This window comes from Bos taurus, chromosome 28 (genome assembly GCF_002263795.3).
Source record: "Bos taurus isolate L1 Dominette 01449 registration number 42190680 breed Hereford chromosome 28, ARS-UCD2.0, whole genome shotgun sequence".
Taxonomy (NCBI): Eukaryota; Metazoa; Chordata; class Mammalia; order Artiodactyla; family Bovidae; genus Bos; species Bos taurus.
This window is the reverse complement of record NC_037355.1, coordinates 35203366-35275454: the sequence shown is the minus strand read 5'-3', so window position 1 is coordinate 35275454 and position 72089 is coordinate 35203366. Positions and strand designations below refer to the sequence as shown.

Here is a 72089-nt window from a genome sequence, read left to right as displayed (position 1 = left end):
CCTGGAGAATTCTATGGACAGATTATGGGCTCACAAAGGGTCAGACACAATTGAGTGACTAACACTTTCACTTCATTTTCAAGAATAATTAAGTATTGGACCATTCTCAGTTATTTCCTGATCATTATCTTACTCAGATTTCCTACTTATTTGTATAAGTTGTAGAAAATACACTGAGAAAAATAAAAATTAAAAATACAATACTAAATCTTGTTTTCCTTGAAATGTTTCCAGTTCATGAAACGTTTATAATATGATTATATCATTACATACATAATATGGTTATACTTTTATCCTCCAAAGCTACTCTCTCATTCTTTTTAATTTTTTTATTTTTTAAAGTATGAAAGTATAAAGTACACATTTACAGGAGAGTTGGAAAATACAGAACAAAGTTACATATAGTTCTACTATACATTACAATTATTTTTAAGTAGATTAATTAAAAATTTTACATGGAGTTTCAACATCAAACTCTCAAAAATAAGCAGAATGAATAGACAGAAAAGTGGAAGGAGAGTAGACCTGAAAAACATTGCATTTCTTATCTCCACTGACAACTTCTCCCTGTTGTCAAGAAACCAGTCCAATGACCTACAAACAAAGAAATATGGAAATTCTTCACTGTATACAAAAAGTTCAACTCTAGTGAAATTACATGTGGCTATTGCCAATCATTTCAAAAAACAATCATATCAGAGTTCTCCAAATAAATGGTTATGAAGCACCTGCTAAAGCTGTGAGGCATTGTGCCAAATGGTGAGACACTATCAAACCTAGTCCTTTCTCTTGCACTTCAGACTTCTGTACCCAGCTGTTCACTTTCAATCTCCTCTGGGAGGTCTAATTGGCATACTAAACTTAATACTGTCAAGTAAAACTCCTAATGTCTGGTATAAAATGACTCCATTCCCAGGTCTCCCTATCTTAACAGCAAGTCCAATCTTCCACTTGCTTAAGCCAAAACCTCAGAGCACTTTTTGTTGATATGCAGTGAGGGGATGCACAGGTCTTTCAGCAAACTATCAGCTCCACCTTTAAAATGACAGACTTTCAGTTCTCTATACTTCTACACCCAGCACCCTAGTCTAAACCATGAGTGTTCCTATTCCAGATAATTATAATAGATTCTTAACTGATTTCTGCTTCCAGACTTACCTCATAATAGTCTATTCTCCCATAAAATTCACACACATTTCTACCAACATTGAGATGAACAAGGAAAGTAATCAGATGTCAACACTTTGTTCTACTTGATAAAATATTCAGTTCAGTTAAGTTCAGTCACTCAGTCGTGTTCGACTCTTTGTGACCCCAAGAATCACAGCATGCCAGGCCTCCCTATCCATCACCAACTCCCGGAATTCACTCAAACTCACGTCCATCGAGTCGGTGATGCCATCCAGCCATCTCATCCTCTGCCGTCCCCCTTTCCTCCTGCCCCCAATCCCTCCCAGCATCAGAGTCTTTTCCAATGAGTCAACTCTTCACATGAGGTGGCCAAAGTACTGGAGTTTCAGCTTTAGCATCATTTCTTCCAAAGAACGCCCGGGACTGATCTCCTTCAGAATGGACTGGTTGGATCTCCTTGCAGTCCAAGGGACTCTCAAGAGTCTTCTCCAACACCACAGCTCAAAAGCATCAATTCTTCGGTGCTCAGCTTTCTTCACAGTCCAACTCTCACATCCATACATGACTACTGGAAAAACTATAGCCTTGACTAGATTGACCTTTGTTGGCAAAGTAATGTCTCTGCTTTTGAATATGCTATCTAGGTTGGTCATAACTTTCCTTTCAAGGAGCAAGCGTCTTTTAATTTCATGGCTGCAGTCACCATCTTCAGTGATTTTGGAGCCCAAAAAAATAAAATCTGACACTGTTTCCACTGTTTCCCCATCTATTTCCCATGAAGTGATGGGACCAGATGCCATGATCTTCGTTTTCTGAATGTTGAGCTTTAAGCCAACTTTTTCACTCTCCGCTTTCACTTTCATCAAGAGGCTTTTTAGTTCTTCTTCACTTTCTGCCATAAGGGTGGTGTCATCTGCCTATCTGAGGTTATTGATATTTCTCCCTGAAATCTTGATTCCAGCTTGTGCTTCTTCCAGCCCAGCATTTCTCATGATGTACTCTGCATATAAGTACGTAAGCAGGGTGACAATACACAGCCTTGATGTACTCCTTTTCCTATTTGGAAGAAGTCTGTTGTTCCATGTCCAGTTCTAACTGTTGCTTCCTAACCTGCATATAGGTTTCTCAAGAGGCAGGTCAGGTGGTCTGGTATTCCCATCTCTTTCAGAATTTTCCACAGTTTATTGTGATCCACACAGTCAAAGGCTTTGGCATAGTTAATAAAAGAGAAATAGATGTTTTTTTGGAACTCTCTTGCTTTTTCAATGATCCAGCGGATGTTGGCGATTTGATCTCTGATTCCTCTGCCTTTTCTAAAATATTAAGCTTCCATAATTCTTTAAATTTTCCATACTGTCTATAAAAAAATACATCCAGATGCATCAAGAAAGAGGACCCAAATTAATAAAATTAGAAATAAAGGAGAACTTAACAATCAACACCAGAGAAGTACAAAAGATCATAAAACACTACTTGCTCTTGTTGTCTAGTCACTAAGTCATGTCTTACTCTTTTGTGACCCCCATGGACTGTGGCCATCAGGCTCCTTTGTCCATGGGATTTCCCAGACAAGAATACTGGAGTATGTTGTCATTTCCTTCTCTGGGTGATCTTCCCAACCTAGGGATGGAACCCATGTCTCCTACATTGCAGGCAGATTCTTTACTACTGATCCGCCAGGGAAGCCAAAGAGACTACTACAAATAAATATATCAACAAGATGGACAATCTAGAAGAAATAAACAAATTCTTAGAAAAGTACAAATTCACAAGACAAATTCTTAGAAAGGTACAACCTCTCAAGAATGAATCAGGAAGAAATAGAAAATATGAACAGATCAATTACTAGTATGAAATTGAATCAGTAGCTTTACAACTCCCAACAAACAAAAGTCCAGGACCAAGGGGTGGGATGGGGAGGGGGATGGGAAGGGAGATGGGAGGGAGGTTAAGAGGGAGGGGACATATGTACACCTATGGCTGATTCGTGTTGATGTTTGGCAGAAAGAAACAAAATTTGTAAGCAATTATCCTTCAATTAAAAAATACATTAAAAAAAATTTTTAAGTCCAAGACCAGATAACTTCACATGTGAATCCTACCTACCAAACATTTAGAGAAGAGTTAACATATATCCTTCTGAAACTATTCCAAAAAAATTACAGAGGAAAGAACACTTCTGAACTTATTCTATGAGGGCAACTTATCATTGCCCTGATATCAAAACCAGACAAAGATATCACAAAATAGAAAATTACAGGCCAGTATCACTGATGAAATAGATGCAAAAAGCCTCAACAAAATACTAGCAAGCCAAATCCAACAATACTTCAAAAGGATCAAACACCACGATCAAGTGGGATTTATCCTAAGGATGCAAGGATTTTTCAATATATGCAAATCAATTGCTAATATGCTGTTTCACATTGAAGAATAAAAACCATATGATCATCTCAGCAGATTCAGAGAAATCTTATGATAAAATTGAGCATCCATTTATGATAAACTCTTCAGAAACCAGGTATAGAGGGATAGAAGTAACATACCTCAGCATAATAAAGATTGTATATGATGAACAAACAACTGATTTCATATTCAATGGTGAAAAGCTGAAAGCATTTCCTCTAAGATCAGGAACAAGACAAGGAGCCCATTCTCACCACTTTGTTTGACAATTAGTAAGGTCCATTTATTTTTATAATCTGTAAAACTGAATAATGTTTTTATTATATTCAGGAAATATCTCAGAGTCCAGGGAAAATAACAGAGCTTGCAGAATTGAAACAAGTGAAATAGAAAGAGATACACTTACAAAGGCATTGCCAGAAGTGGGAAAGTTTTTTTTTTTTTTTTAATAAAATAACAATAATAAAATGGTCTAATCAATGGAAAGTTTGAAGATTATTGTCAGTAGGAAACAATGGATGAAGTTAGGGGCATATCAGTTCAAAGTAGTCAGAGGCAATTAACACAGTCTTAAATACAGCAAGTTGTAACAGTCTAATTTTCACAAACAGAGAATTTTGAAGGAGTAAACTGCTTACAAAAAATGTCAACTAATGTGAGACTTGAATAATAAAAAATGAACAGTTTACTCATCATTGAGGAAAATAAGTCAATAGGATAATATATTCTTTTCTCCTTTGTGGTTAGAGGATCTTAATGAAAAATGCATGATGAAAATAGACAAAATCAATGTCTAATACCTTTGTAAGGGCTCTATCTTGGGTATGTTTCTCAATGAGGACTAGACTTGCATCAGAAATAACCTGAGAAATCTGACCTCTGACCATCAAATCAAGCTCTTTGGAATCACAAAGGAGTCTGCATTTTCAGTAATCACCCACGGTAATTTCAAGGTTCACTGAAGTCTGAGAACATTGAATGTAAACTGTGGGTTAAAATCCAAAGATTAACAAAGATTTCACACTCCTCTTTAAAAGCAAAGGGCTTCTTTCTTTAACTGAAAATTGTTTTAATAGTAAACTTTAAATTTACCAGAGATGGGCTAATGCCACTCTCACCACTTTATTCAACATAGTTCTGGAAATCCTTCCTAGCCACAGCAATCAGGGAAGTAAAGGAAAGAAAAGAAATCCAAACGGGAAAAGGAAAACTAGAACCATCACTGTTTGCAGATGACACGATACTATGCATAGAAAATCCTAAAGCTGCTACCAGCAAACTACTAGAGCTCAAGGGATTTGGTAAATTTGCAGGATGTAAAATTAATATACAGGAATCTGTTGTATTTCTATACACTGACAACGAAATATCAGAAAGAAATTAAGGAAACAATCCCATTTACCATTGCATCAAAAAGTAATACCTAGGAGTAAACCTACCTAAGGAGGCAAAACCTGTACTCCTAAAACTATAAGATGCTGATAAAAGGAAGACCACACAAACAGATGGAAAAATATATCATGCTCTAGGATTAGAAGAATCAATATTGCTAAAATGTACCATACTACCAATGCAATCTACAGATTCAATACAATCTTTATCAAAATTTACTAAGACTTTTTTCAAAGAACTATATTAGTTTTTTATTTGTGCATGCTAAGTCGCTTCAGTCATGTCCAACTCTGTGCAACCCCAGACTCCTCTGTCCCTGAGATTTCCCAAGCAAGAATACTGGAGTGGGTTGCCATGCCCTTCTCCAGGGGATCTTCCTGACCCAGGGATTGAACCCGCATTTCTTACATCTCCTGCATTGGCATGTGGTGGCAGGTGGGTTCTTCACCACTAGCTCCACCAGGGAAGCCCAGTTTTTAATCTGTATGGAAACAAAAGACCCTGAATAGTCAAAACAATCTTGAAAAAGAATAGACCTAGAGGAATCAGAATACCTGACTTCAGACTATACGACAAAGCTATAGTAATCAGAACAGTATGATACTGGTACAAAAACAAATGGATCAATGGAACAGTATAGTTAGCCCAGAAATAAACCCATGCACTTATGGTCAATTAATCTATAACAAAGGAGGCAAAAATATACAACGGAGAAAAGGCAGTCTTCAATAAGTGGTGCAGGGAAAACTGAATAGCTGTAAAAGATGCAATTAGCACATTCTCTAACACCATTTACAAAAATAAACTCAAAATAGATGAAAGACCTACATGTAGGACCAGATACTCTTAGAGGAAAATGTGGGTACAGCACTCTAACATAAATTGCAGCAATATCTTTTGGCTCTGTCTTTTAAAGGCGATGAAAGCAAAAATAAATGAGACCTAATTAAATTTTAAAACTTTTGCACAGCAAAGGAAACAATCAACAAAACAGATTGAAAGTACAACTTACTGAATGGAAGAATATATCTGCAAATGATCTGACTGATAAGGGATTAATATCTCACTCACATCTGCAAACAGCTCAAGGCAATGGCAACCCACTCCAGTACTCTCGCCTGGAAAAATTCCATGGACGGAGGACACTGGTAGGCTGCAGTCCATGGGATCGCTAAGAGTCGGGCACGACTGAGCGACTTCACTTTCACTTCCCACTTCCATGCACTGGAGAAGGAAATGGCAACCCACTCCAGTATTCTTGCCTGGAGAATCCCAGGGACAGAGGAGCCTAGTGGGCTGCCGTCTATGGGGTTGCACAGAGTTGGACACGACTGAAGTGACTTATCAGCAACAGCAGCAGCAAGCAAATTAACATTTAAAAAACTCAGTTTAAAAAGATGGCTGGACAAACTGCATAGACATTTTTCCAAAGAAGAAACGCAGATGGCCAACCGACATATGAAAAATGCTCAACATCACTATCACGTAAATGCTAATCAAAACAATAATAAAATATCACCTCATACCTGTCAGAATGGCTAGCATCAAAAAGAACACAACAAATACCGGGTAAAGATGTGGAGAAAAGAGAACCCTCAAATACCATTGGTGGGACTGTAAACTGATGCAGCCACTGTGGAAAACAACAGAAGTTTCTCAAAATGAAAACTAGAACTACCATGTGATTCAACAATTCTACTCCTGGGTATATATCTAAAAAACCCAAAGTACTCACCTGAAATTTTGAAAACTCAGCAGTGGCCACAGGACTGGAAAAGGTCAGTTTTCATTCCAATCCCAAAGAAAGGCAATGCCAAAGAATGCTCAAACTACCGCACAATTGCACTTATCTAACGACTGAGTGACTTCACTTTCACTTTTCACTTTCATGCATTGGAGAAGGAAATGGCAACCCACTCCAGTGTTCCTGCCTGGAGAATCCCAGGGACGGGAGAGCCTGGTGGGCTGCCGTCTATGGGGTTGCACAGGGTCAGACACGACTGAAGTGACTTAGCAGCAGCAGCAGCAGCAACACTAGTAAAGTGATGTTTAAAATTCTCCAAGCCAGGCTTCAGCAATATGTGAACCATGAACTTCCAGATGTCCAAGCTGGTTTTAGAAAAGGCAGAGGAACCAGAGATCAAATGGCCAACATCTGTTGGATCATCAAAAAAGCAAGAGAATTCCAAAAAAAATCTGTTTCTGCTTTATTGACTATGCCAAAGCCTTTGACTGTGTGGATCACAATAAACTGGAAAATTCTGTTTCCACAATAAACTGTGGAAAATTCTGAAAGAGATGGGAATACCAGACCACCTGACCTGCCTCTTGAGAAACCTGTATGCAGGTCAGGGAACAACAGTTAAAACTGGACATGGAACAACAGACTGGTTCCAAATAGGAAAAGGAGTACGTCAAGGCTGTATATTGTCACCCTGTTTATTTAACTTATATGTAGAGTACATCATGAGAAATGTTGGGCTGGAAGAAGCACAAGCTGGAATCAAGATTTCAGGGAGAAATATCAAAATAACCTCAGATTATTTTGAGTGAAGTGAAGAAGAACTAAAAAGCCTCTTGATGAAAGTGAAACAGGAGAGTGAAAAGGCTGGCTTAAAGCTCAACATTCAGAAAACGAAGATCTTGGCATCTGGTCCCATCACTTCATGGCAAATAGATGGGGAAACAGTGGAAACAGTGGCTGACTTTATTTTGGGGGGCTCCAAAATCACTGCAGATGGTGATTGCAGCCATGAAATTAAAAGACGCTTACTCCTTGAAAGGAAAGTTATGACCAACCTAGACAGCATATTAAAAAAGAGACATTACTTTGCCAACAAAGGTTGGCTTAGTCAAGACTATGGTTTTTCCAGTGGTCATGTATGGATGTGAGCTGAGCACCGAAGAATTGATGCTTTTGAACTGTGGTGTTGGATAAGACTCTTGAGCGTCCCTTGGACTGCAAGGAGATCCAACCAGTCCATCCTGAAGGAGATCAGTCCTGGGTGTTTATTGGAAGGACTCATGTTGAAGCTGAATCTCCAATACTTTGGCTACCTGATGTGAAGAGCTGACTCATTGGAAAAGACCCTGATGCTGGGAAAGATTGAGGGCAGGAGGAGAAGGGGATGACAGAGGATAAGACGGTTGGATAGCATCACCGACTCAATGGACATGGGTTTGGGTGGACTCTGAGAGTTGGTGATGGACAGAGAGGCCTGGCATGCTGAGGTTCATGGGGTCGCAAAATGTTGGACACGACTAAGTGACTGAACTGAACTGAACTCACTTGAAAAGATATACCCCAATGTTCCTAGCAGCATTATGTACAATTGCCAAGATATGGAAGCAATCTAAGTGTTCATTGACAGACGAATGGATAAAGAAGATGTGGTGTGTGTATACAGAGAGGGGGGTGGGTGGCGGAGGGGAAGGAAGGAGGGAGGGAGAGGAATACTACTTAGCCATAAAAAAGAACACAATTTTGAGATCTGTAGCAACATGAATGGAATTGGAGGACATTATGCTAAGTGAAGGAAGTCAGAAAAAGACAAACACTGTATGAAATCACTTATTTGTGGAATCTAAAAAATATAGCAAACTAGTTAGTAAAACAAAGAATGAGATGCACAGATACAGAGAACAAACTTGTTGTTATTGGTTGGGGGAGAAGGAGCAATAAAGGAGTAGAGGAGTGGAAGGTATACACTACTGGGTATAAAATAGGACCAAGGATGTATTGTACAACATAAGGAATATAGTCAATATTTTGCAATATCTGTAAATGAGAGTAACCTTTAAAAATTATATAATAGACGTTTAAAAATAATTGCACAACAACAATAAACACATGAATGCATAGCTTTCACTCTTTCACTTATATCAATTACATATACTTTGCAATAGTAATAGTAGTTGTTCTGCCAGTTATTTTTGAGATGTAAAGCCAGGGTAAGAATTGTCTTCAAATATCTGATGGGGATGTATAATTAATCCTTAATAAATTTAATTTTTTTCCTTTTCTTATTTTGTTTCATTTCATTATAACCACCTTTTTTAATTGGAGATCATGAAAAATGTATTAATGGAAAGAAAAAAGCAGTAGGAAATATTGGTAATATCTAGAAAAAGATGGTTCGGTTCGGTTCAGTTGCGCAGTCGTGTCCGACTCTTCCCAGCCCTATGGACTGCAGCACTTCCAGGCTTCCCTGTCCATTACGAACTCCCGGAGCTTACTCAAACTCATGTCCATTGAGTCAGTGATGCCATCCAACCATCTCATCCTCTGTCATCCCCTTCTCCTCCTGCCTTCAATCTTTGCATAAGGTGGCCAAAGTATTGAAGTTCCAGCTTCAACATCAGTCCTTCCAATGAATATTCAGGATTCATGTCCTTTAGGATGCACTGGTTAGATCTTCTTGCTGTCCACGGGACTCTCAAGAGTCTTCTCCAACACCAAAGTTCAAAAGCATCAATTCTTTGGCACTCAGCTTTCTTTGTAATCCAACTCTCACATCTGTACATGACTACTGGAAAAACCATAGCTTTGACTAGCCGGAACTTTGTTGGCAAAGTAATGTCTCTGCTTTTTAATATGTTGTCTAGCTTTGTCATAGCATTTCTTCCAAGGAGTAAATGTCTTTTAATTTCATGGCTGCAGTCACCATCTGCAGTGATTTTTGGAGCCCCAAAAATAAAATCTGTCACTGTTTCCATTGTTTCCCCACCTATTTCCCATGTAGTGATGGGACCAGATGCTATGATCTTAGTTTTCTGAATGTTGAGTTTAAAGTGAACTTTTTCACTTTTTTTCATCAAGAAGCTCTTTAGTTCTTCACTTTCTGCCATAAGGGTGGTATCATCTGCATATCTGAGGTTACTGATATTTCTCCCAGCAATCTTGATTCCAGCTTGTGCTTTATCCAGCCCAGCATTTCACATGATGTACTCTGCATATAAGTTAAATAAGCAGGGTGACAAAATACAGTCTTGACATACTCCTTTTCCTATTTGGAACCAGTCTGTTGTTCCATGTTGCTTCTTGACCTGCATACAGATTTCTCAGGAGGCAGGTAAGGTGGTCTGGTATTCCCATCTCTTGAAGAATTTCCCACAGTTTGTTCTGATCCACACAGTCAAAGGCTTTGGCATAGTCAATAAAGCAGAAATAGATGTTCTTCTGGAACTCTCTTGCTTTTTCAATGATCCAACAGATGTTGGCAATTCGATCTCTGGTTCCTCTGCCTTTTCTAAACCCAGCTTGTACATCTGTAAGTTCACAGTTCACGTACTGTTGAAGCCTGGCTTGGAGAATTTTGAGCATTACTTTGCTAGCATATGACACCTAGTAGTAGTAGGCCAATATAACAGGGGAGGTGGAGGGAAATATCTTACTTTTGCTTTACTTTCCACCTCCCAAATTGCCATTAAGATTGAAAATCTTTTAATATTCCTTGGCCATTAAAGTTTTCTTTTGAAGAATTTCCATTTCTTATCTTTTATTCATTTGTCTCTTATATATATTGAAGAATTCCTTCTTTCAGGTCTTTCAACTTTATTTATTGTGCCTTTCATAAGAAGGAAGTTGTTTTTTTTTTTTTTTTCCTAAGAATGAAGTTTTAAATTGAAATGCAGTTATTAAATTTTTTATCTTTCTCTCTGTGGCATATAATTTTAATATCTTGCTAGGAAGTCTCTTTTCCCATCTTTATCATTATCTCTTTCTGAAAGGAAAAAGATGGTTAACCATTCATAAAAGATTTTTTAAACCAATGGGTCAAAGAAGTTACAAGGGAAATTAGAAAATACCTTGAGATAAAATGAAAAATGTTAACACAAAAATTATGAGATGCAGTGAAAACAGTGCTAAAGAAAGGTCTATAGGTATAAATGAGCACATATTTTAAAATCTTAAATCAACAATCTAACTTTGTACTTCAAAAGACTAGAAGAGTTAAACCCAAACTTAGAAGATGAAAGGATATAACAAAGATTAAGGCAGAGACATAAACAAAATAGAGAATTTTTAAAAATTGAAAAGATCAACAAATACAGTATAACTCAATATCCACAGGGTATTAGTTCCAGGACCCACACGTGTATCAAAATCCAAGGAAGCTCAAGGATTCTGTATAAAATGGCATAATACAGTTGACCCTACATATCCATGGGTTTCACATGATACAAAACTCACGAATATGCAGGGCCAACTGTATATTTACTGAAAAAAAAAAAGTGCATATAAGTGGACACACACAGTTCAAAAATATATTGTTCAAGGGTTAACTGCTGCTGGTTTTTTTTTTTAAGGAATAAAAATCAACAAATCCTTGACAAGATTAAAAAAAAGATTCAAATAAAAATCAGAAATGAAAACCTTACAACTAAGGCCATAGAAATAAAAATGATTTCAAGTAAATTAAATTAACAACTATACATTGAATTGTTGGATCCAATTTGTATCCAACAAATAGGATAACCTAGAAGAATGGACACATTTCTGGAAATATATAACCAACTAAGACTGAATTATGAAGAAAATCTGAACAGACCAATAACAAGTAAGGAAATTGAACCAGTAATCAAAAATCTCCCAATAAAAGAAAAGTCCAGTATCAGATGGCTTCACTGGAGAATTCTACCAAACATTTTGAAAATTAATGCCAATTCTTTTCAAACTCTTCCTCAAAAAAAAAAAAAAAAAAAAAAAACTAAAGAAGAAAGAACATTTGTAAACTTACTTTAGAGGCTAGATTATCCTGAAACCAAAACCCACCCTAAAAAAACCATTAAGAAAACTACACAACATCCCTTATGAATATTGATGTAACATCCTTAACAAAATACTAGCAAACCAAATTCAATGGTATATTAAACAGTTTTACATCATGACCAAGTGGGATTTATAGTTGGAAGACAAGACAGTTGTATACACCACCACCCGCCATCAATGTAATCACATTAACAGAAAGAACAAAAACCATACCATCATCTAAACTGATTAAGAAAAAGCATTTGACAGATTTCAACATCCATTCATCATAAAACCATTCAAACTATGAATAGAAGGAAACTACCTACACATAATAAAAAGCAATATATGAAAAACCCACAACAAACATAATACTCAATAAAGACTGAAAGCTTTTCTTCTAAGATTAGGAACAAGGCAAGGATGACTGACTGCTTTCACCATTTCTATTCAGCATACTTCCAGCCAGAGCAATTAAGTTAGAAAAATATATTTTAAAGGCATCCACATCAGAAAGGAAGAAGTAGAATGATCTCTGTTTATAGATGGCATGATTTTCATGTAGAAAACATTAAGTCCTCAACATACAAATACATACTCACACACAGTGTTAGAACTAATTAACTAATTCAAATTTATAAAAATGAACACACACAAAAATCAGTTGTATTTTTATACACTAACAATGAACAACCCAAAAAGGAAATCTTTTAAAATCTCATTTCCAATAGCATCAAAAGAATAACTTTTGTTGAATATTGAAATAAATTATGAATAACTAAGGAGGTATACATTGAAAATTACAAAACATTGCCGAAGGAAATCAAAGAAGGCACAAATAGAAAGATACATGTGTTTGTGGGTTGGAAGACTAAATACTGGTAGAATGTCCATACTACCCAAAGTGATCTACAGAGTCAATACAATCCCTACTAAAATCCCAATGGCATTTCTTTTTTACAGATAAAGAAAAATTCACTTGGAATCTCAAGAAACCCTAAGTAGCCAAAACAGCCTTGAAAAGGAAGAACTTGGATATATCTTACACTTTCTGATTTCAAAATTACAAAGCTACAGTATCAAACATTATGGTGTTGGCATAAAAACAGACAGACACTGGAACAGAACAGAGAAGTGCAGAAATAAACCCTCCATATATGTTCACATAATTTTTGGCAAGGGAACTAAGACCATTCAATGGGGAAAGATTAGTCTTCTCAGTAAATGGTGCTGGGAAAGCTGGATATCCCCATACAAATGACAGAAGTTAGACACTTACATCATATACAAAAACCAACTCAGAAAACAGATTCAAGAAGTAAATGTAAGAACTATAAAATTTCTAGGATAAAAATGAAAAAATCCTCATGACATCAGATTTGGCAATGATTTCTTAGACATGACACCAAAAGCACCAGCAGCAAGAGAAAAAATAAGCTGGACTACATCAAAATTAAAACTATGCATCAAAAAACATTCAGATTGAAAAGACAATCTGAGGAATGGGAGAAAATATCTGCATATCTGATAAGCAATTAATATTCAGAATATATAAAGCTCCTACAACTCAACATTAAAACAACCTGATTTTTTAAATGGGCAAAGGACTTGAATAAATATTTCACCAAAGAAGACAGACATGTTTGTTAAGCACATGAAACAATGTTTAATATTACTAAGCATTAGGGAAATGCAAATCAAAATCATCTTGAGCTATCACCTTGCACTTTTAGGATGGCTACTATCAAAAAAGAAAGAAAATAACTGTAGTGTTGGCAAGGAAATGGATAAACCAAAAACTGTGTGAACTATCATTGGAACACTAAAAAAGTTGCAGCCACTATGAAAAACAGTACGGCAGTTTCTCAAAAATTAAAAACAGAATTACCGTACAACTTTGCAATCCCACTTTGGGATTTGCACACCTATGTGCATAGCTGCATTATTCACAACAGCCGACAGATGGAAGCAAACCAAGAATCCATTAACAGATGAATGGACAAACAATGTGGTAAACACATAAAATGAAATATTATCCAGCCTTAAAAAGAAAATATTCTAACATATGCTACGACATGGGCGAACCTTGAGGACATTATGCTAAGTGAAATAAGCCAGTCACAAAAAGAAAATATGTTTTGATTCAACTTAAACAGGATATCTAGAGTGGTCAGATTTTTAGAGACAAAGTAGAATGCCGATTGCCAGGAACTGAGGGGAGAGGAGAATGCAGAATTATTGTTTACTGAATAACATAAAGTTCAGTTTTTCAAGAGAAAGGTTCTGTAGGTGGATGGTGATAATGGTAACACATCAACGTGAACATACTTAATGCCACTGAACTGCACATTTAATGGTTATGATGGTAAATTCTGTTATGTATTTTACCACGAAAAAGGAATCCAAGAAAACATTCCAGAAATAGAAGGCCTGAATCAAGACACTGAAGGGTACTGGAAAAAATTAACTCAGGATGATTAACACCAAGACATATCCTACTAAAACTATTAGACTGTAAAGATAAAAATTCCTCAGTACCTCCAGGAAAAAAGAAATAATTTATAAGAACAAAGGAATTATATAGAATATTGGATTTGTCAAAAACATACAAATGAAGACAATGTTAGTGCAGGATTCTCAAGCAACTTAAGAATATATGAACTAAAGATATTATATTGAACCAAAGGGGAACTGGCCTCCTTCCTCAGCTCAGGCTCTGAGAGGTACAGTGCAGAGCACTGCCCATCTGGCCTGAAGCTTAGATGTGAACTCCAGGTTCTGTCTCTTTCTGCTCATGTCCTTGGGCAGGGCACTTACTGTCTTCCAACTTCTGTTACACGTCCCAGGATTAAAGAGGTAAATTATAACTACCACCCTACATACGACTTACAACATTTGGAGCAAATAATTTATGGCATTCTGTCTCCCGGGGGTGAAAGGACATGCTCATGGTCACAAGAAGACAGAAAAGTTTTGTCCCAGGGAAGCAGATTTTAGAAAACTAGGGCTTCTTTCCCTAATTATCTTCTCACCCTTTCTGTTGATTGTGGGATTGGGCTCAACCCAGATGAGATTAAAAACATTTCCTGCAACATCTCTTTACAAACCCGAGGGCTAATTAACCTCGGGTTTGTGCAGAGATCACTCCACACTATCCTCATTTCCTAAATCTTCACTGAGGAAACATTTAAGGGGAATGGGAAGGAAATTACCATTATCTGTGTTCAAGAAATTCTTTGACCACTGTCTGGATTTTTTTTTTTTCACATAGTAACTAATCTTCATACTGCAGCAAGTTGAGGTGTCTGAGTATAATTAGAGACTATTAGCTATTCTCAGTCCTGAACATTCATTGGAAGGACTGATGCCGAAGCTAAAACTCCAATACTTTGGCCACCTGATGGGAAGAACTGACTCATTGGAAAAGACCCTGGGAAAGATTGAAGGCAGGAGGAGAAGAGGTCGACAGAGGATGAGCTGGTTGGATGGCATCACCAACTTGATAGACATGAGTTTGAGCAAGCTCCAGGAGTTGGTGATGGACAGGGAAGCCTGGCATGATACAGTCCATGGGGTCACAAAGTTGGCCATGACTAAGCAACTGTACTGAAGCTATTCTCACTGGACAATCCCCTCACTGCAGACTGAGACTCCAAATCTGAAAGACAGAGACTCCAAATCTCTGTTTGCTCTTCATGAAGAAGTCTGAATTCCAGGGAATTCCAGGCTGATTTTTGCCATTAAGCAATCTTTAGTCTTTGTCAATTACTCTAGGAATGTTTCAGAGCAAGTCAGGGAAGCCTGGGTCTTTTTCTACTTGACTAAGTTGATATGGAGAGATCCAGCAGGATCAAGTCTCCGCCATCTCCCAGGTTTGAAAAGCTCCAAATTATTTCTAAACTTCACAGAATATCAAATCATTTGTGAACTGAGGGGAAAAAAAAATCCAAGTCACTTCAATTCTTCCATGATAGCTCTTTCAGTTCTGTGAAGTTTTAAACAAACAAACCAAAAAAAAAAAAAACACCTTTTTATTCTGTTAATTTTTAAACTACATGAAAGAGACAAGATGAAAATAATTAACCTGATGACCCTATCACTCAAACCTGATATACCACAACACTTGGCAATTTCTCATCATCCACCCATTCCATTCCATTCATCTCAACAACTGCCCAACCCATTATTCTGAAGTGAATCTCAGACATGTTTCACTCAAAAATACTTCCATACATCTCTAAAATATAGAAATATTTTTAACCAGTTCCATATTGTTAAATATTTAGGTTTATTCTACTTTTTCTTTTTTCCTGTTTTACTGAGCTATAGTTGACAAGAAACCCCTTTCAACTCTAACCAAAAGTTCATCTTTAAATCCCCGAGCCTCTCAGAAAGTCCACCTGCCAAACTCCACTGAACAAAACCACAGTGACACCAGTGACACGAGCCGTCTCCATCTTTTTAAAAATCTGCATTTTTAAAAGACGAAAGCTCAGACTGCTGCAAAACACTAGCACACGAGGTAGGCTGCCTCCCATCAAAGGAACTCACCACTGGAACTCATATTGAATCTCCAATCCAGGATCTTTGAGGGTGAAAAAGTGAGAGCAGCACCAACGGACTCCTGAGGTGCGCTGCATTGGTGAACCTGAGACGCAGCCCCAGATGTGGCTCCACCCCAGATACACTTCTCAATCCCTTTAGGGAAAACTCCATTTCTAATCATTAAGAACCAACTGAATCTAATTTTCTTATTTAATCCCCATAATACCTTTTAAAAGTAGGCACTATTTTATCCTCATTTAGATTTGAGAACACTGGAGGCAGAGACGTTTAAGCCAAAGTGAGCCTCTGACCAAGTTAGTGTGACCTCTGACCTCACACTTGTCTCTAGCACCCTATTATGTTATAGACTACAGACCACATGAGAACAGTTTTGTCAGGCTCACAGATGATCCATATTGCTTGATATATCATTGTCTAAGCAATACTCACGGAGAAAGCAATGGCAACCCACTCCAGTACTCTTGCCTGGAAAATCCCATGGACAGGGGAGCCTGGTGGGCTGCAGTCCATGGGGTCACTAACAGTTGGACACAACTGAGCGACTTCACTTTCACTTTTCACTTTCACGCATTAGAGAAGGAAATGGCAACCCACTCCAGTGTTCTTGCCTGGAGAATCCCTGGGACGGCAGAGCCCAGTGGGCTGCCGTCTATGGGGTCGCACCCAGTCAGACACGACTGAAGCGACTTAGCAGCAGCAGCAAGAAATACTCAGATTGGAAGCCCAAAAGGCCAGAAACAAATATTGAATAAGGTTTATAGACATTTCCCTTGGGGCTCAGCTGGTAAAGAATCTGCCTGCAACGCGGGAGACCTGGGTTCGATCCCTGGGTCGGGAAGATCCCCTGGAGAAGGGAAAGGCTACCCACTCCAGTATTCTGGCCTGGAGAATTCCATATAGTCCATGGGGTAGCAAAGAGTCAGACACCACTGAGCGACCTTTACTTTCATTTCACTATAGACACTACACTTACTAATTCATCTTATTCTTAAAACAATTCTTTGAGATAACCAAACCCTTCATTTTACAGATGAGCAAACTTCAGACCTTTGGGTTTTCTTTCCAAATGTGTGGGAGAAGGTTATTTTATACCCTACTCATGTAAAACAAACATGCTCATAGCTATTTCAGATTAATTCATCTGAATTGAGAAGGGTTCACATGTTCCCCTTTCTATTTAAATAAATAGTTACAAATTTATGTGGCAAACCCAAAGAATAGATCTTTCACACATTACCTTACTTAAATTTTGTTGTGGTCCTATGTAGATATATAGCATTTCTACCCATCAACTCTGAGAAGAGGAAAATTCCTAGAGGAATGCAAGGCCAATAAAAGTAAGGTTTGTTTTTTTTTTTTTAAGTAAGCAAGTTAACACCTAAGATGCAGGTGGAAGGAGAGCCTATGTTTCTGATTTGACTCCAAAATAATTCATGTCTCACCAACCAAAATGAAAAAGCAGCACAAGGAACAGACTTGATGGGCAGATGAAATCCTGGGAGGTCAGATTAGTGACTTATGACTATAGTGGGGTCCTATGCTGTTTGCTTGGGGTCAGAGGCTTTGATAGCCCACCCAACCAGTCCGTTTGGGTGGTATCAGGGGCTTTGAGGTAGTTGACAAGAAGATTTGGGGAACTGAAAGTACTGGAGAAGTTTGGAGGCCCAAAGAGCAGAGCAAACCAAAATAAGGTTGGACCTAACTGGATTTCTCTTTTTCCCCCCAATAATTTAAAGTTCAGATCAAAAATTTTTTGTTGTTTTATTTTTCTCTCAGTATCTGGAATTCACACTCAGTGGCAATGTTTCCTGTGCCTCCTCCATAAACCTGCTTCCAAAAACCAGTTTTACCAGATGCCTTCACTTCCTTGCTTTACATTTTTTTCCCCCTCAACTCCAGTCAGTCCTGCCTCTCTTCTCACTCCAGTTTTCAGAAGTTGCCGGCAAAAACCAACACATTAGCCCCTCGAACACCCAAGCTGATGGTTAATCTCCCTGCCTGAGTGGAGAGAGGATCCTGGCAGGCTACAGTCCATGGGGTCCCAAGAGTTGTTCACGACTCAGAGACTGAACCACCACTACCATCTAAGTCATCAAACACTGCTGGCCAATTTTTTTCATTATTCTTAAACTTTCTTACTTCAAATTCTCTAATTTAACTTTGGCTTCAAGGGATACCTACTGAGATCTTTATATTTCTAAAAAAAACACCTTATAACAGTAAGAGCTCAACACATAGCAGGTTGTGTAAAAGCTGTGCCCAGCACGAGTAGTCTCTGCTCTCAGAAAACCAACATTTAGGTTGAACTTTTAAGAGTGCTTGCCTCCCAATGATCACGTTCAAGGAAAAGTCAGAACTTTCTAGAATGTCTAACAGGAGGTTTCATGACCTGGCCACGACTCCGTGGCGTCCTGCAAACTCAGCTCCAACCAGGCTGAGCCATTTCCAGGCACTGAGGTACCCACTGCCCCCCTTGCCTATACATGTGCGTCAGGTGCTATGAGGAAGAGTTCCGGGTGACTTGAGAAGAAAATCACCAAAGGCAAATTGATCAACATGCCAATTTGACTAAAATGGTCATCTGGTGAAGAAGAAAAGGAGAAAGGCAGCATTAACAACAGATGAGTTTAAGAATGGGGTGCTCTGTAGTTTTGTTTCCCTAAAGTGCTTTTCTCCAGGGTGCACACCTCACCCCCCACCACACTCCAAATTTGGGGATTTCCTCTACTTTGGGGAGCTAAAGAATTGTTTTACTCATTTTCTCCATTGTATTTGAGATGTGAAAGGTTAAAATTAAATGCCCAAAATATGGTTAGTCCCCGGTTTGCCTACTTCAAAAACTTAACATTTTTCCTTCTACATGGAGTTTTCAAACAGAACACTGCATTCATTAATTTATTCAATAAATACTACTGAGATCCTACTATTGTGTTTGTTATATCCAAATCTGGGTCTCTTTTTTTCTTTGTTTTTATTTTTACAGAGATGTTGCATTTTCCTCTAGATGATACTTTTTTTTCTCTTTCTCAGTGTATGTATTCAAAGGGAAAATTTTAGGCAGTTTCAATTTCTCTCATCCCTTATCCTATTTGAAATATTGGTTATTCATGATGAAAGTTGACCTATATCAAACTGTATACCATGTGCAGCAATATTCCACAGAAAGGAGTAAAATTTTTCACACAGACATGAGGCTGCCTGGGAGGGTTAACCACAATGTCACAAGCCTATTGGAGTCAACTAAAAACAGGCTAAAGGCCCCAAGGGAGCCTCCAAACCAGCCCTGGAAGTCTACATCTGAATTTGTGAAGGCCATATCTAATCCTAACAGACACAATGTACTATCTGAGAAACTGACTTTAAAACCCTTAAAAATTCTAAAAGTCAACAAACAAGAAGTGCGATATTAAAAGACACAGAATAGTATAAACAGAAAAGTTACTCTTTGACCAAAAGTAAACAAACTCTGACAGAGCTATCTAATATCCCTATTGAACCATTAAAGCATCATATATTTGGTGTATTTGGCAAACTGATGATTCACAAGGTTGGCTTTGAGCACACTGGGTTTTGTTGAGATGATTTCAAGCAAACTGCCCATTGAATGCGGAGAAGGTGATGGCACCCCACTCCAGTACTCTTGCCTGGAAAATCCCATGGACGGAGGAGCCCGGTAGGCTGCAGTCCATGGGGTCGCTCAGAGTCGGATAGGACTGAGCGGCTTCACTTTCACTTTTCACCTTCATGCATTGGAGAAGGAAATGGCAACCCACTCCAGTGTTCTTGCCTGGAGAATCCTAGGGACGGGGGAGCCTGGTGGGCTGCCGTCTATGGGGTCGCAAAGAGTCGGACACGACTGAAGCGACTTAGCAGCAGCAGCAGCAGCCCATTGAATGAACTGTATTTTCTCAAACTGAATTCTAGCCATTTTCTTGCTTCTTCCTCTCATATAGGAGCACTTGGTTCACTGAATAAAAGAAAAACAGTAGCTAACATTTATTGAATTTTTGCCTTATGCTACCTCTAAATTGGGTTTCCCAGGTGGCACTAGTGGTAAAGAACCTGCAGGCCAACGCAGGCACGTATCAGAGACATGTGTTCGATCCGTGGGTCAGGAAGATCCCCTGGAGGAAGGCATGCCAGTACTCTTTCGTGGAGAATCCCATGGACAGAGGAGCCTGGTGGGCTACAGTCCACAGGAGCAAGGAGTTGGACACACCTAAAGCAACTTAATTGGAGAAGGAAATGGCAACCCATTCCAGTGTTCTTGCCTGGAGAATCCCATGGATGGAGAAGCCTGGTAGGCTGCAGTCCATGGGGTCACACAGAGTCGGACACGACTGAAGCGACTTAGCAGCAGCAGCTAGCAAAGCAACTTAACATGTATGCAACTGTAAATTAACCACTTAAAAAATCAGTGTCCTATAGACCCCAAATCCCACAAAGATCTAATCATCATAATCCCCACCATCGTTACTCCAATCAAGCTTCACCATTATTTGAATTTGAAAATTTTTTTAGGAGAGGATAAACACATCCTGGTTCCCCCAGAGTTTCACCATTCCCTACTAGATACTTCTGCCTCCTTCATGCATTTAATTTGATGTCATGAGGACATTTCTTTCTTTTTTTTTTAATATAAATTTATTTATTAATTTATTAATTTTTAAAATTTATTTATTTTATTGGAGGCTAATTACTTTACAATATTGTATTGGTTTTGCCATACATCAACATGAACCTACCACGGGTATACATGTGTTCCCCATCCTGAACCCCCCTCCCACCTCCCTCCCCATACCATCCTCTGGGTCATCCCAGTGCACCAGCCCCAAGCATCCTGTATCCTGCATCGAACCTGGACTGGCGATTCATTACACATATGATATTATACATGTTTCAATGCCATTCTCCCAAATCATCCCACCCTCACCTTCTCCTACAGAGACCAAAAGACTGTTCTATACATCTGTGTCTCTTTTGCTGTCTTGCATACAGGGTTATTGTTACCATCTTTCTAAATTCCATATATATGCCTTAGTATACTGTATTGGTGTTTTTCTTTCTGGCTTACTTCACTCTGTATAATAGGCTCCAGTTTCATCCACCTCATTAGAACTGATTCAAATGTATTCTTTTTAATGGCTGAGTAATACTCCATTGTGTATATGTACCACAGCTTTCTTATCCATTCGTCTGCTGATGGACATCTAGGTTGCTTCCATGTCCTGGCTTATGTAAATAGTGCTGTGATGAACACTGGGGTACACATGTCTCTTTCAGTTCTGGTTTCCTCGGTGTGTATGCCCAGCAGTGGGATTGCTGGGTCATATGGCATTTCTCCACACTGTTCTCCATAGTGGCTGTACTAGTTTGCATTCCCACCAACAGTGTTAGAGGGTTCCCTTTTCTCCACACCCTCTCCAGCATTTATTGCTTGTAGACTTTTGGATAGCAGCCATTTTCACTGGCATGAAATGGTACCTCATTGTGGTTTTGATTTGCATTTCTCTGATAATGAGTGACGTTGAGCATCTTTTCATGTGTTTGTTAGCCATCTGTATATCTTCCTTGGAGAAATGTCTGTTTAGTTCTTGGCCCATTTTTTTATTGGGTCATTTATTTTTCTGGAATTGAACTGCAGGAGTTGCTTGTATATTGTTGAGATTAATTCTTTGTCAGTTGCTTCATTTGCTATTCTTTTCTCCCATTCTGAAGGCTGTCTTTTCACCTTGCTTATAGTTTCCTTTGTTGTGCAGAAGCTTTTAAGTTTAATTAGGTCCCATTTGTTTATTTTTGCTTTTATTTCCAATATTCTGGGAGGTGGGTCATAGAAGATCCTGCTGTGATGTATGTTGGAGAGTGTTTTGCCTATGTTCTCCTCTAGGAGTTTTATAGTTTCCGGTCTTACATTTAGATCTTTAATCCATTTTGAGTTTATTTTTGTGTATGATGTTAGAAAGTGTTCTAGTTTCATTCTTTTACAAGTGGTTGACCAGTTTTCCCAGCACCACTTGTTAAAGAGATTGTCTTTTCTCCATTGCATATTCTTGCCTCCTTTGTCAAAGATAAGGTGTCCATAGGTGTGTGGATTTATCTCTGGGCTTCCTATTTTGTTCCATTGATCTCTATTTCTGTCTTTGTGCCAGTACCATACTGTCTTGATGACTGTGGCTTTGTAGTAGAGCCTGAAGTCAGGCAGATTGATTCCTCCAGTTCATTCTTCTTTCTCAAGATTGCTTTGGCTACTCAAGGTTTTTTTGTATTTCCATACAAATTGTGAAATTATTTGTTTTAGCTCTGTGAAAAATACTGTTGGTAGCTTGATAGGGATTGCATTGAATCTATAGATTGCTTTGGGTAGTATACACATTTTCACTATATTGATTCTTCCGATCCATGAACCATGGCATATTTCTCCATCTATTAATGTCTTCTTTGATTTCCTTCACCAGTGTCTTATAGTTTTCTATATATAGGTCTTTTGTTTCTTTAGGTAGATATATTCCTAAGTATTTTATTCTTTTCATTGCAATGGTGAGTGGAATGGTTTCCTTAATTTCTCTATTTTCTCATTATTAGTGTATAGGAATGCAAGGGATTTCTGTGTGTTGATTTTATATCCTGCAACTTTACTATATTCATTGATTAGCTCTCATAATTTTCTGGTAGAGTCTTTAGTATTTTCGATGTAGAGGATCATGTCATATGCAAACAGTGAGAGTTTTACTTCTTTTCCAATCTGGACTCCTTTTATTTCTTTTTCTCCTCTGATTGCTGTGGCCGAAACTTCCAAAACTATGTTGAATAGTAGCAGTGAGAATGGGCACCCTTGTCTTGTTCCTGACTTTAGGGGAAATGCTTTCAATTTTTCACCATCGAGGATAATGTTTGCTGTGGGTTTGTCATATATAGCTTATGTCGAGGTATTTTTCCTTCTATTCCTGCTTTCTGGAGAGTTTTTATCATAAATGGATGTTGAATTTTATCAAAGACTTTCTCTGCATCTATTGAGATAATCATATGGCTTTTATTTTTTAATTTGTTAATGTGGTGTATTACATTGATTGATTTGTAGATATTGAAGAATCCTTGCATCCCTGGGATAAAACCCACTTGGTCATGACATATGATCTTTTTAATGTGTTGTTGGATTCTGATTGCTAGAATTTTGTTAAGGATTTTTGCATCTATGTTCATCAATGATATTGGCCTGTAGTTTTCTTTTTTTGTGGCATCTTGGTCAGGTTTTGGTATTAGGGTGATGGTGGCCTCATAGAATGAGTTTGGAAGTTTACCTTCCTCTGCAATTTTCTGGAAGAGTTTGAGTAGGATAGGTGTTAGCTCTTCTCTAAATTTTTGGTAGAATTCAGCTGTGAAGCCGTCTGGACCTGGGCTTTTGTTTGCTGGAAGATTTTTTATTACAGTTTCAATTTCCGTGCTTGTGATGGATCTGTTAAGATTTTCTATTTCTTCCTGGTTCAGTTTTGGAAAGTTGTACTTTTCTAAGAATTTGTCCATTTCTTCCACGTTGTCCATTTCATTAGCATATAATTGCTGATAGTAGTCTCTTATGATCCTTTGCATTTGTGTTGTCTTTGTGATCTCTTCATTTTCATGTCTAATTTTATTGATTTGATTTTTCTCCCTTTGTTTTTTGATGAGTCTGGCTAATGGTTTGTCAATTTTATTTATCCTCACAAAGAACCAGCTTTTGGCTTTGTTGATTTTTGCTATGGTCTCTTTTGTTTCTTTTGCATTTATTTCTGCCCTAATTTTTAAGATTTCTTTCCTTCTATTAACCCTGGGGTTCTTCATTTCTTCCTTTTCTAGTTGATTTATGTGTAGAGTTAAATTATTTATTTGACTTTTTTCTTGTTTCTTGAGGTATGCCTGTATTGCTATGAACTTTCCCCTTAGCACTGCTTTTACACTGTCCCATAGGTTTTGGGTTGTTGTGTTTTCATTTTCATTCATTTCTATGCATATTTTGATTTCTTTTTTGATTTCTTCTGTGATTTGTTGGTTATTCAGCACAGTGTTGTTCAGCCTCCATATGTTGGAATTTTTTAATAGTTTTTCTCCTGTAATTGAGATCTAATCTACATTGTGGTCAGAAAAGATGCTTGGAATGATTTCAATTTTTTGAATTTACCAAGGCTAGATTTATGGTCCAGGATGTGATCTATCCTGGAGAAGGTTCCGTGTGCACTTGAGAAAAAGGTGAAATTCATTGTTTTGCAGTGAAATGTCCTATAGATATCAATTAGGTCTAACTGGTCTATTGTATATTTTAAAGTCTGTGTTTCCTTGTTAATTTTCTGTTTAGTTGATCCATCCATAGGTGTGAGTGGGGTATTAAAGTCTCCCACATTTATTGTGTTATTGTTAATTTCCCCTTTCATACTTGTTAGCATTTGTCTTACATATTGCGGTGCTCCTATGTTGGGTGCATATATATTTATAATTGTTATATCTTTTTCTTGGATTGATCCTTTGATCATTATGTAGTGTCCTTCTTTGTCTCTTTTCACAGCCTTTGTTTTAAGTCTATTTTATCTGATATGAGTATTGCTACTCCTGCTTTCTTTTGGCCTCTATTTGCATGGAATATCTTTTTCCAGCCCTTCCCTTTCAGTCTGTATGTGTCCCTTGTTTTGAGGTGGGTCTCTTGTAGACAACATATATACGGGTTTTGCTTTTTCATCCATTCAGCCAGTCTTTGTCTTTTGGTTGGGGCATTCAACCCATTTACGTTTAAGGTAATTATTGATAAGTATGATCCCGTTGCCATTTACTTTATTCTTTTGGGTTCGAGTTTATACACCTTTTTTGTGTTTCCTGTCTAGAGAAGATCCTTTAGCATTTGTTGGAGAGCTGGTTTGGTGGTGCTGAATTCTCTCAGCTTTTGCTTGTCTGTAAAGCTTTTGATTTCTCCTTCATATTTGAATGAGATCCTTGCTGGGTACAGTAATGTGGGCTGTAGGTTATTTTCTTTCATCACTTTAAGTATGTCCTGCCATTCCTTCCTGGCCTGAAGAGTTTCTATTGAAAGATCAGCTGTTATCCTTATGGGAATCCCCTTGTGTGTTATTTGTTGTTTTTCCCTTGCTGCTTTTAATATTTGTTCTTTGTGTTTGATCTTTGTTAATTTGATTAATATGTGTCTTGGGGTGTTTTGCCTTGGGTTTATCCTGTTTGGGATTCTCTGGGTTTCTTGGACTTGGGTGATTATTTCCTTCCCCATTTTAGGGAAGTTTTCAACTATTATCTCCTCAAGTATTTTCTCATGGTCTTTCTTTTTGTCTTCTTCTTCTGGGACCCCTATGATTCGAATGTTGTAGTGTTTAATATTGTCCTGGAGGTCTCTGAGATTGTCCTCATTTCTTTTAATTCGTTTTTCTTTTTTCCTCTCTGATTCATTTATTTCCACCATTCTATCTTCTAATTCACCAATCCTATCTTCTGCCTCTGTTATTCTACGATTCCTTGCCTCCAGAGTATTTTTGATCTCAATTTATTGCATTATTCATTATATATTGACTCTTCTATTTCTTCTAGGTCCTTGTTAAACATTTCTTGCATCTTCTCAATCCTTGTCTCCAGGCTATTTATCTGTGATTCCATTTTGTTTTCAAGATTTTGGATCATTTTCACTATCATTATTTGGAATTCTTTATCAGGTAGATTCCCTATCTCTTCCTCTTTTGTTTGATTTGGTGGGCATTTATCCTGTTCCTTTACCTGTTGGGTATTCCTCTGTCTCTTCATCTTGTTTATATTGCTGTGTTTGGGGTGGCCTTTCTGTATTCTGGCAGTTTGTGGAGTTCTCTTTATTGTAGAGTTTCCTCACTGTGGGTGGGGTTGTATGGGTGGCTTGTCAAGGTTTCCTAGTTAGGAAAGCTTGTGTCAGCGTTCTGGTGGGTGTAGCTGGATTTTTTCTCTCTGGAGTGCAATGAAGTGTCCAGTAATGAGTTATGAGATGTCAATGGGTTTGGGGTGACTTTGGGCAGCCTGTACATTGAAGTTCAGGGCTATGTTCCTGTGTTGCTGGAGAATTTGCATGGTATGTCTTGCTCTGGACCTTGTTGGGCCTTGGGTGGTGCTTGGTTTCAATGTAGGTATGGAGGCATTTGATGAGTTCCTGTCACTTAATGTTCCCTGGAGTCAGTTATCTGGTGTTCTTAGGATTTGGACTTAAGCCTCCTGCTTCTGGTTTTCAGTCTTATTTTTACAGTAGCCTCAAGACTTCTCCATCTATACAGCACTGTTGATAAAACATCTAGGTTAAAGATGAAAAGTTTCTCCACAGTGATGAACACTCAGAGAGGTTCACAGAGTTACATGGAGAAGAGGGAGGAGGGAGATAGAGGTGACCAGGATGAGACGAGGGGGAAACAAAAGAGGAGAGAGCAAGCTAGCCAGTAATCCCTTCCCTATGTGTGCTCCACAGTCTGGACCACTCAGAGATGTTCACGGGGTTATACAGAGAAGAGAAGAGGGAGGAAGGAGACAGAGGTGGCCAGGAAGATAAAAGGGGGAATCAGAAGGAGAAAGACAGATCCAGCCAGCAATCAGTTCCCTAAGTGCTCTCCACAGCCCAGAACACACAAAGAGATTCACAGAGTTGGGTAGAGAAGAGAAGGGGGAGGGAGGAGATAGAGGCAACCTGGTGGAGAAAAAGGAGGTTCCAAAGAGGGAGACAGCAGTCAAGCCAGTAATCTTGCTCCCAAGTAAAAATGGGTACTGAAGGTTGGATTCTTAAAGGTACAAAATTGATAACAAATACCAAAAAGCAAAAATTAAAAATCTAGAGTAGAGGTTGGATTTTCAAAAATACAATATTAAAGGAAAAAAGTCACAAAAATTATAAAATATATATATATGAAGTTTGCTTTAAAAAATAGGGTCTCTCTTTTTTTTGCAAAGTAATAGGTTATAAAAATGAAAATTAAAGGAGTAATAGAGGACTTAAAAATAAGAAAAAAAGTTTTTTAAAAATTAAAGAATGATAGTAAAAATATATCTAGGTCTTTCTCTGGTGTTGTTGTGGGCAGTGTGGGGTCAGTTCATTTTCAGATAGTTCCTTGATCCAGCTTATATTTTTCAAGATCTATAGGCCCCTTCCTATGTAGTCGGTACCAACTACAGGGTTTTAATCTATTGCACCTGTCACTTCCAAGGAGGTTCCCTCTGTTTTAGCTTCTTCTGTTTGCTGGTCTCTTTAGTGTCTAATTTCCACCATGACACAAGGAGGCGGTGGTGGACACTTTTTTAGGCTCACTTGTTCAGTCGTGGAAAATTCTGAAAGAGAAGGGAATACCAGATCATCTGACCTGCCTCTTGAGAAACCTATATGCAGGTCAGGAAGCAACAGTTAGAACTGGACATGGAACAAAAGACTGGTTCCAAATAGGAAAAGGAGTACGTCAAGGCTGTATATTGTCACCCTGCTTATTTAACTTATATGCAGAGTACATCATGAGAAACGCTGGGCTGGAAGAAGCACAAGCTGGAATCTAGATTGCCGGGAGAAATATCAATAACCTCAGATATGCAGATGACACCACCCTTATGGCAGAAAGTGAAGAGGACCTAAAAAGCCTCTTGATGAAAGTGAAAGAGGAGAGTGAAAAAGTTGGCTTAAAACGCAACATTCAGAAAACTAAGATCATGGCATCTGGTCCCATCACTCCATGGCAAATAGATGGTGAAACAATGGAAACAGTGCCAGACTTTATTTTCTTGGGCTCCCAAATCACTGCAGATGGTGACTGCAGCCAGGAAATTAAAAGATGCTTGCTCCTTGGAAGAAACGCTATGACCAACCTAGACAGCATATTAAAAAGTAGAGACATTATTTTGCCAACAAAGGTGCTCTAGTCAAAGCTATGGTTTTTCCAGTAGTCATGTATGGATGTGAGAGTAGAACTATAAAGAAAGCTGAGTGCCAAAGAATTGATGCTTTTGAACTGTAGTGTTGGAGAAGACTCTTGAGAGTCCCTTGGACAGCAAAGAAATCCAACCAGTCCATCCTAAAGGAAATGAGTCCTGAATATTCATTGGAAGGACTGATGCTGAAGCTGAAACTCCAATACTTTGGCGACCTGATGCAAAGAGCTGACTCATTTGAAAAGACTCTGATGCTGGGAATATAGAAGGCAGGAAGATGGAAGGAGGAGAAGGGGACAACAAAGGATGAGATGGTTGGATGACATCACCAATTCAATGGACATTAGTTTAGGGAAACTCCGGGAGTTGGTGATGGACAGGGAAGTCTGATGTGCTCCAGTCCACGGGGTCACAAAGAGTCGGACAAGACAGTGATTGAAGTGAACTGAACTTACTTTGCCGACAAAGGTCTGTCTAGTCAAAGCTATGGTTTTTCCAGTAGTCATGTATGGATGTGAGTGTTGGACTATAAAGAAAGCTGAGTGCCGAAGAATTGATGTTTTTGAACTGTAGTGTTGGAGAAGACTCTTGAGAGTCCCTTGGACAGCAAAGAGATCCAACCAGTCCATCCTATGGGAAATGAGTCCTGAATATTCATTGGAAGGACTGATGCTGAGGCTGAAACTCCAATACTTTGGCCACTTGATGCAAAGAACTGATTCATTGGAAAAGACCCTGATGCTGGGAAAGATTGAAGCTGGGAGGAGAAGGGTTCTACAGAGGGTGAGATGGTTGAATGGCATCACCAACTCAATGGACATGAGTTTGAGTAAGCTTCGGGTGTTTGTAATGGACAGGGAAGTCTGGCGTGCTGCAGTCCATGGGGTCGCAAAGAGTCGGACATGACTGAGCGACTGAATTGAATTGAGAACTACACTGTGGGGACTTCCCTAGTAGTCCAGTGATTAAGACTTCGCTTTCCAAACAAGGGCATGCAGGTTTGATCCCTGGTGGGGGAGCTAAGATCCCACATGCTCCAAGGCCAAAAAAAAACAAAACATAAAACAGAAGCAATATGGTAATAAATTCAATAAAGACTTCAAAAATAAATAAGAAATATATTAGAATTATTAAAAAACAAAAGAACTCCACTGTGCCCAACCTGAAGCCTGGACCGCATTTGTCTTATTCACACGTGTATCTCCAGGGCCTAGCAAATATCTATTGAATATTTGAGTGAGTGATGCAACCTTTTCTCCATTTACTTTATATTGCTCCATGAATCTTTCATTTTCCCTGCTTTCCCTACTTCCAACTTTACTTCGAATGCACACCAGACATTTTCACTCCAGTAACAAAAAAAAAAAAGTCCCTCTCTGACTCACCATGGCTAAGGGATCAAGTAAAAACTCCTCAGTTTGACACTTAATGCCATTCATGATCAGACCCTACCTGCCCTTCCAGCCTCACCTTCCTTTATTCAGTTTTACACTGTTGTTTCTTGCAACAATAAATTGCTAATTCTCTGGACACACACTGCTGTATTCATATTTCCATACATTTGCTTTTATTGCTCTCCTCTGTTCTCCACAACCCTGGAAAGTGTGAGGGGTTTGCCGTATCAGCATATGCTCATCAGTATATCCTACCGAGTCATCAGAACTTGCCTAAGGGCTCTTGTGATACTGCATTATTTGTAAATTTGTATTTGGAGTGGGGGGAGAGTTTAAAATAGTTTTGCCCAAAGAGATAGCCAATCAATAGTTCCCTTGTTCCTCTTTAATCTGAAATGGTGCTGAAGGGGAGCAGAATTTCTCACCTCAAAAAATCCCCACCTTGACATGAGGATTATTTTCTGCTAAAGGCAATCAGATCCTTAAAAATTCAAGAAGAGTTCCTCTCCCTCAACTGCCTAAATTTACATTGGCAGGGCTATCTGTAGCAGGAAGAGAGCTATTACCACAAATGGCTTTCCACCAAGAGACTTATTTGTTTAACAGGGCAACCTTGGTTTTCCATGAATGGCCTTCCTCACCTTTGTATCCCCAAACCCCTGCTCCCTTTCTCTGCCCAGGATATTACATGAGCTTCAGTTACGTAACTGCCCTTTCAGTTTTTTATATCTTTATGGGAATTTGTGTAATTTTGTTTATTTATTTATCCTGTTGATCTTGTCACCAATCCCCAACAGGTCAGTGACCCCTCTTTCTTTGCCAGTCACAAATGCCTATCAAACAAAACCAGTTTCTATATAGCAGAGGAGAAACTTTATTTGTTAATCAAGGAATGGAGAAGGGAGAGCTCATGCTCTGAAAATACCTCTCTCTTAAGGGAGGGCAGTGAGGGAATTCGAAGGGGTCGGAGGTAGTCATGTCATCAGGGCTGCAGAAAAGGGACGGATTTCCAGGGGTAGCTGAGGGGCAGCTGGAGTATGCAGTCTTCCATGCTTCTCTGCACACTGCATGACTTGTGCCTAGCAGAGTACAAATCTCCCCCATGGGGCAGAGTCTTAGCATGGTAATGAACCAAAGGTCATTTTCTGGACACCTCTAGGTCTTGTCTGTGCAGGTGTATTCCTGTGGTCAAGTCAGAGCCAGTTTGGGGTGCTTGACCACTATCTGTCTCTTAAAGCACAGCTGTAAAATATCTCTGTCAAATACCAGATGCTTTTAAAACACACAGATAAATTAAGGCAACGATCCTTTAGGTTTCAGGGCCTGATGTGGGTGACAATCTATTTTATATAAATTTAATTATTAGATCAGCCAAAGAACCTAAAAGAGAAGAAGAGAATATTTTTCTGCCTGCACATGATCTTTATCACAAATGTTTGGGTACATGTCAGATCTATCTCTCTAGTATTCTTTTCCATCAATGTATTTGATTCACATGTCAAATACCAAATGTTTGGGATTTATTTATTTATTTTGGCTGCATTGGGTATTGCTGAGTTCAGGCTTTCTCTAGTTGCAGCGATGGTGGGGGAGCTACTCTTCACTGTGGCACATGTGCTTCTCATTGCAGTAACTTCTCTTCTTGTGGAGCCGAGGCTCTCAAGTCTATGGCCTTCAGTAGTTGCATCACACAGGCTCAGTAGTTGTAGTGCATGGGCTTAGTTGCTCTGTTGTTGTTCAATCGTAAATTGTGTCTGACTGTTTGCAACTCCATGGACTGCAGCACACCAGGCTTTCCTGTCCTTCACTGTCTCCCAGAGTTTGTGCAAACTCATGTCCATTGAGTCAGTGATGCCATCCCATTCTCTGTCATCCCCTTCTCCTCCTGCCTTCAGTCTTTCCCAGCATCAGGGTCTTTTCCAATGAGTCAGTTCTTCACATCAGGTGGCCAAAGTATTGGCGCTTCAGCTTCAGCATCAGTCTTTCCAATGAATATTCAGGACTGATTTCCTTTAGGATTGACTGGTTTGATTTCTTTGCGGTCCAAAGGACTCTCAAAAGTCTTCTCCAGGACCACAGTCTGAAAGTTACCTGGATAGTGTTACTTTTCTACCACTCACCAGCAATTGGCTCTGTCAGATGGAAGCCAAGCTTGAAACTATCCTAAGATCTGTCTCCAAAGTGAGCAGCCTCTCCTCTTTGGTGTTGAATGAATCAGTGTGTCCGTCCTCCTGTGTGTTCCTCCCCATACCTCCTGTAGTGGTTTTCTAGGGCTGAGTTTTGGAGGCTGGAAGTCAAAGATTGAGATGCCAAAATTGCTGGGTTCTAGGGAAAGCCCTCTTCCTGGTTTGCAGACAGCAATTTTCTCATGAAATTCAGTTGCTGCCAAGAGAGAATCCCATTCCATGTAGTCAGGTAGGGACCCAGAGGGACAAAGGTACCAGCATCTTTTACACAAGGCTTGCATTGCTTCCATGGTTACCCTGGATGTTATCTTCTAGTTGCTCTGAGGCATGTGGAATCTTCCCAGACCAGGGGTCAAACCAGAGCCCCCTGCATTGGCAGGCAGATTCTTATCCACTGTACCACCAGGGAAGTCCCCAATTGTTTTTAATTATTGTTGTTGTTTTATTCACTCACTAAGTCATTTCCAACTCTTTGCAACCCCGCGGACTGCAGCACGCCAGGCTTCCCTGTCCTTTACTATCTCTCGGAGTTTGCTTAAACTCATGTCCATCGAGTCATTGATGCCATCCAACCATCTCATTCTCTGTTGTCCCCTTCTCCTCCTGCTCTCAATCTTTGCCAGCAGCAGAGTCTTTTCCAATGAGTTGGCTCTTTGAATCAGGTGGCCAAAGTATTGGAACTTCAGCTTCAGCATCAGTCCTTTCAATGAACATTGACTGACTGATTTCCTTTAGGACTGACTGGTTTGATTTCCTCACTGTCCAAGGGACTCTTGGACAAGAGTCTTCTTCAGCACTATTAGAAAGCATCAGTTTTTCAACACTCAACCTTCTTTATGATCCAACTCTCACATCCATACATGGCTACTAGAAAAACCATAACTTTGACTATATAGACCTTTGTTGACAGAGTGGAGTGACGTCTCTGCTTTTTAATATGCTGTCTAGGTTTGCCATGGCTGTTCCTCCAAGGAGCAAGTGTGTTTTAATTTCATGGCTGCAGTCACTGTCCGTGAAATGGAGCAGGACCCCTGTGATCTTTCCCCCTGCCCCACCATGTCCTCTGCCTGCCTTTTGTCTATGGAAAACTTTAATCAAAGAATAAGCTTAATCAGAGAAATAAGAATACGTGAAAACAAAGGAAAACCGTCAAAGGAGACCAAACAATAATAATGCAGTCATTAAGCATAGTCAAGGACCTTTAGTTCCTTCTCAAGGACTATAGATAATATTCGGAGCCATATCCTGTGAGCTGTCTTACAGATACTGAACCCCAGAGGGGAAAATTAACTACATGATGACCAGACTGTACCCAGGACATGAGCTACCACAATTCGGAAAACTGACCACAAAAAAATGGGAACAAATGGACCCTAGAACTGAAAATTAACTGTACCTAAAACAACCAAGATGATGCTGTTAAGACCACTGATGATCAATTTGAAGATGACTGTTAGAGATGACTGCACTGTTTCTGCTCGTAGCCCCCCAGTCCCTGAATCTGTCCATAAAAGCTCTCACTCCCTGCTTGTTGGGGTGGGGGTGGGGGGTCTGGCCTTTGGACAAATGTTCACCACCCTCCTCACCATATTGCCAGCATCTGAAGTAAAACAAACTTTCCTTTCCACCAACGTGGCTGTTTATTGGCTTCTGAGCAGTGAGCAGCTGGATCCCACCATTCACCTTTTGGTAACAGATTTTGGTTCCCAGCATGGGGCTGGCCACTGCTGGCTTCAGTGCTTTCATGGCACCTGGCTCTCCTGACTCTTCCAGGGGAGAGCTGTGGCCATGACATGTATTAGCTTGCTTCTCATGGCTAGCTAGCCCTGAGTAGGGGATTTGGGGGGACGTTCCAAGCAGCTGCCAAAACCATTTGTTTTGAGGATCTTCCCTGTTTCTCCCCTGCTCGGCACTGGCTGCCAACTTTTCCTTGGTAGAATAGAAACTTGCACTTGGGACAAGCTGATGAGCTCCAAGACCGGGTAAGTCCACTGGTGTGCACATAGGCAACCTTCCCATTTCTGAGTACTGACTGCTATTTGGGTGTTTTTGCCAATTGGTTCTCATGTCTGTCTGCCATTGAGGACCATCTATGAGCATGAAGTGCTCTTTGGGCATTCTTGCCAATTGGTTATGACATCTGCCTACCCTTGAGGACCATTTGTGAGAACTGAATGTCATTTGAACATTTTGTCAATTGGTTCTGATATCTGACTACCATTGAGGACCGTTTGTTTTGGGGGAAGTGTTTGCTTGGGACTCTGTACCAGTCACCCTAGGAGAGGGTTTGTGACAGATCTGTTTGGTGTGTGAATGGGTATTCCATTTGTATGATTGGTACTCTTGTTGCCTTATGTAAAATGGGAAATTTAGGTTCAAGTCATTAAAAAAAAATTTAGCTATGAAATCATAACTAATGAAAAAGACACTTTTTTTTTGGACAATGTATAGCAACAATATTCTTTAGACTCTGGAGAAAATTGGTTAAGATGAAACTTAATTGGTTAAGTTTGGAATTAAGTTTGAAAATTGGTTAACATGAAATTTTAAAAAACAGTTCCTTTTGCATATGCAGTTAGAGAAAGCTAGCTTGATGAAACACTTTTTCAGATCCTGAAAAAACAAAAATATGCCTAGGAAAAAGCTTAAAGTTAACTTTTATCAAGTACTTGAAATACAAACACATTCCACTTTGCCTGGAACGCCAGCCTTGGGTTAATTGTAAAACTTCAAGCTAAAATGAGTGTTTACAAATCAAATAAATCTAAATTTACCTTCTTTTGTCCTCTTGTAAGACCCCAGGAGGGAAACTAAAGATGTTTGGGTTTATTAAACATACATGTTGTACCACTAAAAAAAATATGCTATTAAAAAACGTATGTTTTTAGAGGTTGTAAAATATGTTCTTTAACTTGCCAATCAAAAAATACTACTGGCATACCATTTCAATCATTTGTGTCTTAATTTCGTTTCAAAGGTTAAAACTTGTAATATTTAAAAATGATAAGGAAAACATCTCCGTGTGTAAAATAAGTAAGATATGTGTTGTTGACAAAGAGAAGATAGGGGGGGTAAAATGGAGATATTTTTGTTAAAGAAAAAAAATAATAAATTTGCCCTGTAGTTGTTTGTTTCTGGATAGGGAAATACAGGATAAATTTGTTTGGATCCAGAAAATGATAAAAAGTTTATAAAAAAGAAACTTTAAGAAAAGAATTTTGTATGTTGTCAAGATTAAAATTAGACTAAATTTAATTAGGTATATATATATATTTGTTATTAAGAACAAGCTGATACAAGACTAAACTTTTCCCTCTGTTAAGAAAACAAAGTCCTCCTGGAATAATGGTCTGATTTTGGTAATAGAGACTTCTAGTAGTAGTAGTTGCTCAGTCATGTCCGACTCTTTGCGACCCCATGGACCCCGCCAGTCTCTTCTGTCCATGGGATTTTCCAGGCAAGAATACTGGAGTGGATTGCCATTCCCTTCTCCAGAGGATCTTCCTGATCCAGGAATCGAACCGTAGTCTCCTGCATTCCAGGAGAACTCTTAACCCTTTGAGCTACAGGGAAGACTTCTAATGGAAAGTAACTGCTTTGTTTCTAATCATATTTTTGACCCTAATGTTCTGAATGGAAAAACCGTCCAGTAAAGTTCTCGCACAGCATAACCATTCATGATGTGTAGCACTACTGGCTTTAAGTTTACTGCTTAAAGCACATGTACAATGTTTGTGTGACAATTATATATAAATGATAAAATGTATGGCCTATAAAACATTTCTCTATTAACATACCTCTGAGCCTGTTTATGATATCTGATAAAGAAAAAGGAAACCTAGCACAAGAGACATCAATGGGCTCAAGGCAGACAAAAGAGCCACTCTGGCGACGTTGAAAAATATATTGATTATCAATACTTCCTATGAAAGGAGTTACAATTAAAAGGGGGAAATGATGTCCATCTCCCTCCCCACCCTAGCTGCCAGCATCTGAAATAAACTTTCCCTTCCACCAACCTGGCCTGCCTACTGGCTTTTGAGTGGCAAGCAGCTGGACCCACACAACTCTTTCAGTAACATCTGCAGTGATTTTGAAGCCCATGAAAATAAAATCTGTCACTGTTTCCACTTTCCCTCATCTATTTGCCATGAAGTAATGGGACCAGATCCCATGATGTCAGTTTTTTGAATGTTGAGTTTTAATCCAGCTTTTTCACTGTCTTCTTTCACCCTGATCAAGAGGCTCTTTAGTCCCTCCTCACTTTCTGCCATTAGAGTGGTATCATCTGCATATCTGAGGTTGTTGATACCCTCCGGGCAATTTTGATTCCAGCTTGCAATTCATCCAGCCCAGCACTTCACATGATGTACTCTGCATGTAAGTTAAACAAGCAGGGTAACAATACACCGCCCTGACGTACTCCTTTCCCAGTCTTGAACCAGTCCTTTGTTCCATGTCCAGTTCTAACTATTGCTTCTTGACCTGCATACAGGTGTCTTAAGAGGCAGATAAGGTAGTCTGGTATTTCCATCTCTTGAATTGTCCACAGTCTGTTGTAATCCATATAGTCAAAGGCTTTCAGTTCAGTTCAGTCACTCAGTCGTGTCCACCTCTTTGTGACCCCATGAATCGCAGCACACCAGGCTTCCTTGTCCATCACCAACTCCCGGAGTTTACTAAAACTAATGTCCATCGAGTCGGTGATGCCATCCAGCCATCTCATCCTCTGTCGTCCCCTTCTCCTCCTGCCCCCAATCCCTCCCAGCATCAGGGTCAATAAGTCAACTCTTCGCATGAGGTGGCCAAAGTATTGGAGTTTCAGCCTCAGCATCAGTCGTTCCAATGAACACCTAGGACTGATCTCCTTTAGGACGGACTGGTTGGATCTCCTTGCAGTCCAAGGGACGCTCAAGAGTCTTCTCCAACACCACAGTTCAAAAGCATCAATTCTTCGGTGCTCAGCTTTCTTCACAGTCCAACTCTCACATCCATACATGACCACTGGAAAAACCATAGCCTTGACTAGACGGACTTTTCTTGGCAAAGTAATGTCTCTGCTTTTTAATATGCTCTCTAGGTTGGTCATAACTTTCCTTCAAAGGAGCAAGCGTCTTTTAATTTCATGGCTGAAATCACCATCTTCAGTGATTTTGGAGCCCCAAAAAATAAAGTCAGCCACTGTTTCCCCATCTATTTCCCATGAAGTGATGGGACCAGATGCCATGATCTTAGTTTTCTGAATGTTGAGCTTTAAGCCAACTTTTTCACTCTCCTCTTTCACTTTCATCAAGAGGCTCTTTAGTTCCTCTTCACTTTCTGCCATGAGGGTGGTGTCATCTGCATATCTGAGGTTATTGACATTTCTCCCTGAAATCTTGATTCCAGCTTGTGCTTCTTCCAGCCCAGCGTTTCTCATGATGTACTCTGCATATAAGTTAAATAAGCAGGGTGACAATATACAGCCTTGACGTACTCCTTTTCCTATTTGGAACCAGTCTGTTGTTCCATGTCCAGTTCTGTTGCTTCCTGACCTGCATACAGATTTCTCAAGAGGCAGGTCAGGTGGTCTGGTATTCCCATCTCTTTCAGAATTTTCCACAGTTTATTGTGATCCACAAAGTCAAAGGCTTTTTCCCAGAAATATATCTAATTATCTAATGGCCTGTTTTGCCTGTTTCCTCAAAGCACTAAGTGGGTCATCCTGTTCTTCATCCTCAATTCCTTTTAGGTCAGCAACTGCAGTGATCCTTGTACAGCTGGATGATGGGCAACATATTGTTTTACAGTGCTCTTATTACAAGTCTGACATTTAATTCATCCACATCTCTGAGGTAGGAATCAATATGTCCCTACTTTACAGATAAAAAAAACTAAGGCACAAATGGGTTAGATAATAGTCTCAGCTTGGAAAAGACCCTAATGCTGGGAATGACTGAGAGCAGGAGGAGAAGGGGGCAACAGAGAATGAAATTGTTGGATGGCATCGCCACCTCAGTGGACATGAGTCTGAGCAAATTCCAGGAGATAGTGAAGGATAGGGAAGCCTGGAGTGCTGCTGTTGTAGCCACGTATTTCAGGAAACAAACTCACTCAGAAGGACAATGCAGATAGTGGAGTGCAATTTATTACACCAGCAGGCCCAAGGCAGAGTCTCCTCTTAGCCAAGGACCTCGACCAGTTTTTGTGAAAACCTTATATAACCTAAGTGTACGTGCCCAAACCCACCTCCCCACATTCCCTGAAACTAGCCTGAACAAAGGAAAAGAAAGATACAATCAAAGTTAACCCATGATTCATATGCCTTAAGCCTAGGTAGTTAACAGTGGACAATTATCAATAGGCCTGTGGTCATACCCTAATAATAATAATAGAATTTATGATTCTATTCAGTTACACAGATAATTAGGGTATTCCTTTAGGCGACGGAGAGTCTAGGTACAAGCTCTGGGGCTGTTCCATCGGCCGGGGGGCGGGGGGCGGGGGTCTGGTTTTCCAGTTGGTATGCCATTTCCATAGATCTGGGCATATAGCTCAAAGTCCATAGTCCAGCCCAAGATGGAGTCCTGCTTTCAAGATGGAGCCTGTTCTGTCTGTTTCCTCCTTCACTGCAGTCTATGGGGTCACAAAGAGTTGTACACGACTTAGTGACTGAACAACAAGCTTACACAAAATGTTAATGGCAGAGCCAGGACTTAAACTCAGTTTCCCTGGTAGCTCAGCTAGTAAAGAATTCGCCTGCAATGCAGGAGACCCCAGTTCGATTCAGGGGTCAGGAAGATCTGCTGGAAAAGGGATAGGCTACCCACTCCAATATTCTTGGGCTTCCCTGGTGACTCAGCTGGTGAAGTATCCGCCTCCAATGCAGGAGACCTGGGTTCAGTCCCTGGCTTGGGAAGATTCCCCTGGAGAAGGAAATAGCTATCCACTCCAGGATTCTAGGGAACAGCTACCCATTCCAGGATTCTGGCCTAGAGAATTCCATGGGGTTGCGAAGAGTTGGACACAACTAAGCTACCTTTTCCGGAGAAGGCAATGGCACCCCACCCTAGTACTCTTGCCTGGAAAATCCCATGGATGGAGGAGCCTTGTGGGCTGCAGTCCATGGGGTCGCTAAGAGTCGGACACAACTGAGCGACTTCACTTTCACGTTTTCACTTTCATGCATTGGAGAAGGAAATGGCAACCCACTCCAGTGTTCTTGCCTGAAGAATCCCAGGGATGGTGGAGCCTGGTAGGCTGCCATCTATGGGGTCACACAGAGTCGGACACGACTGAAGTGACTTAGCAGCAGCAGCAGCAGCAAGCTACCTTCTCACTTTCACTTTCTATCTGTCCACCAACATTGCTCATAAGTGCTGTGCCATATGGATCCATACATCTTTAGTAATGAAGAGGAAGGGCATTATTTCTGTCGATCCAAAACAAATTAGACTGCCATGTATTTCTCCAGGAAAGAGATTTATTCCAGGATCAGCAGAGAATTACAATTTGGGGTCTGCAATCATGTGAACAACAACACAAGCTCCCGCCACCCGACCAAAGGGAAGAACACTTTGAAGAAGAAAAGGACGTTGGGAAGGCTGTAGAAAACAGAATCCATGGGTTTTCTTTGGCTGAGTCCTTGCCAGGAAAGAAGACTGGTCTTCCTATCAGCCTCTGCCAGCCTCACAAGGTGTGAGAGTGCCCCCTGTCAGCATCCCAAGTCTATTTAATTGTCGTTTCCATTTATTATTAACTTTTTACATTTCCCACAGAGTACAGTAGAGCTTAAGTTCAAAAATTAGCCCCATAATGAATAGGATACAGAGCCCACAAATAAACCCATGCACCTATGGTAACAAAAGAGGCAAGACCACGCAACGTTGGAAAGACAGTCTCTTCAACAAATGGTGCTGAGAAACCTGGACAGTTACATGTAAAAAAAAAAAAAAAAAAAAAAAATCAGATCATTCTTGAACACCATACACAAAAATAAGCTCAAAATGGATTAAAGACCTAAATGTGAGACCAGACACTATAAAACTTCTACAGGAAAACAAAGGCAGAACACTCTGACACAAATTGCAGCAATATCTTTCTCAATCCATCTCCTAGAGTAACGGAAATAAAAACAAACAAATGCGACCTACTGAAAAACTTCTGCATAACAAAGGAAACAATAAACAAAATGAAAAGACAACCTACAGATTGGGAGAAAATATTTGCAAATGATGTGACCAACAGGGGATTAGTAGCCAAAATTTACAGACAGCAGACAGAAGACCTAAATAGACATTTCTCCAAATAAGAGACACAGTTGGCCAAGAGGCACATGAAAAAATGTTCAACATGGCTAATTAATTATTAGAGAAATGAAAATCAAAACTACAATGAGATATCACCTCACACTAGCCAGAATGGCAATCATCAAAAATCCACAAACAATAAATGCTGGTGAGGGTGGAGAGAAAAGGGAATCCTCCCACAATGTTGGAGGGGATGTAAATTGGTACAGCCACTATGACGAACAGTATGGAGGTTCCTTGAAAAAACCTACAACTAGAGCTACCATATGATTCAGTCCCACTCCAGCATGTATCTGGAGAAAAACATGATCCAAAAGGATACACACACCCCAGTGTTCACTGCAGCACCATTTGCAACACCCAAGACGTGGAAGCAATCTAAATGTCTATCGACAGAGGAAGGATGAAGATGTACATACATACAGTGGAATGTCACTGAGTCATTAAAAAGAATGAAATAATGCCATGTGCAGCAACATGGATGGCCTTACAGATTGCCATACTGAGTGAAGTAAGTCAAAGAGGGAGAAATATCACTGGACATCACTTATATGTGGAATCTAAAAAGAAATGATACAAATGAACTTACAAAACAGAATGAAATTCACAGACTTAGAGAACACTTGAAAGTATCACAACATTGTTACTCAGCTATATACACCCCAATACAAAATAAAAAGTTTAAAAAAAAAAAAAACAGACCTAACAGACCTATAGTTATCAGAAACATAACGCACCATTCTATTTCAACACCATTATCTTAAGCTCCGGAAACCCAGAGAAGGTGGGGGGGTCTCCCCTGCAAGATGATGACCAGCCCACCAGGCCAGAGTGGATGGGGACTCTTTCCAAGTTTCAAGGCCACAGACTCTTCTCTTTTAGGGAAGAGAAGGGAGGAGCTTTTGCCGTGGTCCCGCCCCAGCCTTGCCTTTGAACTGCCGGTGGCCTGCCAGGCATCCCATGATGTGCGCTGCAGCGATGGGGAAGGCAAGAGGAGATGAGGCTTACTTCCAGAGGAGTAGTCTATTCTGGGTTACTATCATCATTCTCTCTTTTGGCTATTACACGGTAAGGACAGCGGGCCCCGAGGAAGGCGAGGTGAGGGGCTGGAGTGCTGCCTGGAGGTGCAAGATTCCACCTGGAGCCGTGGAGTGGTCGCAGGCGCGATCGCGGCTCTCGGGCGCTCTGAGCCAGGGGACTAGACCCGGGAAGAAAACGCAGGCGCACTCGTCTGTCTACGCCTTTCGCCTGTGTTGAGATCTTGAGAAACCAGCTGCCCACGCTTTCCCTCCCTACCCCATGACTAAGTGACTAGATCTTTCAAAATGGTGGCGAAGTCGGAGGCTGGCGGGGCTGCTGCCTCCTACTTCCGTGTAGCCAGACCCCTGCCCTCGCTGGTCACGGTCCTGGTGCTAGGATATTTCGGGGTAAGGTGTGTAGTACGGCGCGGCGCTTCTGTTTTGGCCCGCCGGGCTCCCGTAGAGCCAGGGGCACTGGGGAGGGGGAAGGAGGGAGGTCTTGCGCTTGCGCGGCTGGCGGTTGCCTAGGTAATTGGCGTAAGCTGAAGTTCGGTGAGCTTGTCAGGTTTTCGGTTGGAAATGTTCCTGCCTTTGCGTCTCCAAGGTTAGTAGGACTTGTTCAGGTCTGAGTAGAACTAGAGGAGAAAGAGGCCAAGTTGACAGTTCTAAACCTGCCAAGACAAGATAGGGCTTCCAAAGCAGAATGTCTGAGGCAGTTGGAATTGCTTGGAAAATGGGGATAAACCTAAAGGTTGGGTAGAATTTAAGTGGTAAGAAAGGATAAAGAGGATGTGCATATTATGACATAGATGTAAAATCAAGAAGACAATCTCTACTGAGATAAGCAACAACTTTTTTTTGAGAGACAGAATTCATTTAAAGAATACAGTGAAAGTGAAAGTTGCTCAGTCGTGTCTGAGTCTTTGCGACCCCATGGACTATACAGTCCATGGAATTCTCCAGGCCAGAATACTGGAGTGGGTAGCCTTTCCCTTCTCCAGGGGATCTTCCCAACCCAGGGATTGAACCCAGGTCTCCCGCATTGCAGGCGGATTCTTTACCAGCTGAGCCACAAGAAGATACCCAAAACGGTGGGTTGCGGAGTACTACATTGTGGAATTCAGTAAGAACAGAAGTCAGCTAATCTGGGTACTAAATCTGATAACCACATAGTTTCCTTAGCAGAAATCTTCCACTGAAATGGCTTTTAGAAAATAGAATTCAAGAATTGAAGCCCGTATGGCTTGGTTCAGAGTTGCTTTGGTCTGTTGTTTGTTCTTGCAGAATCAGGATTATTTCATAGCGTTGGTTAAAAATACATTGAAGTGATCTAAAAGCACTCTGGTTCTCTTTCAGTGGGTGATCTTCTGGCCTGAGAGTATTCCTTATCAGAGCCTGGGACCCCTGGGCCCCTTCACTCAGTACTTGCTGAAGCATCATCACACCCTCGTGCATGCTTGGTAAGTAGAGCTCCAGAAATGGGATGTGGACCCCACAGTTTCAGTCTCCCTGGAAGGCCCATGGTTGCCTTCTAAAAGTGGTGCTCGTACATATGAAAGCACTTTTCTTTTGGAGGTTTTTCTGTTAGAGCTCATCAGCAGAGGACCATCACCTTAAACGAGGCTGACTTCTGTTTCAGGTATTGGCTTGCCTGGATGATTCACGTGGGAGAGTCCTTGTATGCCATTGTATTGTGCAAGTAAGTGTTTTTAACAGATCTCTGTTGCTTTTCACTTGGTATCTCACATAAGTGAAGAGTAGCCACATTTGAATAATTCATGCGCTTGTAGGCTGAGAACACTCTCAGGATAGAGTTGAAGTCCCACACCTAATACTGAGCCTCACTCAGTACTCAGAGGGAGTACTCAGTAAATAGTTAATGAATGAATTCATTTCATTTATATTAATGAGTCAATTATTTAGTCACTTAATTTAGAAATTTTTTTTTCTTTTTTTTCCAAAAATCTCCCTGTAGCCCCAACTAGAAGGAAAGATTAGCAGGTTGCCTTCTAATTTGAAAAAGAGCTGTACTGACCTAGCCCAATGATTCTCAACCCCTAGTTTTGCAACTGAATTACCTGAAGAGCTTTCTTAAAATTCACTTGTTTGGTTTCCAGACCCAGAGATCCTAATCTGGTAGGCCTTGCTTCAGGCACAGGAATGTGTTATTTTTTTTCAAGTTCTGTAGATGATTCTGGGATGCAATGAAAGCTAAAAGTCCTATGACTAGGCCCTACTCAGCAAATGCCAGTGTAAATAATAAATGTGAGAAAACTACAAAAAGCTTCTCTTTACATTTGGACTTTATGTAAGCATACACTGAAAGTAAATGGTTATAGTAATGCCAGACTGCTTTACAATTGAGTTTTTTTTCTTTGGCTCAAGATTAATTACCACCTCTGTTTTTGTGGTACTACTTCTAAAAGTGGAAAATAAGATACTTTATTATGTTTTAATAATAAATATAATTAATATTTCTTGGGTGCACACTATGCCAGACAACTGCTAACTGACTTAAATATATTATGTTACTCCACCTTCTGTTTTATTAAATGAGCTGAACTTTCTAGGAGAGGAGCATAAAGCAGCTTTATTTTTTTACCTCTCTCCAGTCCCCTGTGGATTATTGTCTGCCTCCCACCATAGCCCTGGATCAAATCTAAAGCAGGTCCATAGGTTGTCCAGTCAAGTTACAAAGTTATTAAAACTATGAACTTTCATCAGATTCAGTACATCTGTTCTTCAGCCAAGGCTCGGCAGGCTGCCATGGGGAAGAGGGTGTAATCAACGTCTTCACTCTCCCTTGGGGTGCCGGAAGTATATGTAAAGGAAGCAGGGCATGATCTGCCTTGTGATCAGGCAACTGGGTGATGTGGCAGTTACACACCCATTGTTGATTCTTTCTCTCCAAAGGGTCCCTGGTGGGTTTTTGAGAAACCGCTCATCACCAGGGATCTCCCTTCCACAGTTCCCCTGATGGTTCCTTCAACCTTAGTCAGCATGTCATTTGCAGTTTCCCCTTTGGGTTGATGATGTTTTCCTCTTATTTAGGTTTCTTCTGCCCTTTAGTTAGGCCTCTGGGGCAGGGTTGCTTTTAAGCCCATGCACACCAGTGCCCTTCCACAAGACCTGTAAGGCTCAGGATGACAGCTTCCTTATCCCTCCATTGGGATAAATCTGTAGGTGTGTGCTGTTTCCTGCACAGCCATGTATCCTATCAGGCAGCTCTACTGGTATTTAAACTTGTGAGTCAGATGTTAACCCTCCCACAAGTCACAGGGGACTCTGGTCAGGCTCTCTGAATGGTTCTTTTGAAGCTGCTTGTCAGGCTGACTTGTGATAGGAGGTGCCACAGCACCAGTACCTCTTTCTGAAAGCCTCTTCACTTCTCAATGACAGCTCAGCTTGGAGGTGTGCAGTCCAGCCCTCCAAATTACAGTGTTGGAGTACATGACACCTATTTTGCAATTGGCATATGAAGCCTCTAATGAAAACAAAAAGACTCAAATTGAACATCCAGCTCTCCAGTTCTTTGAGAGGAAGTGGGAGAACAGGCATAGAGAGGTTAGAGCACTGTTCTCATGTTCCTGAAATCATTTATTTATGGAGTAACATGTTGCAATGTATCATTGGTCACTGTAAATCAGAATGAATATTCCTTTTATGAATGAATGAATACATTTAAATGAAAGAATCACTAAATGTGTTGTTGTAAGGCAGAATAAAGCAGTTTTCCTCCAATTAAAAAAAAATCATGAAGACATGCAGAACATTTGTAGCCCTCGACCCCAAATTCCACTGTCCAACAATAGAAAGGAATTAATGAATTCCATTTAACTAGACATTAGATTGGACTGGATGTTTGACTTTATAGCTGCCATATATATATACATATAGACACAAACTCTTCTATAATTTTTCTGTTGTCATATATGCCTATTTTCCCATGTCTATGCCTGTAAATTGAACTCATTCATTTCATTAGTACATAATATTATATAGATGTGTCCTAATGTATTTAACTAATCTTCCTTCTGATGGACTTTTAAACCTCGAGCTTTTCTAAACTATTACAAATAATTCTGTGTGAATGAATTTCTTGTATGTCCTGGCCCACTGTGATATATATTTCACCTTTTTATTGTTTGGTGGTAGAATCTATGAATATAGTTGATGCTTATCTACTGACCTCATACACAGTGACCTTGGTAAATTCATTTTTTAGTTCTAATAGTTTATCTGTTCATCTAATTATTCATCATTAATGATTTAAAAGATCCCTTTACATTTTCTAGGTACCTGGTTGCCTATAGAAATAGACAGTTTTATTTCTTCCTTTCAACTCCATATACCTTTTATTTAAGTTTCCTTCACTGCACTAGCTAGTAATGAAAGGTTGTTTCTGAACAGTGAAGAGATGCCGGGATTCTTGGCTTCCGGAGGAGAGGAATTCAATCTGGGGCCAGTGATAAGCCTTGCTCGCTCAGAGGCTTTATTTTTGTGTAATAAAGTTTTGTTAAAGTATAAAAGAGAGAAAGCTTCTGATATAGACATCAGAAGGAGGCAGAAAGAGTGCCCCCCTGCTAGCCTTTAGCAGTAAGTTATATACCTATTAGCAAGCTGTTAATTAGAGAAAGGAGATGTCTCAAAATTCAGTGGCACCAGGCCCTCACCCATAACATGCATTTTGATATAACATTGGCACCAGGTGAGTCATCCCAGGCCATAAAACGATTGACATGAATCTTGAAGAAAGACAGGTTTCCAAGTAAATATATAGATAGTTTCATTAATATAGATTAGGAGAACAATATATGAGTAAAACATACAGGTTTGTTGAGCCCTTATCTGTTATGGAACAGATGCCATGATCTTAGGTTTCTGAATGTTGAGTTTTAAGCTCACTTTTTCATCTGGTCCCATCACTTCATGGCAAATAGATGGGGAACCAGTGGAAACAGTGAAAGACTTTATTTTGGGGGGCTCCAAAATCACTGCAGATGGTGATTGCAGCCATGAAATTAAAAGACCCTTGCTCCTTGGAAGAAAAGCTATGACCAACCTAGACAGCATATTAAAAAGCAGAGACATTACTTTGCCAACAAAGGTCCATCTAGTCAAAACTATGGTTTTTCCAGTAGTCATGTATAAATGTGAGACTATAAAGAAAGCTGAGTGCTGAAGAATTGATGCTTTTGAACTGTGATGTTGGAGAAGACTCTTGAGAGTCCCTTCTACAGCAAGGAGATCCAGCCAGTCCATCTAAAGGAAATCAGTCCTGAATACATTGGAAGGACTGATGTTGAACCTGAAACTCCAATACTTTGGCCACCTGATGCAAAGAACTGACTCATTTGAAAAGACCCTGATGCTGGGAAAGATTGAAGGCAGGGGGAGAAGGGACCACCAAGGATGAGATAGTTGGATGGCATCACCAACTCAATGGACGTGAGTTTGAATAAACTGTGGGAGTTGGTGATGGACAGGGAGGCCTGGCGTGCAGCAGTCCACGGAGTCGCAAAGAGTCGGTACATGACTGAGTGAACTATCAGTTCTGAGTCTTAAGCAGAACCGACTTAAAGAAAGACAGAGTCTAGGGTAAATACATAGTTCATTAACATACCTTAAGACAAACATTTCCATCAGAAAAACGCATTGGTTAGCTCAAAGTTTGAGAAAAGTTAAGTTTAGGTGGAACCAGGTGTGGTCACAGCAACACAGAATTTTAAGAGAAACCTCTTTTTAAATTTGTATGGAGAAGGGGGAAAAATATAACACTAGTAGTTTGTTTCCTGACCGTTTAATAGAGAGATAAAAAATGTCTGACACTTGTAGCCTATTTCCTCTGTTTGGAGACCCCTGGCCTTTCTGCCTGTTACCCTCTCAGTAACCCAGTTCATTGTCAACCTGAAGTGGTAATAGTAGGCATCCTGGCCTTGTAAACTTTCAACACTCTGCCTCATGTTTTTTCTAGAGTTGTATATTGTATAGATCTTCTCTATCAGATTAAAGTTCTGTTCTCTAAGTTTTCTAAGAACTTGTATTAAGAGTGGATGTTGAATTTATCAAATGCTTTTTCTGCATTTTTTATGATCATACAATTTTTTTTTCCTTTAATCTGTTAGTATAGAAAATTATATTGTTTTTACATTTAAAAAATATATATGTATGAGACTTATTTATATAAAGATGAAACTGTCACAAGTCAGTCACTTGAACTGGGCCATTTTCTTTTGACCTTGGTGTTAAGCAGTTTAGTTTGAATGGGTGTATAAACAGTATTCATTATTTCCATGTGCCAGGCCCTTTACTAACCACTTTGTGTAACTTATCTCAAGGTGAGATAAACACTATTATTCCTGTTTTTTCAGATGAGGAAACTGAGAGTGAGTGAGTGTCTTGCCCAAGGTCATGCTGGTAGTTGGCCAAGCTAGGATTTGTTTTTTGTTGTCTAGTTGCTAAATCATGTCCTACTCTTTTTGTGACTCCACAGATGGTAGCCCGCTAGGCTCCTCTGTCCAGGGGATTTTCCAGGCAAGAATACTGGAGTGGGTTTCCATTTCCTTCTTCAGGGGATCCTCTCAACCCAGGGATAGAACCTGGGTCTCCTGCACTGGCAGCACTGAGCCACCAGGGAAGCCCAAGCTAGGATTTACATCTAATCTGTCTTCAAAACACTTGCTTTGAAGCCATCCCAGTGATTTTTAACCCTATATGTTCATCAAATCATGTGAGAAATAGTTTCATAATATCATCCCCTAGGCAGTAGCCAGACTTTCTCAGGGAGGAGTGTATCCTCCTAAATGCATAAGAAAAACTAAAGTAAATGAACTAACAATTCAAGTTAAGAAGTGGGAGGAAAGTGCAAAATAAATGCAATGAAAGTAGGTAGAAGTAATACATTTTTTTTTAAATGCCTCCTGTGAAACCATAACACTAAGATTCTGGTGGATAGATTTTTCTCTTTTCTCTTTTTAGGTCTAAAGGCATCACGAATACTTGGACCCAACTGCTCTGGTTCCTACAGACGTTCCTTTTTGGGTTGGCATCTCTCTATTACTTGATTGCTTTTAGACCAAAACACCAAAAACAAACTTAAAGAAGATATCCAAAAAAAACTTGTCACTTTATTGTACACTTGAAACTAATATAATATTTTTAACCAACTATACTTCAGTTTAAAAAAAATTTTTTAATTAATTAATGAATTAAAAAGAGAGAGAAAATAGAGCATATAAAGTTCCTAGGGGGAGAAAAGAAGACATTCAAAAGCCTTCTCTATACTTTGATATTCAGCCTCATCTTTTTTGAGGGGTGCTGTGTTTACTTCATCTTCCTACTTTCTAGAAAGTTAAGGCCCTCTAGTTATTCATGATTCCATCAGCTCTAGTTAAAGTTAAGTAGATAGTAGAAAAAGATTTTAGCTTTCTAATTACACAGACTAACGTATTTGGCAAAGTGCTCCCAGCTACCTTCCTGTAGTCCTTGGTTGCACTGACATTCTCCCTGTCACCTGCTTTAAGCCACATACTAAGTTTGATATACCCTTGCTCACACCTTCTGATTAAAACACCTTATCCTTACCACCACCATCTTATCAGCTCTCCTTTCCTCCAATTTTTTTCTCCCCACTTAGTCCAAAATAGAGTGAGGCCTCCACAGCACATCAATTCCACCCACAGTTATTAGACACCTGTGAGGCAGGATCTTCTCCTCTCAGGCTTCCATTTCACATTACAGAGAAAGATAAGGAAGACAAACAAGTGCCTGGAATGGGGTGGGCTGAGCAGCGACACAGAGGACATGCTAGGAATCCAGAATAAAGGATTGGAGAATGCCTTTCCTGCCCTCCCAGCCAGAAGTGGTGTCTCCTTTCACTCGGGGCCTCCGACACGGTGTTCTGTAGTGTGCGGGTCTGACGGCCACTTTCAGGTCAGGACGGCAGCTGAGACAGCTTCGTTTTTAACCCTAACACCTGTCCCATCACCTCACACAGTGTTTACTCTGATTTCACATTGCACTAGTTCAGCAGCATTCCGGTTTTTATCTGAAAACTGCAGGGCCCGGACAGTGTACACCTGTCTCAGAGAAAAGCACAGAACTGCCCTTGACTCCCATCTTTCTATGGTTCTCCTTCAGTGTGGGAAACCTGTATCTTTTCCACACTTTCCTATTCTTAATTACTTTTCTCCAGACTGTAGATGTGTCCTTCCCGTTCTGACTCACTCAGCCGTTCCTGTTCTAGAGTGTCTAGCTCATGGTCCTCCAGCTACTGACTACCTCTCATTCACCTGGCTATCTCATGACTACTAACTGGCTGGGGCAGAAGGGTTATTGGCTGTGGCCTCTAGGAGACTGTAGCTTCCTTTCCTGAAGGCCTCCCTTGCTTGTTGGCTCACTAGGAACTAGACCTTAGTTTTTTCCCATGACACAGTACAGCATGTTATTTGTTTCAAACTAATACTTGTGAGAAACAGATCCCTCTCCCTGCTTCCCACTAAAAAGAGGCTCCTGGTAAAACCACAGCCATGAAAGATGGTAGACTATGAATTGCTTTTGGTGGAGAGTGACTTCTGCACAAAAATCCGGGTCTTTCCCACTGCTTCTTTTGTGATTGAGGTGTTATTAATGGTTTCAAAGATAATATAGCAGATTACTGAATAAAATGTGAATTGTATCTCCAATTAAATGCTTTTCTGGTATGTCAGTTTTTTATACACTCCCACACATTTGATACTTCTCTTTCTCCAACTGACTCTATTCTGGAACTATTTGTAACAGGGTTTTGTTTGTTTTTCCACTGAAAACAAAATGCAGGGGATTTCCCTGGCCATCCAGTGTCTTAAGACTCTACACTCTCAATGGGTCTCCTCTATGCAGGGGGCCCAGGTTCGATCCCTGGTCAGGGAACTAGATCCTACATGCCACAACTAAGATCCTTGCTTATGTTTCAAGAGCTGCCTATAGTCCACATAACTCCTCCACATCTACCAAGTCGTGGGTGGATATGAGCATCTCCTTTCACTGCAGGATTGGCCTCCTTTTGTTTCTATTACGTTTCATTCCGTTTGATACAGTCTATGCAGCAAGTAAACGGAATACTGTTTTTAAAGGCAGAAAGTATGAAACATGTAATTTTATTTGGGGTATTATCGTGGCTTAGAGCAAAACACATCATAGCAAACTGTGGGTCGTTGATTTTTTGGACCCATAAGCTGCATCCTATGGGGTGAAGTAACACACAGAGGCCAGACTAACTGGATCTCATGTTCCTCCCCTCCCTCTCCCACAGCCCAGGAGTTTAGAAGTCTGTGAAGCAAACAATAAACATAGAGACATCTTGGACTTGTGTTGCAGTCACAGTGGTTATATGGGAGAAACACCTATGTGCAGTTTGGATGAGAAAAGGCCAAGCATGTTGGAAGCAACCATGGAGGGCAAATAGACTAAAACCCCAGAAATACCAACAGCAAGTAGAGTTTGGAAGAACAAGAAAGGACCAATAGAAGGAACAAAAACAAAACTGATGACCTTCAACAACCAGGACTTGTCTCCCTGAAGTTATTGGCCCGTGACCTTTTTTCTTAAATGCAGAATGCTACAAGAGAGTGTTGGAGAAGGAAATGGCAACCCACTCCAGTATCGTTGCCTGGAGAATCCCAGGGACATAGGAGCCTGGTGGGCTGCTGTCTATGGGGTTGCACAGAGTCAGACACGACTGAAGCAACTTAGGAGCAGCTGGTTTACATTTGGAGAAGGGAATGGCAATCCATTCCAGTATTCTTGCCTGGAGAATTCCGTGGACAAAGAAGCCTGGGGTGGGGGTGGGGGGGGTGCGGGGGTGGGGGGGTGGGCGGCGGCTACAGTCCGTGGGGTCGCAAAGAGTCGGACACAACTGAGCCACTAACATACACACACACACACACACACACACACACACGAGAGTGTAGGGGGGAAAGCAAGCTAGGTGCAGAGTGTAATCTGTATGGAGTCAGAGTAAATAAGCTCTGTGAAGGATAAGTCCAGTTACAATCATTTGTTGCTGCTGCTGCTGCTGCTGTTGCTAAGTCACTTCAGTCGTGTCCAACTCTTTGTGACCCCATAGACAGCAGCCCACCAGGCTCACCCGTCCCTGGGACTCTCTAAGCAAGAACACTGGAGGGGGTTGCCATTTCCTTCTCCAATGCATGAAAGTGAAAAGTGAAAGGGAAGTCGCTCAGTCGTGTCCGACTCTTCGAAACCCCATGGACTGCAGCCCGCCAGGATCCTCCATCCATGGGATTTTCCAGGCAAGAGTACTGGAGTAGAGTGCCATCGCCTTCTCCTAGTAACAGCTAAAGAATAATGAAGATTGTTTAACTCTTGTAGGCTTGTTTGGCTGGTATGTGCCAAAGGCTGTTCACTCATTTCTGTTTTTGCTGCACAACCTCACAACTTAAAAACAGGCCACATTTATAAACTAACACTGTTCCCTATATTCAACGTGTTTATGACTCCAGGCAATCCAAGTCCAAACATATTTTATAAGCCATGATTTTAAAACAAATCTTGAGGTTATATTCCAGATGTGTAAAGAAGTTCTTTAGCAAAACAACTTACCATCTGGGGGCCTGTATGTATTTACATGAAGGGCATGAAAGCACCAAAGAGACACTGGAGAACTTGCCTTTGAGGTTACAGTACAGAACGCAAGCACATCATGAGAATTGCCAGGGCCCTTGCTGGAACCTTGTTAATTAAAGCTCTTAGTTGAACAATTTGGCTTATAAAAATATATAAATATTTTTCCTTCCATTCTTTACAAACAAAAAAATCTAGTGCAGTCAATTAATATATGAATCTATGAGACCCTTGTCTCTGCAAGGCTCCTTGTCCACACTGAATTGGAAATTATAGTTCCTTTTTCTGTCAGGGTTAGACAACGAGAGTGTGTGCTTATCATTTTACATTTCTCTTTATTTATGATGATTTACACAATGGACACTTAAAAATCTTATCCAAAATACTGCATTTGTAATTCTATCAACAAACATTTTAAGATGGCTCTTAAGCTTTCTGAATAGGTTTGAGTTATACTGGTTATCCCTCCTCCCCAGTGGCTCAGATGGTAAGACATCTGCCTGCAATGCGGGAGACCGGAGTTCAATTCCAGGGTCAGGAAGATCCCCTGGAGAAGGAAATGGCGACCCACTCCAGTATTCCTGCCTGGAGAATCCCATGGACGGAGGAGCCTGGTGGGCTACAGTCCATGGGGTCACAAAGAGTCGGACACGACTGAGTGATTTCATTCATTCATTCATACTGGTTACCTCATTTCTGTTTATAGTAAGGCGTAAGGTTGGATTAGGGAAAATACTTTTGCATGCTAAAACTATTCAGAGAAATATTCATGAAGAATTTTTAGTTTTTCCTTGTACCAACGCAATGCACTAGATGTCTGTAGTAAATAAAAATTACTCAATATAAATTGTCACTAAAATCAAAGTTTTGACATCGCTGTAAATGAAAGAGAGGAATGACATTTATAATATAAAGTAGGAAAGTGTTTTCTGAACCTGGAGCATGGAGGGACCATGCTCAAAACTTTAGTCATCTGAATTCACTTAAAAAAACTTCTCAAACAAGAATAACTGAAATGCCACGCCTGGTTAGTGTGTTCATTATATTTTTATATCTAAAATCACCATGCATACTAATGCTACATTCAGCACACTATTAATAATCAAAAACTATTCTACCATCCACTGAGACTGAAGTTGGGGTTCACCTGGCTCTAGACATATGATTTTAGGCAAGTTTTTCACCTTCCTGGACTTCAGTTTCATCATTGAATATGAATAATTTTATATTGTGGCTGGGATGAAAATAAAATAATAAATTTAAATGAAATAAACTATGTAAGGCAACTTTGTAAACTGTAACATTAAATAAGAGTATAGTTTTTGCTTGAAGATTGGTCATGGCTGATGAAATATGCTATGTTTCTCAAATTTGACTGTGCATATGGATTCCATGAGGTCTTGTGAAAATGCAGGCTCTGATCTAGTGAGTATGGAACGGGTCCAAGATTCCACATGTCTAGCAAGCTCCCTGGTGATCTGTAGACCACTTTGAGTAGTAAGAGTTTTAGAGAAATTTTAGAATAAGAACCCACGTGGTTTGACCCTGATTTCTTGATATCTGGGGATGATTTCTATACATGACAACATGTTTGTGTCAATAATACACATAATACCTTCACTGGGAGCCCAACACTCAGTGTAAACAATACTTGGAGTCCTGACAATGGTCAAAGAACACTGCTGCAGAGCTAAAAATGCTATGAATGTAACAAAACACAAATAGACTGAAAGATAGAACAAACCACTAGTGGTCACCAGTGGGGAGAGGGAAAAGGGGAGGGGCGAGATGGGATAGGGGATTAAGAAGGTATAGATAAGCTACAAGGATATACTGTACAGCACAAGAAATATAGAGTATTTTATACTAACATTACATGGAATATAAAATTTTGTTGTACACTTGAAACTAATTTATATCATAAATCAACCACAATTTTTAAAAAGCTGGTGAAATTAGTGAATTGTCATACCTGCATACTCCCCACTCTTTGAAAATAAAAGTTTGGGCTTGAGGTCTTTTGAAAGTGTTATAGGAAGTTAGACATGAGCAATGAGGGGTGGCCTAGCCTAAAAGGATGCAAGCTTATCTTGAAACACCCCATCCCAGACATGCCCAGGAGAGCTCACAGATATGCTACAAAAATAACCACAGAGACTTTATCAACTCCTGCACACGTGCCCTGCTGCTGCTGCTGCTGCTGCTAAGTCGCTTCAGTCGTGTCGGACTCTGTGCGACCCCATAGGACGGCAGCCCAGCAGGCCCCGTCGTCCCTGGGATTCTCCAGGCAAGAACACTGGAGTGGGTTGCCATTTCCTTCTCCAATACATGAAGGTGAAAAGGGAAAGTGAAGTCACTCAGACGTGTCCAACTCTTAGCGACCCCATGGACTGCAGCCTACCAGGCTCCTCCGTCCATGGGATTTTCCAGGCGAGAGTACTGGAGTGGGTGCCATCGCCTTCTCCATGCACATGTGCCCTAGGCACACAGTAAATACAGACTAACCACAGGGGCTTCTCCAAGTCCAGCACATGCCCCCTCGATGCACAGCTGTGTCCTCAAGTAACCATAGTCAGCGAGGAGCCCATTAAAGGTTCATAAATATTCTATACATACACATGTCTGACTATAACAGACTTAATTATGGGAACAACATGAGCAATAGAGCCTGTTGTTATGTAACTTGCAACTGTCAATTGGTCTTGAGCATATATTTGCATTCCCTTTCCTGATTGGTGGCGGGTACAAGCCCTATTTTTGGACAGGGCAGAACCAAGAAGAGGAGACAGAGTATAAAAGGGAAAGTCAAGAGGGATCGTGGCCACTGCTTTGCAGCCAGCCCACTCCTACATCTTGGGGTGAACTATCCACTGTCCATTTAACTGAGCTGTAACCAGTATGTTGTTTCAAGAAATCCTGCCTGCTTGAGCTGTAATTAATCCATCATTCTGTCAGGCGAGTGTATTCTCCTCAGTTCTGTCTCATCACAACAAAGATTTGGAGTGACGGACATTAAAGCCCTCTGCGCGTCACAGCTCTCGGGTCTTGAACAGACCATGTTATAGCTCTCCGGTCTCGAATAGACTGTTATAGCTCTTAGACAAATCAGTGTTAACAACTCTATTTTATTTAGAAGATAGCAGGAGAATCCATCCTCGAAGTATGAGGGCATGCCAACCCAAAGACACGAAGAGAAGAGAGTGGAGGAGAGAGAGAGAAAGAGCGCGTGCATGCGGGGGGGGGGGGCAGTGCGCCCTTTGGCTCCTCTTTTTAGATGTTTTTTTCTTCCCCCTGGGCCTGCCTATGCAAATTGGGCTTAGTCAGGAGTGCTATTTACCTGAAGTCCTCACGCTGGTCCTTGGACCTTCCTTTGACCTTCCTCTGTTCTATTTTCGTGGGCTTTTCTCTTCCTTGTCTTTTAGCCACCACCATTTTGGACTCTTTTTCCCTATTCTAACTACCTAACATTCCCCCAAGAGATGGGAGGCCTAATTCTTTGGGAATAGGGGCGTCGAGGTCTTTCTGGCTACTTCCTGCTGAACTGGGATGGCAAGGGGCATTGGGCCTCCTCCTCTTGCTAGTCTCAAGCCTCAGAGTCCTTATAGCGGTGTCCGTCTAAGGGGGAGTGATATTTTCTGTGGTCGGCTGTAGTTTTATATCTTTGTTGAACTGGCACTGCATGTTGTAGCTTTGTTGACCTGGTCAGAGACAAAACAGGTTAGACAATTGATAATACATGGGGCAATCATAAGCAGCATCAATATGGCATAACGAGTAGGGGCATTAGCCAATTCTAAATTCACATCGCCAGGATGGCTCAAGTCCCTCCTTGTTCAGGGATCAGAAGATTTATCTCCTGTCTGTTTTGGAGTACAATCTCTGTCAAGCTGTGCTGGCTCTTTACAGTTCTCCTGAGAAATCTTATCCCCAGAAACCAGATTTTGGGGGTGTTCATTAGAATGGCATTCATTGGTAGTCCTGAATAGGTATCTGAGATCTCCCAGGGGCTCACAGGTGTATTGTGTCCTCTTCTGTTTTCTTCCATGGCTTGACTCGTGAGTAGTGAATCCAGGAGTCATGTCCTGGTACCTTGACTGCTGTGGGGGTAGAAAGTATTACGGGGTAGGGGCCCTTCCATGTGGGCTGGAGTTGAGCCTTTGGGGACCCATCTTTCCAGACTTTAATTAAGACTTGAGTCCCTGGAGCATATAGTGGTGACTCCTTAGAATCTTTTGGGTCCCGATTCATACCCCACAAGTGTATATCCTGTTTGAATTGCCCAATGGCCATGGTATAAGACTGGAGGGTCTGAACCTCTGGGTCTAGGAAGAGGTCATTGACATAAACAAAAGGTCTCCTATATAGCATTTCATAAGGACTAAGACCAACCTGTTCCTTAGAGGCCATACAGGTGCAGAGGAGGGCTATTCGTAAAGCCTCCTTCCATCCCATTTCCTGGGTTATCTTTTTTATCACTGATTTTAAGAATTGGTTGGCTCTTTCTACTTTTCCTGAAGACTGAGCCTCCAGGCACAATGGAGATAATAAGTAATGCCCAGTGCCTTAGAGACCCCTTGGGTGACCTTAGAAGTAAATAATGTCCCATTGTCACTTTGTAATGACCTGGGCAGACCAAATCGTGGAATGATTTCATGGAGCAGTTTTTTACCACCTCTATGGGTTCGCACAGAGTCGGATACGACTGAAGCGACTTAGCAGCAGCAGCAGCAGCCTTCTCAGTCCGGGTGGGAAAGCCTTCAATCCATTCTGTGAATGTATCTATCATGACTAATAGGAATTTATACCCTTGAGAAACTGGCATCTGGGTGAAGTCCATCTGCCAGTCCTCTCCTGGATATGTCCCACGTCATTGGATGTGCTGGGCCAACTAGGATCTTCGAGCTCCTTGGGGGCTGTTTAATTGGCAAGTGGGACAAGAGGAGACCACTTGCCTTATAGTTGTTTGGAGGCCTGTTCCTCTGAAGGACCTTTCTAGTAAGTTTTGGAGGGCCTTTTCCCCTAAATGAGTGCTGGCATATAAGGAGTTAATCAACTTCCATTGGAGGTTCCCAGGAAGAAAAAGGAGTCCCTCCTTTTGGAACCACCCCATATGATCTTCTTGAAAGCCCTCACTCTTAGCTTTAAGATTCTCACCTTCAGTATATGAAGGAGTTTCTGGCAAATTAGTCTGTGGAACTAAGGTGGCAATCCCTATTAGGTCATGGTTCTGTAATGCTGCTCTCTTAGCTGCCTGATCGGCTGCTTGGTTCCCTCGTGCCATTTCTGTGCTCCCTTTTTGGTGTCCTTTACAGTAGGAGACTGAAACCTCAGTGGGCAGATGGACTGCCTCCAAGAGCCTAAGGATTTGATCACCATATTTGATTGGGGACCCTTGGGTGGTCAAGTGGTCCCTTTCTTTCCAAATAGCAGCATGTGCATGTATCACCAGAAAGGCATACTTGGAGTCAGTGTAGATGGCTATTCTTTTTCTTTTTCCCAGCTCTAAAGCTTGGGTCAGGGCTATGAGCTCAGCTAATTGGGCTGGTGGCAGAGGCTTAGCCTCTATGATCTCAAAATTGGAGACTACTGCATATCCAGCTCTTCTTTTTCCATAGGCTTAGCCTCTATGATCTCAAAATTGGAGACTACTGCATATCCAGCTCTTCTTTTTCCATCTATGACAAAGCTGCTTCCATCAGTGTATCAGATTTCCTCAGGATTGGTCAGAGGATCTTCCGACAATCCCTCTTGGGGTTTTGTCCAGTGGTCCAAGGTTTCTAGACAAGAATGAAAGGGGAGAGAGCCCTCGGGGGTAGGCAGGAGGGTGGCTGGGTTAAGAACCTCACAAGGGATATAGTGAGGCCTGGATTTTCCATCAGCATTACTTGATATCTGAGGATTTTTTAATCAGACATCCATAAATGGCCTCTCCCCTTTAGGAGTTGTTTTACTTGGTGGCTAGTAAAAATAGTTTGCCCCAAAAGGAGAGTTTTAAAGCATCTTCAATTATGACTGCAATAGCTGCAAGATTTTGAAGGCAGGGAGGCCAGCCTTGGGAGGTTGGATCGAGTCTTTTGGATAAGCAAGCTACAGGCTGGGGCTCAGATCCCAACCTTTGAGCTAACACTCCCAAGGCTATTCTCACTCTTTCATGGACATAAAGTTGGAATGCTTTTTCTGGGTCTGGCAACCTCAAGGCAGATGCCTGAATTAAGGCCTATTTTAGTATAGCCTCTGTCTTCTTTTGAGGAATTCCCCACATCAGTGGGATTGAATTATCTCGTCCCTTTAAGCTTTCATATAAGGGCTGGGCAATTAGACCATAGTTGGGTATCCAGATTCTACAATACCCAGTTAGCCCCAGGAAAGCTCGCAATTGTTTTTGAGTCGTGGGGGAGGGCAACTGGAGGATTCCTTGTACCCGATCAGAGGACAGCTTCTGGACCCGTGTGTAATCCGAACTCCCAGGTAAGTGACCTTTGTCTCCACCATCTATGCCTCAGCATGGGAGACTTTATGTCCCCTTTATGCCAAAAAGTTTAGAACCTGAATTGCATGTTGTTGGGCATTTTCCTCATCTGGAGAGCAGATTAGTAGGTCATCTACGTATTGTAATATTTTCCCATTAGGTCCCAGGTCCAGATTTAGGAGATCCCAGCTAAGGGCCTGTCCAAACAGGTGGGGGCTATCTCTGAAACCCTTAAGTAATACTGTCAAAGTTATCTGTTGGTGTTTTTCTCCTGGGGCCTCCCACTCAAAGGCAAAAATATATTGGGATTCTTTAGCCAGTGGCATGCAAAAAAAAAAAAAAAAATGCATCTTTTAGATCCAAGACTGTAAACCACTTGGCACTGGGTGGAATTTCTCCCAAGATTACATAGGGATTGGGTACTGTGGGATGGAGGGGGACTACAGCTTCATTTATGATCCGGAGATCTTGAACCATTCATCAGGTTCCATCTTTTTTCTTTACTGAGAGAATTGGGGTGTTACATGGTGAACTGGTGGGGACCAATAGCCCACAAGCAAGGAATTTATTTAGTAAAGGCTGTAGTCCCTCCCGAGCCTCTCTTTTGAGAGGATATTGTTTCCGATTAGGAAACCGAGTGGGATCTCGGAGGACAATGATGACCGGTTCAGCTTGGTGGGCTTGTCCAGGAATTCCCTGGTCCCACACCTGGGGGTTAATTTTGTCTTCCCATAGTTTTTGGTCCCTCTCTATTGAAGAAGGTGTAATGGGTTCTTCAGTAGTAACCAGGGACTGTAGAGCTCTAGGGGCTGAAAAACTTCCCATCACAAGGGTGGTCCCCAGTTTTGTAAGTATATCTCTTCCCAATAAGGGAGTAGGACACTCAGGGACCACCAGAAACTGGTGGGAAAATATTTGTCCATCCCAGCAACAAAGAGCTCGGGTGAATCTTTTAGTAGTTGCTTTTCCTGTAGCACCCAAAATGGTACAGGTTTGGGAGGAGAAGGCTCCAGAGTAGGAGATCAAGACAGAGTAGGTAGATCCCTGTGTCAACCAAGAAATTCTAGGACCTACCTGCCACATCCAGTTGCACCCTTGGCTCCAGACCCGTGTTGGTTATATGTGACCGGTGGGCTGGCTGGAGCGGGCCGCTTCAGTCTTCTTGAACCATCATGAGAGAAGGCTTGCCACTTGACCTTGAGGCTCTTGGGTCCCCAGGGCAGAGTGCCGCCCAATGTCCCATTTGATGGCATTTGTGGCAAGCCAGTTCTAGGAGACTTGTCATAGTTTGGACACTCTTTGGCCCAATGCCCTGCCTGTCTACAAATTAGGCATTTGCCTCATGCCTTGTCCTTCAAGGAATCGGGGTGTGCCATCGGGCTTCTCTGGAGGGCGGCCAGAATCTGGGCATGCCTTGTCTCTTTCCTTCTCCCCCTCTCCTGGTCTTTGGCCTCCTTCTCCTGTTCTCTGTTATAAAAGGTATTGGTGGCTGCCTGGATCATCTCATCTAAAGGGGCAGCAGGGTCCTGCTGCTGTAGCTGTTGTAACTTAATTCTGATATCTGATGCACATTGGGACAGGAATTTGTCCTTTAAAATCACCTGTCCCTCGTAAGAGTCTAAGTCCAGATTGGTAAACTTTTGGAGGGCCTCTTTTAGCCTTTCCAGAAAGGTAATGGGGTTCTTGTTGGGCTCCTGAGTTATTGCTGAGACTCGGGCATAGCTGATTACTTTTCGTTGGGCTGCTTTTAGTCCTGCCTTCACACAGATTAGAAAATGATCTTTTTCTCAGATGTGCTCAGGGTTATTATAATTCCAATTAGGATCAAAGGAGGGGAATGCAGTTTCTCCTATGGGTGTCTATCACTTGACATGCGAAGCCCCGCTGCATACCTTTGGGCTTCCTTTAAGACCCTACTATGTTCAGGGTCAGATAAAGTTTGACTAAATATGACCATGATGTCTTTCCACATCAAATCAAAAGCCAAGGTTATATGTTGGAATGTATCTATATATTTGCCTGGGTCATCTGTATAGCTTCCCAGGTCTTGTTTGACTGTCTTAGTTCTAAGAGGGAGAAGGGCTTATGGACCCAGGTTGGTCCGAATTCTCCTCCAGTTTCAACTAAAGACATACTCAAGCTGGCTTTTGTGGACGGGGTGCTCCCGGATATGGGGGCACATTTGGATACAAGGAAGCACCACCAGACAATTCGGGAGCTATGGGAGGCTCTAGTCTCTTTGGGAGCAAGGGAGGTGAGCCTTTGGGGGGGCGCGGAGTGGGGGGCGGGGTTCCTCCTCTTGGTTGCCTGTGCCTAACACCATTTGCCTAGTAGGCTCACTTTTAGGGCGTACAACAATCCCATACTTAAGGCATAGTTCCTTCATATGTCTTAGTCGAAAGAAAATTTGGACATAGGGGATCTCTGTCCATTTCCCTTGTCTTTTGCAGAATAATTCCAGCTGCAGGATGGTATTGTAATTTAAGCTCCCATCCTCAGCCAGTGTTCCTCATCCCCCAGTGGATATTGTGGCCATGCAGTGGCACAAAAGAATTTTAAGCGACTCCTCCTCGGAGTGAGGATCGAACAGCTTCCAGTTATCAAGGATGCATCTCAAGGGTGTCTGCCCAGAAGTGGATTGGTTATTTCCCATCTTAAAGACAGTCATGACAGGGAGGAAAAGGAAAAGAAAAAACTAATAGGCCTCCTTCAATTTCCATGGGTGGACTTCCTTAGAGGTGAGTCTTTCTGAAGCTTATCCTACCCAGTACTGTTGCAACCAGAGAGCCAGGTGTCCCCGGGTCAGGGTGCACATCCCCAGGCAGGCTGAGGTGTGACAGCCTCCTAGAGATCGAATCCCTGGGCAGGTCAAGGCGTGACGGCCTCCCGAGAATTGGGTCCCTGGGCAGGTTGAAGTGTGACAACTTCCTGGGACCCCTGGGACTGGCAGATCCCCAAGCAGGTTGAGGTGTGACAACCTTTCAAGGACCAGATCCCTAAGCAGGTCAAGGTAGGTTAACCTCCTGGGACCCCCGGACTGGAGTTGGGCATCCCCAAGATCTCCAGCATGACCAGTGCTGGGCAGGATCAAGGGGTTGTAATCTTAACTCATTGCTGGTTTCCCCACCGTGGATGGGAATAGATATCATGATGTAAGCTTATCCTACCCAGTACTGTTGCAACCTGAGAGCCAGGCGTCCCTGGGTCAGGGTGCAGATCCCCAGGCAGGCTGAGGCGTGACAGCCTCCTAGAGATTGAATCCCTGGGCAGGTTGAGGCGTGACGGCCTCCCAAGAATTGGGCCCCTGGGTAGGTCGAGGTGTGACGACCTCCTGGGACCCCTGGGACTGGCGGATGAGGTGTGACAACCTTTCGAAGACCAGATCCCAAGGCAGGTTGACCTCTTGGGACCCCCGGACTGGAGTTTGGGCATCCCCAAGGTCAGTGTGACCAGTGCTGGGTAGGATTAAGGGGTTGGATATTACACAGTATTTCCCTCCCAAGGCCAGCTATTTTCTGGTTGTCTCTCCAGAAGATCGTAGAGGAAACATTGTGGGGCTGAGAAAAGGAGCATGAAACAGGAGGGAAGGGGACAGAGCACAACCTTTGAAAGAATGACATAAAAATAAAATAAAAGAGAAAGAATGACATAGCACAAGGGCATAACGTAAACCGATTAAAACCAATTGGGTCCTAGATGACAAGTCAAATTCAAGAAAACCTTAATGCCCAATCTACAAGCCAGCAGACACACCCAGGGGTGGCAGGACAGCTCTAAGGCTCTGTCAAAAGATGGAGGAGTGGGTGGTTCCCCAATGGTTGGAATGATCCTCCCACTCATTAGCATATGAATTCACCAAAACCTAGCCAGGCCTAATTCCGTGGCCCCAGCCCTTGCCCTCGGCAATGGTTCACACCCTGAAGAGTGACTTCTCTCTGAATCCTAACAAATCCACCTCTTACTTATCGCTTTGTCTCTCAATGAATTTTTGGAATGAGACAGAGCCTGAGCTTCATTAGTTTTGGCCGGGCTTGAGTCCCGAGAGAGAGCTGAAGGACAGGAGGAAAAAGCAGTGGGAAAAACGTGCCAAGGGATCCCCTTCATAGCCTGCTGGAAAATCTGCTAAATACCTGACCTGTGCTCACAGTTTTCATTGGCCTGATTCTTGGCACGGAGAAGAGTAAGGACAGAAGAACCCCCACCAGCTTGGGTAACAGCTACTGGGGCCCAGCAGATAGTGCCTTTGGGACATACCGAAGAGTAGCCTCTCCAGAGTCCCTCAATTGCGCCCACTGCCGCCCGCCTGTTCACAGGGTTTCAAGGAAACAAGAAACCAGAGATTGTAAAGGAATTAAGATTTTGTTAAGCATGTTCTTCCAGCTATAGGAGCGAGGACCTCCTACCTTAACCAGAGGTCTTCTGGAATCTGAGGCTGAGCCGCGTGAGCTTTCTGCTGAGTTCATTTTCTGGTGTCCTGGTCTCCAGCACAATGGGCCTATTGTTAGTTCCCTTGCGCTGGGTTTTCTTCATGTTCCGCTTCAACCACAGGAGCTTTCATTGAGTTGGGATCCTGCTGTTCATGGCCTCCTCCTTGTGGGGGGCCCGCACCGAGGTTGTTTCAGCCAGGTTAAATCCGAGTCGTGGCACCATACATGTCAGGTGAGTGTATTCCCCTCAGTTCTGTCTCATCACAACAAAGATTTGGAGTGACAGACATTAAAGCCCTCAGCGGGTCACAGCTCTCGGGTCTTGGACAGACCATGTTATAGCTCACAGGTCTCAAACAGACTGTGTTATACCTGTTAGACAAATCAGTGTTATGGCTCTATTTTATTTGGAAGATAGCAGGAGAATCCATCCTTGAAGCGTGAGGGCATGCCAACCCAAAAACACAAAGAGAAGAGAGTGGAGGAGAGAGAGAGAGAGAGAAAGAGCGTACACATGCCAGGGAGAAAGAGAGAAAGAGCACACACACACGAGGGAGAAAGAGAGAGAGAGAAAGAGAGAGAAAGCACATGCACGCAGGGGAGAAAAAGAGAGAGAGAGAGCCCTTTGGCTCCTCTTTTTATACGTTTTTTTCCTTCCCCTTAGGCCTGCCCAATGAAAATTGGGCTTAGTCAGGAGTGCTGTTCTACCTGAAGTCCTCACTCCGGTCCTCGGACCTTCCTTTGACCTTCCTCTGTTCTATTTTCACGGGCTTTTCTCTTCCTTGTCTTTTAGCCACCACCATTTTGGACTCCTTTTCCCTATTCTAACTACCTAACAATTCCAAATCTTTGTTACCACAAGAACTGAGGGAAAGAAATAAACCAACCTGACAAAAGTTAAAAAAAAAAAAAAAAACACTCAATACTTTTAAAATATTAATTTTGTTCTAGACACTGATACAAAATAGCCAACATCCACAACTGTCTGAGGTAACAACTTATACTTGAAGACAGGGAGGGAAGATCCCTGCCCAGACAGCTAACTACCTCAGGCCACTGAATCCTTCTCCCAAGATCAACCATGAAGAAATAGTAAACATATGAGAGAAGCATGAATTCCTAAAACCAAAGAGAAAATGTAGGGAATATCCTCCCCACTCCCACCCCACTCCTCAGACAAAAAGCTAGAAGTGGTGTTGGGGTGGATGAATTGGGCAGTAGGGAGTAGGTTGGTGGAGAACTTTTAATCTGTTCTCGTCTCTCCCTCAAGTTGAACACAGCTATGGGCCTGACCCTTCTGCACAGAAGTGGGCAACAACAGGGCCCATGACAGCTTCTATTGATATTAGCAACATAAAAGCCCACCGGATAATGAGAGAGAGTTCAGGAAAACAGACTGAGAGCCCTCGAGCAATCACCCCTATACTGCCAACCAAAGCACCAGGATTGTGGACTACGCTGGTATCAAAAAGCTCAAAAGTGAAAAAGCTCAGGCAAAAGAGTGACCAATGGAATGGTGTCAAACAGGAAAGGATTCTTTAAGGGGTCTATGGCTCCTGGATATTCATCCTTAAATCACTGATTTCAGTGTAGACTAGGGCTTGGCCTTAGCCCTCCCTGCAGTGCATTATCAGACCTGCTGGTTGATATCCTAAGGGATACAAGATTACAAACTAAAGCACTGGAAAGTTGAGAATCACAAACATATGCTAAGCCACACCTGTCGTCTGAAACAGAAGTGTTGAAACAGAAGGACTGGAAATCTAAAAATTCTCCTTGAGTAGATGAGGAATTAAAAAGAGATGTTAGCAATATGGTATGTGAACAAGAAATCATTTAAAAAGAACTAAGTAAAACTATTAGGCATGAAAAATAGAATAGTTGAAATAAAGAATCTATTAAATGAAAATAGAACACATGAAATAAAATGGATATAGTTGAAGAACAAATTTGTAGACACAGGTCTATGAGTGTCTCACAGTGGGAAAATATAAAACATAAAATACAAAAGAAGCTTGGAAATGTGGATGATAAAGAAAGGCTAACACCTAGGGGCATAAGTTCCAGATAGAAATGTAAAAATGGAGTAGAAAAAATATTTGAAGAAAAAATGGAGAGAAATTTCCCACAAACAACTGTATTTGGAAGGTCTTAAAAGGGCTTCCCTGGTGGCTCAGAATCCCATCTGCCAATGCACGAGACACAGGTTTGATCCCTGATCCAGGAAGATCACATGCCGTGGAGCAATAAAGCCCACGTGCCTGTGCTCTAGAGCCTGGGAACCATAGCAAGAGAAGCCACCTCAATGAGAAGTCGTGCACCACAACTACAGAGTTGCCCCTGATTGCCACAGAGAAAAGCCTGCGTAGCAACAGAGATCCAGCACAGCCAAAAGTAAATAAATAAAAATTTTAAAAAGAAAGGACTTATAAAGGGCCAAAAGAAATAAAGCATACGACTCTAGACATAACAATAAAAATTGACAATAATCAAGAGAAAAATTATAAGTTTCCAGAGGGAAAGAACAGATCACCTCCAGAGGAATGACAGTGAACAGATACCAAACAGCTACACTGGGTGATAGAAGACAGTGAATAATAGTTTAAAAATACTGGGAAAGGTACTTCGAATGTAGAATTTTATCTTCGGTCAAATTATTCAAATGAGAGACAGTGGGGGGGAAAAAAAGTTCCCTGCATTCAAGAGCTCAGAATGTTTGCCCTACAAAGACACACATTGAAAACACCTGGGGGAAAAGTCCTTAATAAAAGGGACATAAGTGAGACAATGCTGCAAGAAATGTAGGGGAGGGAGAGGAAGAGACATCAAAATAAATAAATAAATAAAAGGAGGTAAGCCCAAATTTAAATTATATACAGTATAGTCAGTTTCCATGATGGGTAGGTGTATGTGTGTATGGAGGCAGGGGGATGGGGGGAGCAGCACTAGGATAAGTTAACCGGGCATAGGAGTAAGTTGAAATACAGAACTTCTTTGGTTATGTCCCAATAAACCCACTGTATATGCGTGCTAAGTTGCTTCAATCCTGTCCGATTCTCTATGACCCTTATGGACCAGGCTCCTCTGTCCATGAGATTCTCCAGGCAAGAATACCAGAGTGGGTTGCCATGCCCTCCTTCAGGGGATCTTCCTGACCCAGGGATCGAACCTGTGTCTCTTTATGTCTCCAGCACTAGCAGGTGGGTTCTTTACCACTAACGCCACCTGGGAAGCCCAAACCCATTTGTACACTGAATAGTAAATAAAAAATTAATTAATACAACTAACCTAACAGCATCATAGCTTTGCCTAGACTAATGTAAACATGCTCAGAACACTTTCATTAGCCTACAGTTGGGCAAAATCATCTAGTACAAAGCCTATTTTATAATACAGTGTTGAATATATCATGTAATTTGTTGAACACTGTACTGAATGGTTGTGTGAATACTATAAGTGTGCCCATTGTTTACCCTAGTGATGGTGTGGCTGACTGGGAGCTGCAGCTGCTGCCATTGCCCAGCAAAACCAGCACACTAGGGGTTACCAGAGAGGAGAGGGCTGGGAAGAAGGGCAAAATAGATGAAGAGGCTTAAGAGGTACACACTTCTAGGGACAAAATAGATGCTAACAAGGTTGTAATGTACAGCACAGGGAATGTAGTCAATATTTCATAATAACTTTATATGGAGTATAATCTGTAAAAATATTGAATAACTGTTGTACACCTGAAACTAATAAAATATTGTAAGTCAATCATACTTAAATATGTTTTAAAAAGAACTAAATTTTGAAAAACTTTCCACTTTTTAACCCTCTGCTGCTGCTGCTGCTAAGTCACTTTAGTCGTACATGACTCTGTGCGACCCCATAGATGGCAGCCCACCAGGTTCCCTCGTCCCTGGGATTCTCCAGGCAAGAACACTAGAGTGGGTTCCCATTTCCTTCTCCAATGCAGGAAAGTGAAAAGTGAAAGGGAAGTTGCTCACTCGTGTCCAACTCTTAGTGACCCCATGGACTGCAGCCCACCAGGCTCCTCCGTCCATGGGATTTTCCAGGCAAGAGTACTGGAGTGGGGTGCCATTGCCTTCTCCGTTTAACCCTCTAGAATCATCTAAATCTCAATGAACTAGAATTACTCACACTGATACAACCTCAGAAAACCCAAGTTGCATTAACCTTAACTTTCCTACTACTAAGAAATGAAATCACCCAAAAAGATGAATCTGATAAAGAGAAAAGAGACAAAGATAAAGCTTCCTAAGAGGGAATCTTGCAGGTATTCTATTTTCCAAGGGAAAGGTAACAACATAGCAACCCTCTGAGAGAACTAATAGATTATTGTTGTTCAGTCACTCAGTCATGTCCGACCCTTTGGGACCCCATGGACCGCAGCACTCCAGGCTTCCCTGTCCTTCACCATATCCCAGAGTTTGCTCAAACTCCCGTCCATCGAGTTGGTGATGCCGTCCAACCATCTTGTCCTCTGTCATCCCCTTCTCCTCCTGCCTTCAATCTTTCCCAGCATCAGGGTCCTTTCCAGTGAGTCGGCTCTTTGCATCAGGTGGCTAAAGTATTGGAGCTTCAACATCACTAATTCCAATGAATATTCAGGGTTGATTTCCTTTAGGGTTGACTGCTTTGATCTCCTTGCAGTCCAAGGGACTCTCAAGAGTGTTCTCAAATCACCACAATTCAGAAGCATCAATTCTTCAGTGCTCAGCCTTCTGTATGGTTCAACTCTCACATCCATACACTACTACTATGGATAGCCATAGACTACTATGGTTTATCCATACGAAAAACCACAGCTTTGACTATACAGACCTTGGTCAGTAACGTAAGGTCTCTGCTTTTTGATATGCTGTCTATGTTTGTCATAGCTTTTCTTCCAAGGAGCAAGCATCTTTTAATTTCATGGCTACAATCTCCATCTGCAGTGATTTTGGAGCCCAAGAAACTAAAATCTTTCACTGTTTCCATTATTTCCCCATCTATTTGCCATGAAGTGATGGGACCAGAAAACATTTGTTTTCTGAATGTTGAGTTTTCAGCCAACTGTTTCACTCTCCTCTTTCACTTTCATAAAGAGGCATTTTAGTTCTTCTTCACTTTCTGCCGTAAGGGTAGTGTCATCTGTATATGAGTCTACTGGTATTTCTCCTGGCAATCTTGATTCCAGGTTGTGCTTTATCCAGCGTGGCATTTCACATGATGTACTCTGCTTAGGAGTTAAATAAGCAGGGTGACAATATACAGCCTTGACGTACTCCTTTCCCAAGTTGGAACCTGTCCGTTATTCCATGTCTGGTTATAACTGTTGCTTCTTTTCCTGCATACATGCTTCTCAGGAGGCAGGTCAGGTGGTCTGGTATTCCCATCTCTTTAAGAATTTTCCATAGTTTGTTGTGATCCACAGTCAAAGGCTTTGGCATAGTCAGTGAAGCCGAGGCAGATGTTTTTCTGAAATTCTCTTGCCTTTTCTATGATCCAACAGATGTTGGCAATTTGACCTCTGGTTCCTCTGCCTTTTCTAAATCCAGCTTGTACATCTGGAAGTTCTTAGTTCACATATTGTTGAAGCCTAGCTTAGAGGATCTTGAGCATGATCTTGCTAGCATGTGAAATGAGTGCAGTAGTTTGAACATCCTTTGGCATTGCCCTTCTTTGAGATTAGAATGAAAGTTGACCTTTTCCAGTCCTGTGGCCACTGCTGAGTTTTCCAAACTTGCTGGCATACTGAGTGCAGCACTTTTACAGCATCATCTTTTAGGAACTGAAATAGCTCAGCTGGAATTCTATCACTTCTACTAGCTTTGTCTGTAGTGATGCTTCCCAGGGAGCCACTCGACTTCACACTCCAGGATGTCTGGCTTTAGGTGACTGGTCACACCATTATGGTTATGAGTCATTAAGATCTTTTTTATATAGTTCTTCTGTGTATTCTTGTCACCTCTGCTCAATATTTTCTGGTTCTGTTAGGTCCATACTATTCCGTTATTGTGCCCATCTTTACATGAACTGTTCCCTTGGTGTCTCATTTTCTTGAAGAGATCTGTAGTCTTGCCCATTCTATTGCCTTCCTCCACTTCTTTGCACTGTTCACTTAAGAAGGCTTTCTTATCTCTCCTTGCTAGTCTTTGGAACTCTGCATTCAGATGGGTATATCTTTCCTTTTCTCCTTTGCCTTTTGCTTCTCTTCTTTTCTCAGTTATTTGTAAGGCCTCCTCAGACAACCATTTTTACCTTTTTCTTTTATTATTTTTTAATTTAAATTTATTTATTTTAATTGGAGGCTAATTACTTCACAATATTGTATTGGTTTTGCCATACATCAACATGAATCCGCCACAGGTGTACACGTGTTCCCCATCCTGAACCCCCCTCCCACCTCCCTCCCTGTACCATCCCTCTGGGTCATCCCAGTGGTATTTCTGTTTCTTGGGGATGGTTTTGATCATTGCCTCTTGTACAATGTTATGAACCTCTATCCATGGTTCTTCAGGCACTCTATTAGATTTAATCCCTTGAATCTATTTGTCACTTCCCCTGTATAATCATAAGGGATTTGATTTAGGTCATCGATAGATAGCAAGTCACATTTCAATCTATCTGTAATTGTTATGCATGTTTCCACTTAAGAGCAAAAGTCAGCAGGGTGTAATGTCCCTCCGTTGGCCTTTGAGTGACACCTCTCTTCAAACTGTCACCTAGTACTTACTAGCTATATTAGTGATACCTTGGATAAATTTCATGTCTTTGAATCCCAGTGTCTACTCCCTTCTTATTTCCTTTTATCCCCAACACCCCTACTGCCCCCACATCCAGGCAACATTCCCAACTTGTTTGCTGTGCCTGTTCTTCAAAATGTACATTGTTGTTTTGTGAGCAAGTATTTCTGATTTAAATAAAAAGTTGTATATACGTATACACACACAAACACAGGATTTAAATACCCAATCATGTTGCTATATGTCAACTGCTACTAAACTCAGGCATCTTGAGAAGAACTCCCAGAATGGTGAGTTTGGTAACTTAATCTAATTTTCATTTAATTCTTGACTATTTGCCACAGATTGCTGAGTTGCCCACATTCCTGTTGCTCCCTTGGAAGGGGGAAAAAAAATCATCCCTAAAACAGTGTGGAAGCCAACTGGAACCTGCAAGATTTGTAAGCAAGATGGGAAACAATAGAAAAAGGCTGGCCAGCTAGGATAGCTTATCTTGGATGCCTCCAAAAAGCTGTCTTAACCTTGTTTAGCTTCGCTAGAAGCATTTAACTACACAGGGAATGAGATCAAATGATGTTTGTGACCCACTCCTAATCAGAATCTCTTGATGAATCACAGCTTTGTCGTGGTGAAGGGGCTTATGTAACTCAGTGAAGCCATGAGCCACGCTGAGCAGGGCCACCCAAGACGGAAAGGTCAGAGTGAAGAGTTCTGACAAAATGTGGTCCACTGGAGGAGGAAATAGCAACCCATTCCACTGTTCTTGCCAGGAGAACCCCATGAACTGTATGAAAAAGCAAAAAGATATGACACTGGAAGATAAGATACCCTTCGACCCCACCCCCACCAAGTCGTAAGGTATCCAATATACTACTGGGGAAGAGCAGAGGGCAATTACAAATAGCTCCAGAAAGAATGAAGTGGCTGGGCCAAAGCGGAAATGACGCTCAGTTGTGGACGTGTCTGGTGGTGGTTAAAGTAAAGTCGAATGCTATAAAGAACAATACTGCATAGGAACCTGGAATGTTAGGTACAGAGGAGCCTAGCATGCTGCAGTCCATGGGGTTGCAAAGAGTCAAACACAACTTAGTGACTGAACAACAGAATCAGAATGTTGTAAGGGATTGCAGAAATCTTCAGAAGGACACCCCACACACATACACACACACACCCTCATTTTACATTGGGAGAAATCAAGTGTCTACAAAGGAAGGTAACCACCAATGTCACACGATCAATCTGGTGGCAGACCTAGGTCTCTGGCTCCTTGGTATTTTACCAAGCTGCCTGTCAGCAGTGCTGGATGAACCGCCAAAGTAATGCTCTCAACAGCGTGGCTCACCTCCCAAATATTTTACAAATATTATCCAAGAAAGATGCATTAAGAGTGAGAATATTTTCCATCACTGTTGTTAGAGGCCCTAAACCCCTACATCCTGTTCATGTTACTGGCGCCTGCCTTTGATACTGTATCCATAGCAATGTACAAATACTGTAAACATCTGCAGACCTAGGGGATGTTCTTGCCATTGGTTAAAGGTACAGCAATAATACGTTGCACATGTACACTGAAAAGGGGTATTTATAGCATTTATGAAGCTTTAACATCTGCACAGCTTAAGAATTGGCTGGGCTTATGTTCTGAATATTACAGAACATTTCCTAGGAAACTGAAAATAAATATATTACAAAATTTCCATTTTGAAATACATTTAGTATTGTCCTGGCATCCTGTAATGCCTGTTGCAAAATACACTGCAGATATTATTAACTAAAGTACAGATTTTGTTCAAATTTCACAAAACTTTATGCTCGTGTCCATTATTTGCTTTTATACTTTATTCGAGATTCCACATTGTATTTAGTTGCATTGAGCAGCTTCAGCTGCATGCAACAAGTTCTGATAAATTGTCTTTTCATTTTTAATCTGTTACAAATATTTTCTGATTTTCCTTGTTATGGCTTCTTAGATGCACCATCATTTAAAGTGGACACTTAATTCCCAATACATGGGGCTTTTAAAGTACTTTTAATATTAACTTCTCATTTAAATGCTTTCTTCTCTGTAATCACCCTTTGTGTTTTTGCAGTCTTTTAATTTTATTGAGGTTTTCAATGGCTAAGTCAAAGATCTCTCTTGGTAACTATGACATTGCACTTGAAAATATGTGGGCTATTTTCAAATATCTTTTTATATTTATTTTTAACATAATTCCACAGTGACAAGAGAACAGACTCTGTATGATTTCAATACTTTTAGACTATGAAATTTTTGCACCTTGCACCTGGATATGTTGCAGTGTCTCCTGGTTTATAGTCTATGGGAGCTTGAATAGAATTTGCATCCTCCTATTGTGTGAAAATTATATAAATCTTAATGATGTTGAATTGGTTCATAATGCTTTTCAGGTCTACTATATCCTTCTACTTTTCTATTTATTCTATTAATTTATGAAAGTTTGATATTGAAACTCCAACTAAAAATCTTAATGTATCTATGAAAAAATAACTGTAATAAGTAGTGGATAAGTAATAAATATGTAACTTGTTTTGTATTTTCAAAGTCTCCTGTAAATGTGTTATCATGCTTTCATAATTTAAAAAATAAAGAAGGAAAAGTTTTTTTAAAATGAAGAATGTTGTCTCCTCAGGAGTTCTGGTTAATGCATCATACAACATAAACTAAAGAGGAGGGAGGAGACCCCAACAGGTAAAGACAATGTTTATGTTTGTGTTTCTCGTCTTGTCATAAAGCATGGATTTCACTTCATCATATCATACAGTGGAAATACTATGTAATAGTGTGCTGTGTGTCTC

The 72089-nt window shown here is 41.1% G+C and overlaps 1 protein-coding gene and 1 long non-coding RNA gene across 3 annotated transcripts; one reads left to right on the top strand and one right to left on the bottom strand.

Moving 5' to 3' along the window:
- Positions 1 to 39160: 39160 nt before the first annotated feature.
- LOC104971023 (uncharacterized) lies at positions 39161 to 40873 on the bottom strand. Its single transcript, XR_816255.2, has 2 exons — positions 40744 to 40873; positions 39161 to 39622 (listed from the first exon to the last, which is right to left on the bottom strand). It is a non-coding gene; the product is annotated as an uncharacterized lncRNA (long non-coding RNA).
- Positions 40874 to 40956: 83 nt separating this feature from the next.
- On the top strand, positions 40957 to 52976 carry TMEM254 (transmembrane protein 254). Of its 2 annotated transcripts, XM_010820541.4 has the most exons (5): positions 40957 to 41074; positions 42382 to 42485; positions 42665 to 42724; positions 48004 to 48066; positions 50318 to 52976. In XM_010820541.4, exons 1-5 carry the CDS (start codon positions 40967 to 40969, stop codon positions 50328 to 50330), a joined length of 348 nt encoding a protein of 115 aa, XP_010818843.1. In that variant the 5' UTR covers positions 40957 to 40966; the 3' UTR covers positions 50331 to 52976. The 2 variants fall into 2 exon arrangements, with proteins under 2 accessions (XP_010818843.1, NP_001068696.1); NM_001075228.2 differs by lacking the exon at positions 50318 to 52976 and having other exon boundaries at positions 40967 to 41074; positions 48004 to 49714.
- Positions 52977 to 72089: the final 19113 nt, after the last annotated feature.

Bases quoted from the DNA above. Each gene is read 5' to 3' on its own strand.
- TMEM254 (NM_001075228.2), top strand. From the start codon at position 40,985: ATGGGGAAGGCAAGAGGAGATGAGGCTTACTTCCAGAGGAGTAGTCTA. The intron at 41,075-42,381 runs GTAAGGACAGCG...GTTCTCTTTCAG, and splicing joins TCTCTTTTGGCTATTACACG to TGGGTGATCTTCTGGCCTGA. The intron at 42,725-48,003 runs GTAAGTGTTTTT...TTCTCTTTTTAG, and splicing joins TATGCCATTGTATTGTGCAA to GTCTAAAGGCATCACGAATA.